The sequence below is a fragment of the Lolium perenne genome, chromosome 2 (genome assembly GCF_019359855.2).
Source record: "Lolium perenne isolate Kyuss_39 chromosome 2, Kyuss_2.0, whole genome shotgun sequence".
NCBI classification, from domain to species: domain Eukaryota; kingdom Viridiplantae; phylum Streptophyta; class Magnoliopsida; order Poales; family Poaceae; genus Lolium; species Lolium perenne.
This window is the reverse complement of record NC_067245.2, coordinates 30,728,170-30,799,967: the sequence shown is the minus strand read 5'-3', so window position 1 is coordinate 30,799,967 and position 71,798 is coordinate 30,728,170. Positions and strand designations below refer to the sequence as shown.

The 71,798-nt window shown below is 44.6% G+C and overlaps 4 protein-coding genes and 1 long non-coding RNA gene across 5 annotated transcripts; 3 read left to right on the top strand and 2 right to left on the bottom strand.

Moving 5' to 3' along the window:
- Positions 1–10,241: 10,241 nt before the first annotated feature.
- Positions 10,242–12,414, bottom strand: LOC127331693 (probable amidase At4g34880). Its single transcript, XM_051357870.2, has 5 exons — positions 11,871–12,414; positions 11,497–11,711; positions 11,185–11,421; positions 10,847–11,048; positions 10,242–10,711 (listed from the first exon to the last, which is right to left on the bottom strand). Exons 1-5 carry the CDS (start codon positions 12,381–12,383, stop codon positions 10,322–10,324), a joined length of 1,557 nt encoding a protein of 518 aa, XP_051213830.1. The 5' UTR covers positions 12,384–12,414; the 3' UTR covers positions 10,242–10,321.
- Positions 12,415–22,921: 10,507 nt separating this feature from the next.
- Positions 22,922–24,844, top strand: LOC127331685 (probable amidase At4g34880). The gene is made up of 5 exons (XM_051357867.2): positions 22,922–23,440; positions 23,508–23,722; positions 23,802–24,038; positions 24,137–24,338; positions 24,488–24,844. The coding sequence occupies exons 1-5, from the start codon at positions 22,922–22,924 to the stop codon at positions 24,842–24,844; spliced, it is 1,530 nt and encodes a 509-aa protein (XP_051213827.1).
- An 11,317-nt stretch (positions 24,845–36,161) lies between these two features.
- LOC127328345 (probable amidase At4g34880) lies at positions 36,162–36,733 on the top strand. Its single transcript, XM_051354950.1, has 2 exons — positions 36,162–36,227; positions 36,377–36,733. The coding sequence occupies exons 1-2, from the start codon at positions 36,162–36,164 to the stop codon at positions 36,731–36,733; spliced, it is 423 nt and encodes a 140-aa protein (XP_051210910.1).
- An 8,303-nt stretch (positions 36,734–45,036) lies between these two features.
- Positions 45,037–54,052, bottom strand: LOC127331691 (uncharacterized). Its single transcript, XR_007869944.2, has 4 exons — positions 53,854–54,052; positions 53,060–53,322; positions 51,664–52,915; positions 45,037–45,114 (listed from the first exon to the last, which is right to left on the bottom strand). It is a non-coding gene; the product is annotated as an uncharacterized lncRNA (long non-coding RNA).
- Positions 54,053–66,160: 12,108 nt separating this feature from the next.
- Positions 66,161–68,540, top strand: LOC127331679 (probable amidase At4g34880). Its single transcript, XM_071825104.1, has 5 exons — positions 66,161–66,769; positions 66,837–67,051; positions 67,131–67,367; positions 67,463–67,664; positions 67,818–68,540. Exons 1-5 carry the CDS (start codon positions 66,251–66,253, stop codon positions 68,172–68,174), a joined length of 1,530 nt encoding a protein of 509 aa, XP_071681205.1. The 5' UTR covers positions 66,161–66,250; the 3' UTR covers positions 68,175–68,540.
- The last annotated feature ends 3,258 nt before the right edge of the window (positions 68,541–71,798 follow it).

Genomic DNA, 71,798 nt, shown 5'->3' with positions numbered 1-71,798 from the left:
ATCATGTGCAAGGCGGTGTTGTTGAGTTGACTCTCAATGGCTTCTCTTCTAGTCAAATTGTCGGGGTTGTATGGCTTGAAGCCCACCTTGATGATTCTCCATAATTCATTGGAGGCACTACAAACATGAGAGCGGAACTCAAATTGCCAAGTATCGAAATCCTCAATAGAAAACTTAGGTGGGTCGCCCCTAATGTTCAAATGAGGCATGGGAACCGGTATATCGGGTGATTGGAAAGGTGGAGGTACTCGATTGTAGCTCTCACTTTCACTAATTCCCTTGGGAGATGCAATGGGGGATTTGATAGTGTTTAAGTTATCACCTTCCACGGGTTTGGTAGATGAGGGTAAGTCCGAAGCCTCTCCCTCATGTAACACACCCGTGTCTTTAACCTCTACACTAGGAGCCTTGGGAAGGGCCGGAGCCAAAAGCTCGGCAATCATCTTTTTCATGCTTTCCATTTGGGCTTCCACGGAGGACTTCAACGAATTGAAGTCTTCCACGGAGACCATCTTGGCGGCCCCTTCCGAGGACTCCTCGTCCGGCATACTCTTAGGCGGTTAAGCCCGAAATAAGAGCCGAGGCTCTGATACCAATTGAAAGGATCGTATGCCGCACCTAGAGGGGGGGGTGAATAGGTGCTAACCAATTTTTAGTTCTTTTTCAATTTAGGCTTGACACAAAAGGTAAATTCTCTAGATATGCAACTAAGTGAATTTACCTATATGACAAGGTTATCAACTAGGCAAGATATAGCTACGCAATATATAAGAGATAGAGTGGGATAGAGGTAACCGAGAGTGGAGCACGCGATGACACGGAGATGATTCCCGTAGTTCCCTTCCTTTGCAAGAAGGTACGTCTACGTTTGGAGGAGTGTGGTTGCTACGAAAGCCAAACCAACAGCCACGAAGGCTTCACTCAGATCTCCGGTGAGCAACGCCACGAAGGCCTAGCCCACTTCCACTAAGGGATTTCCTCGAGGCGGAAACCGGGCCTTTACAGGGTTCTTGGGGCACACATCCACAACCAAATTGGAGGCTCCCAAATCTGTTACAACACAACAAATCAACAAGCATACATCAACAACAATCACTAGGGATCCAAAGAGGAACACTAGCAAGGGGGCCCTCAAGCATAAGAGGGGAAATGAAAAACGCCGGTGAGGATGTAGATCGGGGTCTTCTCCGTCGATTCTCCAAAGCACAAGGGATTTGGATGGTTGAGGAAGGAGATCCGATGGATTTGATGTTCTTGGTGGCTCAACAATGGTGTATCTCTTTTTTAGAAGGGGAATGAGCAACCCTAGCTCAATGGAGAAGAAGTCCTTAAAAAGGGGAGCTGATTCGGCCGTTGGAGAGCTGGGGAGGGGTGGCCGGTAGTACCGGCGAGTTTGGGCCGGTACTACCGGTCTAGGGCGCGCGCGCGAGGCCAGCCGGGGGCGGCCACGTGGCCAGGAGGGCGCGGTCCGGGGGGGGAGGCCGGAGCCTCCGGCCCGGGGTACCGGCCGTGGTACCGCCGGGTGCTCCAACCTCCCTGGAAGTTTGCTGAGGCGCCCGCCCCTTCCCCGGTACCCAGGGCGGTACCAAGGCCGGAGCCTCCGGCCGCGGCCAGGCCAGCGGTACCGCCCAGGGCCCCCGCTCCTTCTCTTTTTCCTTTGCTTCTCTCTTCTTCTTCATAATTCTTTCTTTCTTCTTTCTTATCTCTTTCTCTTCTTCTTCTCATTTCTTGTATACTCTTCACACTTTAAGCATCTAGAGAATGTAATAACCTACAAATCTTATAAACCGAAATGTTCATATATTATCATTGTCATCAACACCAAAACACATATAAAATGAGATATGATCTTTCACCATTACCTTGGTTTCCCTTGCCATAAGACAAGAGCCAATGATTGGAGAGGAGGGAGAGTCATCGGAGTCATCATCTTGAGTTGTTCTTGCCATGAAAGAAGAGCCAACATCATTCTCCGTGGAGTAATCTTTGGAGTAGTCATATGTGAAGAGTGACCCGGGCTTAGAGTATGCTAAACCGGCCACTCCGGCCTCCTTCTCCTCATCTTCCTCTTCTTCATCGGACAAGTACTCGGCCCCAACAAAAGCTCTTCCCTTGTTCTTCTTGTACCGATCGTTGATTGGGTTCGGCTTCAATCTTGGCTTGACCCCTTTGATGAACTTTGGCTTGTCTACCCTTTTCTCATAAGGGCACTCATTTGCAAAGTGGTTATCTTCATCACAATTGTAGCAAGTTCTCTTCTTCTTCTTGTCATTGAGGAGCATTGGGAACTTTGCCTTGTACTTCTTGGCAAAGAAAGCAAAGTCGGTAGCAATGTCACTAGTTGAAGTCATCTCTTCATCTTCTTCAATCTCATAGTCTTCTTTGCTTTCATGGTCGGCTCTAGCTTTGAGAGCAAGGTTGTGTGACGCTTCATGGTTGTGTGAGGCTTCATCAACACGGTTCATTGCCTTGAGCCTCTTTCCGGCTTTGGCCATGCTTTCATTGGCGGCCACATAGGAGACTAGATCATCGGAGTTGAGATCGGCACTCTTGGTCATGATTTGCAAGTTGAGTCCAAGGTTGGTGTCTTCTTGTTTGACGGCAATCATAGCGATGACCTTGGATTTTATGAAGGCTTCGTTCATCTCAAATCCGTCATTGTACTTCTCAACACCAAGTCCCTTGACCCTTACTTTCAGAGCACCAAGCCTAGCATAGGCATCAAATATGGATTCTCCATCTCGAATCATGAATTGGTAGGCCTCTTGCTTTGCGGTCTCATAGAGAGCTGATTGGATCAAATCGGTTCCCTCTTGTAGTACTATGATCCGATCCCACAACTCTTTAGCGGAGACAATGTCATCGACTTGATCAAGAAGCTTGCGGTTGATGCCACTTCTAATCTTGTCACGTGCGGATGCATTGAGTTGACGGTTGTAGAACTCGGTGGAGGTCAACCGAGTGGGATCTTGTGGCTCCCGATGTCCATGAACAATGAGCTCCCATAGCTCCACACTGCATTGCGAATATGAGATTCCATAGCAGATTTCCAATGTGGAAAGTGAGTTCCACCGTAATGGGGAACGGTCCCACTATGGTTTATATGAGGCATGGGTGAAGTGTTTCTAGGATAGTTATAGTTAACATCATGGTAGGACTCCTTAGAGACCGAAGCCCCACTAGAAGTTCCACCCGATTAGGTTCTTAAGCATGGCGCTCATTTCTGCCATTTGGTTTTGTAGCTCATCCTCCTTTTTCTTCTTCTCGGCCTCATATGCCAAGAATCTAGATTTCATCTCTTTAACTGAAAGGTTAGAGTCTTCATCTAGACCCTCGAAGAGTTTATCCATCTCACTCTTAAGGCGGTGAAGCCCTTAATAAGAGTCCAGGCTCTGATACCAATTGAAAGTATAGAGATGGTAAACCTAGAGGGGGGGGTGAATAGGTTTCTACAAATTTTAATTCTTTCTTTGCAATATTAGGCTTTGCGGAATATAAAGATGAGCCTAATGCAAACTAGGTGAAGCAACCTATATGAGGATACAACTAACTCGAGCACGAAGGCTCTCACGAGCGATTAAATCACAAGTAAGGAGTTCGGTTAGAGATAACCGATAGCACGCGGAGACGAGGATGTATTCCCGTGTTCCCTTGCTTTGCAACAAGGTACGTCACGTTTGGAGGAGTGGAGGTCCCACGAAGGATTCCCCGCGCCACGAAGGCTCACCCTATTCTCCGGAGCCTATCCCACGAAGGAATAGCTCACTCACTTGTGGTAGACTTTGAGGTAGCCTCCAAACCTTCACAATCTTGCCCGGAGCAAATCCACAGCCCGGATGCTTCCGGACTCCTCTTGCCTACCTAGGGTTTCCAAGGAACCCTAGGAAGCAAGCTTCTCAATGAATACAAGGGGGAATGAGATTTGGCTTGGTAGAACGGTAGATCGGGTCCTCCTCTAATGATTCCCCGGAGGGATTTGAGTTTGAGTGGAGGAGGAGGGAGATCTGAGGCTTTTGGTGTTTCTAGCAATGGAGTATGAGAGAGAGAGCTCAAGAACAGCTTGTAGTGTAGTGCCTAACTGTCTAGAGGTAGGAGAAGGGCTATTTATAGTGTTCTTCGAAATATGGCCGTTTGCCACTTGCCACCTCAGCTTTTCCTCGACAAACCCGGTCGGCCGACCACAGACCGGACAGCCCGGCGAGAGGCCGGTCTGGCCGGGCCGATGTGACCGGACGCCTTTTGCTGGTCCTGGAGCACTTCCGGTTGGCGGCCGGTTGGCGCCCGGTTGCCGCCCGGTGGACCGGACGGAGCACCGGACACGCCGGTCGAGAGCCCGGTTGACCGGGCGCAAACCGGATCTGCTGGCTCCTCCTTTGGAGCCCGGTTGCCGCCCGGTTGACCGGCCACCACGCCGGACTGGCCGGTTGCTGGCCCGGTTGGACCGGGCAGGTGACCGGATTTCTCCTGTAACCCCTTTTTGATTGTTGTTGAAATGGGGGGTCACCTTTAGCCTTCTTGTTCCTTTGATACACCATTTACGCCTCATTGCCTAATACCTGAGATTGTACTTATAAACATATTAGGCCAAATACTTTAGCACGGTGTCATCGTTACCAAAATAATGGATAAGGGTGAAATACCCTTACAGTATGACTTTGGTCTTTGATGTACTAGCTTTTTCTGAATATAGCTTGAAGTCTGCATAACGGAACACGCCGCTCGAAGTCTTAGCTACCCCTTTTAATCACTCACGAGTGATGCACCTGTACCACGAGTGTCGCAGCCTACCAAATAGCATCCCTCCACGATTGGTGCTCATTTGTCAATTTTTTACACAGTTGATGCTTTTGTGTTGATATGTCAATCACTATTTGCTTTCTTCGGTGATGCCTACTATTTGTTCAAGTGAGTAGGTTTATTTCGGTTTTAACCAAAAACCGAACCGAATTTGTCGGTTAACCGCATCTTCGGTTTCCTAAATTTTCATGCCAATTTCGGTTACCATTTTTGAAAACCGAATTTGTTCACAAACCGCAAAAACCGAACCGAAATTTCGGTTAAAACCGAATGCCCACCCTGAGCCAATAGTACCACTGATGGTAACGGGACCACTACTGAGGGCACAAAATTGAAGAAACGACGTAGGGAGAGGCGCCCAAACAAGCTTGAAAATATAATAGTTGTCTTGGAAGTAAGCCTTGCCAATGGTGAGCCTATTCGTCCGCCTTCGGTTGCAGCTAGTTATGGCAGCCAATGCAGATGCATTCTTCGAGATACCGTTTCGATCAATGAGAAGACCATTAGGGAGAATTCAGAATTATTTGTCAGTCTTATCTCGAAGTTGCACAAACGGTACACATTCCCAGACCTTCACAAGAATGAGAATCTCACCAAAAATCTTGTAAGCACCCACGCACTCGTCAACTTCAGTAGGGACTTGAGCAGTTGGAAAACGAGAGCACGAAGAATGGTGGATAAGGGTGATGATTACTTCAAGGTACAAAAGGAATATCCCATGATCACGGAGGAGTGGGAAACATTCAAGAATAATTATGCTAGAAAGGAGGGAAAAGAAGGACGCTGATCCTTTAACTGCCGCCAAAATCAAGCCCTGGGAAGAATTCGAGAACCGGTGGCAACGTGAGTTTATTAGGGCTTGGTTCCATTAAACTGGGGAATATGAAACAAACAAGAAGACGGATCAATTGATTGTTGAATTGGTAATTGATCTACCGTAGCTTTTAATCAAGTCAGTCGATTACATTCTAATAGTTTCATTTCTAAATGGTTCATATGTTTTTTGTAGCATAAGCAAAATTAGCTGGAATGTGAAACCTCCTCCGTTGGATCAGCCCCCTGGGATCAACCTTTAACCCGGGCGATGAACTTGACCCTCGGAAATCTGGTGCAGAAGAATCCGGCACACGGCCATGTTGCTGGCGCAGGAATCGGCGTCCAATGGAACTACTATTATAATGATGACAGTCAGGAGCGAAAGAAAAGGAGAAAAGCCAGCGAGGATATTTTCGATAAAGATATTGAGAAAATTATGGAAAAAGGTTAGTTCAATCGTCCCTAGCGAAGTGAAAAGGAAGTTGAGAATCATGGTTCCTAGCATAATGATGGCATTGAATATATGGTTTCAAGGTGGTCAAATAGGCCTAATCCAATTTAAGAATTCCTAAATTCCAGTGACGAGAATTTTTCAATTGAGGATATTTTGACTATAATCATGTTTCCTACCGACGCGCAGTTAGCTCGCACATACGACATTATTGCAGTCAATCCTTCGGCGCCTATAAATGCCACAACGCCAGCTCCAGCCACAACTTCTGTCGTAACTCCTGCCACAACTCCTACCGCAGCTCCTGCCACAGCTCCAGCCACAACATTAACCAGAGTTCCACCCAAAACTCCTGCCGCAACTCTCGAACGAGCTCCAACCACAACTCCTATAACAGCTCCCACCGCAGCTCCAACCACAGTTCCAGCAGCTTCTGCCGCAGCTCCTACCACAGTTGCAGCCACAGCTCCAGCCACAACTTGAACCAGAGCTCTAGCCAAAGCTCCTACCGCAGCTCCCAAACGAGCTCCAACCACAACTACAAACTCAGCTTGTACCGTAGTTGTTGTGCCGCTAAAGTCTGAAACAAAGCCCGCTCGAAATTCCAAGAGAAGCAGGTCGAAGAAGCCACTTGGAATAAAAAGATCCTTCCAAAATGACCACATCAGAGCTATCAACTATTTTTGACAAGGGTCAAGAATTACATTCACGGTGGCGTACTTGTATAACATTTTCCCGAGGGGAAAATGTTAAGCAGCATTGTGGTGTTGTTAGGTTAGTTTTGGTGGCTTACCATGACAATAATTTTAAGAAACCTATATCGGAGCAAACATCTGGAGTTATGATTAGGTTCAAACCTGAACACTTCTACCATAACTATGCAAACTTTTTTCCAGTCAGTTGGCAAGATATGTATCTCCTGATAAACCTTCGAGAGATGTAGGGCCTGGGCATTCGGTTTTAACCGAATTTTCGGTTCGGTTTTTCGGTTTTTTCTAAAATTCAGGTAATAAGAAATGATAACCGAAATTATATCATATATAACCGAAATGATAACCTTCGAGAGATGTAGGGCCTGGGCATTCGGTTTTAACCGAAATGATGCCCTAGAGAGATGGACGCCCGCATAGTGAGATGCTATACACTGTGAGTATATAGTTAACTCGATATGTCAACATGCACAGTAGTAGGTATGTATAACTTTTCTACTAACAAATCTAATATTTTATTTATGTAGGTTCAATTATACGAGAGCCAGGATCAATAACATCAGAGTACTCATCGTAGACCCTCATATGGTTCCGCGGCAGTCAATTGATTTAGACGCGGTCGCCATGTGATGGATCTGGCTTTCAAAGATAACAAATTAATCCTATGGGTCTATAATAATAGGTAAAATATATCTAATTATGCATTTTTTTACGCATTTGCTCGGATTTATGCAACTAACTAGTTCAAATTTTAGCTTTCACTGGATTCTTTTTTGCATCTCACTATTGGATGGCCAAGTCTATTATTTCGATTCTTACCTTAGCAATCCAGTGAGAGATTTTATGGATGCAAAGGAACTTATTGATAGGTGATTGTTCTTTCATCCGCATAATATAAATTGATGTCATCCACATTATTTTAAGGATTTTATTTCATTCATATTGTTTAGATCATTTACCGCGGGGACAAAATGCAGAGAATATCAGTTACACAACACTAGAGCATAACATGTTTGTCCCGGTTAGTTTTGCTAGCACTTATACTAGTCAGTGATTTACTTATTAGATAATATATGAAGTATATAATTTCTATGTTCTATGTCTCAGTGCCACCAGCAGCCAGAAGGATCCATGTTATGTGCTTTCTATGTTTCCTATCATATGGATTTCCTAATGGGCAAAATGCAGGGAAATAAGACATTTCAATTGGTATGCAAACATATTATATTTTGTTTTTACTATATATTTTCATATTTTTTTACCTCTTTTGATCATACATTTATTACCTCGCAGCCTAAGTTAGATGTGGGGGAGCTGACAGATCTGACACTAACAAAGCTCCATGATCAGATGTACTTTTTCTGTTACAACAAGTAGTCTCTCCCACTGGACTGTTCCACAATCCTCCTTCTTGAGATGTGTTGCAAATATATGAAACAGTCTATATCATATATAGTCAGAAACTTTATTTTAGTTCTTTCAAAACATTGATTGTGTTTTTTAAAACTATAAATTGTTATGCATGTCGTGTGTATATATGAATGTATTGTGTGGATCGAGTAAAAACTAGTGTTGCTATACTCATGCACTACCACGTTAGCTGGAATAAGCTGGTGTGCGAAAAAATGAAAAACAGACAACAATAATGGCAGTGTGCAACTGTTGTTCATACCCCTATAACACAATGTCAGTGTGCAGAATAACACAGTAGCGGTAGGAGCGTGCTGGTTCGGCACGCGGAAAGTACTTTACCTAATCAGTTGTGTGCCGTGTGGGCACGCGACTAATAGCTGATACCACTAGCGTACTACCAGTTGCGGGCCAGTGTTCGCGGCTGGTAGGCCAAAACCGCACGTGAGCGGTAGGCTTTTTCCTACTAGTGTTTGACTAGTGCCTCTTAAAAAACGAGACGGGGGACTGGTTCGGGTTTTTTTCCGATTTGACTATTGATCTAGAACCACTAGGTTTTTTAGTTTCCATTCCGCAAATTCCCATGGGATTGACCTGGGAATAAATTTGCGGCTGTTAAGTACTTCAATAACCTTGTTGTGGTGCACAAAACCGAATCATCACATAACTATAGTGTGTTTTTTTGTTCCATGCAGTCTAAATTTTGTTCCTCGTGTAGACTTGACTTGTTCCTAGGACTTTACAGTTTTGTTCCACCTTTAGTTCTCGCGAATTGGTTCGGATGTACTACGAGTTTTTAGTCCCATACTTCTTATCGAAGAAAATTTTAACATGTCTATATACCCGTTCCACGCCAGCATGTACAATGTGTGAGATGAAAAATAAACAAAGTAAATGGAAAGAGCTTGCATTGTATATGGGCTTTTACTGTAGTTTTACTAGGCTTCATGTGTTGTTTGCGCCCATATGTCACTCCAGCAAACCGTGCGAAACAAGGGCTTTGTACGGTGTGTGTGCCATGGAGGAGGACCCTTTCGCACAAAGCGAGGGTGCAACTCCTATTCGGTGTTTTAGGGGGGGGGGGGGGGGTGGTGGGGGGGGGGGGTTAGTTGCCCACGCCGATGAAGGGTTTCATGATCTGCCCACTACCAGCTAGTGGTTCTATATAAATCTTGAAAAAATCTATTTAATATTTTATAAATCATATTAATTATAGGGAAAATTTTGTTTTGTGAAATCTAATTTTTCAAATATGTATATATAAATTTTCACATCTACCTAAATAAATGCATGTGTTTTATAATTTTATGTAGATACTACATGCCGTTAAAAGTTCATACATATCAAAATCAATGCTTTTGTGAACCTTTTAATAATCATTTATGCATTAAAATAATAAAATCAAGCTAATTATCCACAAACTAAAAAAGGTCTCCAAAATGCAGGAAATATGGGAAATATAAAAAATAAGTACGGAATAAGAAATAAAAAATGGGGTGGCCTTTATGCGGTCCGACCCAGAAGTAAAGCTTTCCGTCAAAAGCTTCCCATTCTTGGCAGTACACATCAACCGGGATTCACTCGGGCATGGAAACCGCAATTCCTACTTATATTTTTGGGTGAAATCCAAGCTCTCCGGCACCAACAACTAAGACACATGCGGGTGTCGTGACCTTCTTGAGGACGTCGTTGTGGCTACCCTTTGTGGTCTTGGCGACAATGGTATCTGTTGTGTCATTATCTTCTTGGGGACGTTGTCATGGAGCTTAGGTCTATTTGGTTTGGTTTCGTGGCGCCTTCGTTGGCCAACTTGATGCTTCTTAGTTTTTATTGTTTATCTTTAATCTGATTGTAAGCAGAATCTCACATCACTATATATCGGTTTGGCCATTTGACTTCATTTATAAAGCCAAAGCCCTGTTTTGAGGAGGAGAAAGCCTAGGGATTGGTTCCAATAACGGCAACTCCATGTTGGAGATCTACCGACAACACAACTAAAGAAAATAGATAAACTTGTACTAGTTTCAGTAGATTCTTATTTTTTTTCCAATAAGTAGACTCCCAAGCTTTAGATACATCTAAATTCAGATAAATCTTGATATTCTTTTACGAACAGAGGCAGTGGACTGAGGTAGGACTAATGGACGAATCTCGTTTTAGCCGCCTCGGAAGCGGGCGCACACTTTGGTTGCTTTCTTACCTTGGTAGCCTGCTCGAAAGCATAAGCCATCTCGATCAGCCTTGGCTCATACCCGTGCAGGCCACCAAAGCATATACCGAAGGGCACCCCCGCCTCGGCGTACCCCGCAGGCACAACGATGGCTGGGTGGCCGGCGATGGCGAGAAGGCTGGAAGCGGAAGTGTCGGGCGTCACGATCGCGTCGAGTTGCTTCTCCTTCATTAGCTTCTCTAGCCCATTAGCTGACATCTCCTCCAGCCGTTGTATCGCAGCTCTCTCCACGGATCCGATACCTTGTGTCTTCTCGGCCGCAATAAGGTTGGCCTGCCCGAAATCTTCTAGCCTCTCCTGCAGTAACATGAAATTTACCTCATGATTATGTAACTTTTGTTTTTCTCTGACAACCCTGATTTCAGAATTTTTCAACCTATAATAAGAAGTGAAGAGATGAAACATCGCATTCAGTTTTTTGTGTGTACTTACCTCTACTGGGTGCGCATTGTTGAAAGCTATGATGTCTGCAAGGGAACGGACAGGGGAGGTCCACAAGTCTGCCAAGTACGCGTTCAGGTATAGCTTGAACTCTGCTAGTATGACGATCCACTCGTTGGCACCAATATCAGCCAACAGAGCAGTCAAATTGGTCGCGACGTCAAGATTCTCGATCATCACGGCTCCATGTTCCCTTCAGCGAAATCAAGATTCAGTTCAAAAAATGAATCATTTCGTGTTCATATATATTGGTCTGTCACTGAAATTTGAAGTTGCAGACGCTGAGGCAGTACCCTTTTCAGAAAAAAAGGGAAATTTCAAGTTGTCACCTCATTGTGGTGAAGTGCTGGTTGTACACCCTCAACTGAGTCTCCCCACTTTTTTGAAAGAAACCATTAAGGATGCCGATTCTCTTGCCTCTCAGCCCATCTTTCTTCAAGAACTGCATGTATCCCCCAGATGGGATGTACTTGGATGCCGCTCCGGTGGCGGCGGCGTCGAACGCGTCGTAACCGACAATGGTATCCAGCACCTTGACTGCGTCTGATACAGTCCGGCACATCGGTCTACAATTCGTGTCGATAGATAGATTGGAGCCTCAACCCACAACTGAACATTACCAAAGAGAAGAAGAAGATTACCCAACGGTGTCCTGCCTTGGGCTGATGGGAACGACACCGTACCGGCTGGTGAGCCCGACAGTGGGCTTGATCCCGACCACGGAGTTGAACGATGAGGGGCAGAGTATGGAGCCGTCGGTCTCGGTGCCCAACGTCACCGCAGCCATGTTCGCCGCCGCCGCGACGCCGGAGCCCGCGCTCGAACCGCATGGGGTGGACGACAGGGCGTACGGGTTCTGCACAGTTAAACTCAGCATCGATCCGTAAACAAAGGAACTCTCAAATTGACTGATCTCGAGCGCACGTTAGTTTTGAATCTCAGTTTAAAACACAAATCGTCCAATATGCGAAATGTTTGACCTTCATTAGTAGAAATTGAGTGCCAATTTGATTACCAGCGTCTGGCCGCCACGGGCGCTCCACCCGTTGTCGACGCGGCGGATGTTGCACCACTCGGAGGGGTTGGCTTTGCCGAGCACGACGGCGCCGGCCCGCCGGAGCCGGGTGACCACACCGGCGTCCCGCCTGACCACGGAGCCGAGGAGAGCGAAGGAGCCGACCGTGGTGTTGAGTTTATCGCGGGTCGCGATGTTGTCCTTGAGAAGGACGGGGATACCGTCCAGCGCACCGAGTAGGCGGCCGCCGGAGGCCGCGCGCCGAGCGTCGGCGGCTCGCGCCTGCAGGAGCGCGTCCGGGTTGACCTCGATGACGGCACGCAGCAGCGGGTTTAGGTGGCTGATCCGGTCCAGGTAGAACTGGACGAGCGCCGCCGAGGTGAGGCTGCCGTTGGTGAAGCCGAGGTGGATGGCCTCCACGGTTGCCTCGTGGAACTCGAAGCCGTGTGACACGCCGGCGCCTGCGACCAGGGCCAAGACGGCGGCTACAGCTTGCAGCCGCAGCCACGCCATGCTAGCTTAGGTGAAGTGCTGAACGGCTCTAGTGCCTTTTGTGTGTGTGTGTGGATTGGCTGTCTAATACTTGCTTGTATAGTTAAGTATCGATTATTTCATCCCTACACGTGCGATGCGTGCTTGAATATTTTTCTCCTAGTCGTACCATTTCTCATATCTCCATCGGCGATGGGGACAACACCTATCACTCCTGTAAATTAAAGAAAACTGAAGCGACAATCGAAACCCATTTTCCATTGCAAGGATTAGTTTAACCTATTTCAATCTAGACTAACCTAACTCTCATGTTTACTTTGACTATGTGCATTTCCCATTGCAAGGATTAGTTTAACCAGCTATGTTCCATAGTGTTTCTCCTCACGGTAGAAAATACGTTTATTTCGTTCCCGTCAACTCCAAGAGCCTAACATTAGTAAAGATATTGCACCCCCTTGCGATAGTTACTCGTCGAGCTAGACATGCAAGTGTGCAACCATTCATAAATGGAGTCGATGGCGATCCAAAAGGAGGACATTAACGAAGGCAACCAACATGTTGTGCGAGTTAATCCGAACCCTTCTAAGATGAAGGGCAAGCAACGAGGAGGTGGAGAGAGGTCTCAAGGATAGTGTTATTTACTCGATACCATCGCGTAATGTGCTCACAATCATGATGTTGTTCATCGTTGTTGTCCAGAAGAAACAATATTTTCATGGCCCCCATCCTTTCCATATGACTTCGCAATTGAAGCTATCCTCCCGTGCCAACCTGGTGAATGTGTTATTCATAATTGACATGTTTTTGCAGCAATGCCAGTTTCTATCAAGAGCTAAGGGATCAGGCCAACATGTACGTCGCTAGCGGAGCTTCTTCGCTTCGTCACCTATATAGAGCTACCTATTCACCGACAACCGCCTATACATAGCCTACTTAGCTATCTAGCATGTCTTACATTTTATTGTTGCTCCGAACTTTATATCTGGCTGTAAAATTATGGCCTTCTGACATATTGTAAGCCTAAGATGATCTTTTCACAAAAAAACCTTGTCCCTCAGGCGAACTCACAGCTTTGTTAATTTAAATTGGATGTATAATTTTTTTAATCTACTACTATAGTACACAAGTTTTTGAACTTGGACGGCCACATTGATGTAGAAGCACTTTTTTTTGGGGAAAGCCACCACGGCGTACTTTATTAATTATGAATCACATATACATCGTTCGCCAACACACTTACAATAAAATTAGGAGGATCATCGTGCCAAACAACTTACACTGCGCCTTCTGAATGGCTAGCTAGAGTGTGTGCTGCCGTATTGGCTTCCCTAGGACTATGAAAAAATAGAACTTCAGTAAAACTACGACAAAGCAAAGTATAATCTTCGTAAATAGGTGCAGCCGTACCAAATGAATTCCTGCCTTAATTCATCACTTCCATCACATCCATGTAGTCGGAATTAACTTCGATCCTATTGCACCCACTTGTCCAGCCAAAATAAGACCGTCACGAAGAGATCTTGCTTCTGATGTAGATGGATCAGAGATGAAAGAAATCATACAACAACTAGCCGCAATAAATCTCCCCCTGTTGTCTCGTATGATCGCACGATACTTCCTGAACCCGTGTCAGCTCAAAAGCCCGCACCACATTAAGCTTCACAAAATCTTCTCTCGGTTTAATAATCCATGTCGAGAAATTATACCATATCACCTTGGTTCTTCATTGCTAAGCAATGGTGCACGTGAGCGAGGTGGCTAAGCACAAAGCATAGCAGCCCAAGCGATGATCTTATACTGCTTCTGCTGTCATACTTCCTTGCACTGCTTCTGCTCCTACACATTTGCGTTTTCCAAGCCACTGACCCCGAAAACACATGCCGACTTGGTGCGGCTGCTGCACCGGATGGTTGCAAGGTGGAGACCTGTGAGGGCGGGAAGGAGTGGAGGTGTGTGGGTCAGCTGAATATTTTTTGATTGCACAGGCAAGAAAAAGAAATGGTATACCACATTTTTTGGACAATTTTGAGAAGCATCTTCAGAGATGAGTGCCCATGCCTTGTGCCTGCAAAAATATAAGTTCCACATAAGGATATGTTATCTAGAAAATCCATGCCAATTATTTTCATATGATGCAATTCACAACCTAATATAGGCGCATATATGCCCAACCGACCAGAAACAAATAATATTATGGGGATGAACAAAGAACCTTCTAGAGTTTAAGCAGCAAAACCTATGTTACGCAAGTTTTTCTGCAAACGATCATTCCTCTTGTCAAGATCCTTTCCTGCAAACAGAAAAATTAAAGGCACACATTTCAGCTAATCTTCAGTGACCATCCAGCGCGCAGGAACCATGTCGCACACATTTCAGCTAATCTTCAGTTTCACGTGCAATATCTGCTTGAGGAGCTGATTCATGCAAGTTATCGATGATATGGGTGGGGAAGCACGGATAGATCAAACCAAAAGGTGGGACAAACGCATCCCGAACAACCAGCAGGACCTCAATATCAGCCGACGAACAATGAATTAACTCAGATACCGAGATTGGTGAAGGAGGCCGCCGCGAGACGCGCCGTTGAAGGCATCATTCTCGCCTTGTCGTCTGCGTCCACTGCGCCAAGTCGACTGTCAGCCGAAGCCCTAGACCGAGCGAAACAAGTTCGTCTTCCCGTGCTTCGGCCGCCGCCGCAGATTCGTCGTCCGGCCATCCCGGACCTTGCCGAGCACCTGGCCGCATCAGGATGAGCCATTGATTTGTTTCCCTTTGCCCCGTATCTCAAGTGATGCCGTCGTGCACCCCCTCCGGCGAGCCGTGCGTGGCCGCAACAACCGCCTCCGGAGATCCAATCCAAACCAAACCCCACCGATCAAAGCCTCAGAGGAAACCACGGAAAGAAAACCCCCGACCATCCACGACCGCCTACGACGCGCAGAACTGGCGCAGGGTCCACATGCAGCCTAACAAACCCACGTATTGAGCGGTAGGGCCTCAAAAATCAACACGCCAAACCGGCCGATTGCGGAACGGCCGCCACCTACACTTAGGCCTTGTTTACTTCTAGGGTATTTATGGGGATGGAAGGGGATTATTTCGTATCCCGGAAAATCTCCACTAGTCCGTTTACTTCTCCGGTTTTGAACGACATAATCCCGAGATATCCCCTCCCATCCCCTCCCATTCCTATATTTTTTGCCTAAATCAAAAACTCTCCATCATACTAGTGTATTTTTGGGGAAGGGTATTTGAGGGGATTGGGTGAACACCAAATCCCCTCCCATCCTCATACCTATTGGGAAGAAAAATACGAGAGAAGTAAACAAGGCCTTAAGCTGGCCCACCGCGACCGTCAAAACGCTGGGAAGGCAGCGATTGCAACAGCCATAAACTGTTTAGATAATGGGCATTGGGTTAAGATGTGATCAATTGTTTCATGTGCCTGATCGTAGAGTGGGCACACAAAGTGTCCTGGTAAACCTCGTGAGGCCAATATGTCACGCATCCAACATACGTTCTGTAGGAAGAACTTTTCTTTCACTACAAGGAAAACGCTCATCTGTGGCGCACGTTTTTAACTTTCTGTGGCGCATATTCCGTGCGCGGCGCATATTCCGTGCGCCACAAAAGTCACGCGACATATATTTATTTATGTGGCGCATATCTACATGCGCCACATAATTTTTTTAAACTTCTGTGACACACCAGGCAGGCATGCGCCACAATTTTCTGTGGCGCACCCAGCAGTGGTGCGGCATAGAATTTTTTTTAATTTAAAAAAATGACGGCCAGCTCTAGATTTCTTCGGATTTTTTTTGTAATTTTCCAGAGGTCGCCGAAGGTGGGTGGTTGGGTGGGTGGAGGAGGAGGAGGAGGAGGCCGGCCGGAGGTTGTTGGTGGAGGAGGAGGTGGTGGTAGGTGGAGGAGAAGAGATGGTGGTGGTGGTGGTCGTCGGAGGAGGTGGAGGAGGGGGTGGAGGAGGTGGTGGTGGTGTGTAGAGGAGGAGGTGGTGGTGGTGGGTAGAGGAGGAGGGGAGGTGGTGGTGGGTAGAGGAGGAGGGGAGGAGGTGGTGGTGGGTGGATGTGGAGGCGGAGGAGGTGGTGGTCGGTGGAGGAGGAGGAGGAGGAGGAGGAGCAGGAGGTGGCGGTGGTGGTGGTGGTGGTGGGTGGAGGAGGTGGTGGTGGTGGTCGCCCGAGGAGGAGGAGGAGGTGGTGGCCGCCGGAGGAGGAGGAGAAGGAGGAGAAGTGGAGGAGGAGGAGGGCGCCACCGAAATTCAAATTTCAGGCTAACAATTCTGAGGCGCATGTGCATTTGGTGCGCCACAGATTTTTTTTCGAATTTTTCATTTTTCCAGGAAAAAATCTTGACTTTGCAGTAAATTTTTACTCTTTTCGAATTTTACGATTTTGAAAATTGGCTAACCGGGTAAGCCCTCATGAATTCGGATGTAGAATTTTCTCCCGGTCATTTTGATATGTGCGTCTTTTTTCGAGTTCGTATGCAACCAGAAATCCAGTTTGAAGATTTCATCATGCAATTTTGCAAAAAAGTCGAAATTCATGTTTGTTAATTCTCAGTGGTACTAGATGACATAATACATGGAAACCTCGAAGGATTTTATTTTTAAAAATTTCTATCTATTTCTTTTGTATTTTACAAAGCTAAAAAAGGAGATCCACGGGGGAGCGTCGAGAGCAAAAAAAAAATCCCTAGATCTAGTGTGCACATTCTCTGACGCACATGCCAATACATACGTCACAAAATTTCCTTCGCCCATGTGTAGTACTGAACTCCGCGTGCGCCCCACAGAGTTTCAGTGGTGCATCCTTCCACATGCGCTACAGAAATTTGAATTATGTGGAGCATATGTATCTATGCTTCACAGAAATATTTTTGTGAAGCATGCACTTTTAGGTGCGCCACATAATACATTCCTACCTATAATGATTTTCCTAGTAGTGTTTCAAAAGGTCTCAGTATCCCAAAAGCAAGTCCACGAACTTTGCCTCAATGAACCCGGGAACAGTGCCTTGTATGTAGATTTTTTTTTAAGTATCACACATTTGCCCTAAGCCTCCAAGAATAGTGATAAGGTGTGCCCGTGAGAGGTAGTAAAGGCCTGAATTTGGGTCTGTAATTAAGTAAACTACAAAGTGGATGTACCAAGAGGAAGTAGATGTGGAGTTATCTAATGCACACTCAGACATTTGCCCTGAGCCTCCAAGAATAGTGATGAGGTGTACCCATGAGAGGTGGTAAAGACCTGAATTTGGGTCCATAATTCAGTAAACAACACAATGACCGGTACCAAGAGGCAGTAGATCTAGAGTTATCTGATGCCCACTCTTTCGATCCATCTGTCATGGCAGAATAGGTGAGTTTCCCATCACCTAACTCACAATGCCTCGCCGCAAGGAATAATTGATCATCATAACTTGCAGTCCATTCCACACTCTCAAGGATTCGCCTTTTTCCAGATCATGTCAATCATGTCATGGGGTTAGCTTGTTGATTATGTACCGTGTGGCTTATGTGTAACAAAATTGAGCTTTAGTTCTTCTCCTTTTTTCACCGACAACATGCACGTCTATTGTACAATTTACATATCTACTCTACTCGTGAAGGACGTAAAACTTGATCTCCTATGAAGTGCTTTATTTTTTTAATCTTCAGTGCCAGAGTTATGGGTGAGTTTGGTTACTTGGGACTTTTATCCATCCTCAATGCAACATGGCACAAGTTTTTTTTCGATATGGGAGCATCGCCCCAGCCTCTGCATCAATAAGATGCACACGGCTAACTTTATTGAACAAAAAGTACGGAAAACAAGTACACAAGGTTCAGTACTACACTCATGGAAAAGCTAGGGTCGATATATGAATCAACCACAGAAAAATGCGACACAAAGACAGGCTATCCATTTGCTAATCTATTAATGTGTCGCCATCCAGAAGCCTGGAAAAAGAAGTCCTGAGCAACCACCAGCATCCGGTTGCATCCAGTAACCATATCCTCCCGTTGTTCCATAGGGAGAAGTAAAACCCATTGGTGAATCCAATGAGCAGCGCGTCGGATAACCTGCAAAAAATTAGTTCCATTTTGCTTGTTAAAAATGATATCATTCCTCGTCCTCCATACAGACCAGCATATAGCAGATATTCCCACACGAATTTTGTGTTTATCATCCTTACATACCCCATTGAGCCATTTACCGAACATATTAGTAACATTAGCTGGTGGAGGAATATTGTAAGTTAAATAAACCATACGCCAAATAATTTTTACGAACGGGCAAGTAATAAACAAATGGTTAACAGTTTCAGTGGAATCACAAAAACAACATTTTTGACACCCATTCCACTTTCTTTTAGCAAGATTATCCTTCGTAAGGAGCACTTTGTTACTAAGGAACCACATAAAAATTTTAATTTTGAGGGGAATCTTTATTTTCCACAAATATTTCCGAAGATAAATGGTATGTCCGTTCATCATATCGAGATACATAGACTTAACTGAGAACAGCCCAGAATCTGTAAGTTTCCAACAAAACACATCAGGTTCACTATTTAAAGAAATTGCCATTAGCTGTTGGCATAAATTCAGCCATTGTAACCAGTTGTTATCACTTAAACCTCTCCTAAAGGTGATATTCAAAGGTGTATGCGCCATAACCGTTGAAACAAGAACATTTTTATGTTGAACAATGTTGTATAAAGCTGGGTACTGTTGACACAGTGGGGCATCCGCTAGCCAAACATCCTCCCAGAACCTAACTGTCATACCATTACCCACCTTAAAAAAACCCCGATTAAAAAAATGCTCCTTTACCCGCATAAGTCCTTTCCAAAATTGTGAATCAGTAGGTTTTGCTACAGCTTGTGAAAGAGTTTTATTCTTGAGATATTTATTATACAACAGTTGCTGCCACATACCCTCTTCCGAAAGCAATTTAAACAGCCATTTACTGAGTAAGCATTTATTTTTTAACTCAAGTACTTCGATCCCTAAACCCCCCTGATCTTTAGGTCTACACAAAATATTCCACCTAGAAAGTCGATATTTCTTTTTAGTCTCATCTGATTGCCAGAAAAATCTTGATCTATAGTAATCTAACCTTTTCCTCACCCCAACTGGGATTTCGAGGAAGGATAACATAAACATTGGGAGACTTGTTAGGACCGAATTGATTAAGACTAGTCTATCACCGTAAGAAAGCATTTTCCCACGCCAACAGCTTAGCTTAGATGCGAAACGAGTCTCAACAGGGTTCCACTCCACATTTCGGAGTGCCCTATAGTGAATAGGAATGCCCAAATATCTGAAAGGTAAAGATCCAGTTTCGCACCCAAAAATATTTCTATATTGATGCTCCATATCCTGAGCCTCACCAAAGCAAAAAATTTCACTTTTATGAAAATTTATTTTAAGGCCTGATAATTGTTCAAAAATAGAGAGAATAAGCTTCATATTAATCGCTTTAGCTATATCATGTTCCATAAATAAAATCGTATCATCCGCATATTGCAATATAGAAATCCCTCCGTCAATCAGATGTGGTAACAAACTTCCAACTTTCCCTTCTTCCTTAGCCCGAGAAATAAGGATAGCCAACATATCGGCAACAATGTTAAATAGTATCGGAGACAACGGATCCCCTTGGCGCAAACCTTTCCTAGTTTGAAAAAAATGTCCAATATCATCATTAACTCGAATACCTACACTCCCCCCTTGCACATATTGTCTAATCCTCTCACACCAAATAGGATCAAAGCCTTTCATACGAAGGACTTGTTGCAAAAAAGGCCATTTTACCTTATCATAAGCCTTCTCGAAATCAATTTTGAAAAGAACCCCATTAAGCTTTTTCCGATGTAATTCATGTATCGTCTCGTGTAATACCACCACTCCTTCTAAGATATGTCTTCCTGGTATAAACGCAGTCTGTGTCGGTTTGATAACTTTCTGAGCTACTTCTGAAATTCGATTCGTCGCAACTTTAGTAAAAATTTTGAAACTAACATTCAGCAGGCAGATGGGTCTATATTGTTGAATTTGGGTAGCATTTTCTTTTTTTGGGAGCAATGTGATGACTCCAAAGTTGAGTTTATACAAATCCAAATTTCCTTTCTGAAAGCACTCAAAAAGTGCCATCAAATCTAATTTAATGACTTCCCAAAAGTGCTGATAAAATTCAGCCGGAAATCCATCGGGTCCAGGCGATTTATTATGCTCCATCTGCAAGATAGCTTTATGAATTTCCTCCATTGAGTAATTCATAATTAATAGACTATTTTCATTTGTCGACAAGTGGTGTACTTTTGGGTAAATAAACAAATTTCTCAATATATTATGCATGCAGTTTGGTTGCCCGATTGCCTTGCCAAGAGCAAAACCGTGACCATGGTGTTTGGTTGCATGTGTATTGATGTTTGGGGTATTTGGTTACATGCATTGATGTTTGGGGTGTTTGGTTACGTGTGTATTGATGTTTGCGTTCATCTCTTCTCATGGGTGAATCTAACAAATTAGCGATGGGTCAGAAACTATAAAGTTGTGCACGTCAAACTAATATAATGACATCTTATACCATGTCATCTCTCGTACCATAATATAGCGGTAAAATACAATACATATGACAAAACTATGCACTGAATGAATATATTAAATTAAAAAAGGCAAGGCATACCATTTAGACGGTGTGCTAATTCCAGTTCTTTGATCTTTACAAATATTAATATGAAATTAAAGTCGCAACTCGCAAAAGTATAGTCCAAATTCAAAGCCTCATTTGCAGCAACCTAGAGTACGGAAACAATGAGCAAAACATGTTATACTCACAAAATTAAATGTAAGTAACAAAGGCGCACCAAGTATGACAATATAAACATGTGACTAGACTCACTCACCTCTTGCAGTTTTCCTTCTTGATTTTTCACTTTACCAAAGCCAGAAACCACGTCCTCCTTAGTAATAGTGGAAAACATATCTTTCTCCACAAAGCAGACAAGCCAATCATTCACAAATTGCTCGCCCATTTTATTCCGCAACACATTCTTGAAAATATTCATTGCTAAGAAGCATCTCTCCGAATGGAAGACGGGAAAATGAGCACTCCCTTCAGCATTTGATAGACCAAAGGAAAATATACATGATGATTATTGGTGTCCACGAATGATTTACCAAGATCACCAATGTCACTCAAATCATTAAATCTTTCGTCTACCCTCACATTGTCAATGTATATGCTAAGTTGGTGACGAAGACCAATCAGATGAGTTGGATCAAAATCATCCGGATAAACTCAGCTAACATCATTAAGCTCTCCCAAGTTAAAAGCAACAAACAATTACTTTAGGTCGGAAGAGGCTATGTCAATAACCAATGCTGAATTTATCTCATTGAAACAGTCGCCAAACTCTTGAAGTTGCCAGCCAATAACAAAGTTGATACAATATGTCTGATAATGCCGAAGGTTTGTGATATTTGTTTTTTGACGTGGTCTCTGTCGATTGACATATTCATATTCATCTGACATATTAAGGCTAGAAATATCATGTTCTTCACAAAACAAATGTATCTTTTCAAGAAGTGATTTCACCTATCATATCTTTATTGTTGCAATTCATTCCTTGTTGACTTGACATTCGATATGGCATTGAGGATGTCCAAGTCCTTCTCTTGCAAGCAACGTGCTTGACTTTTCACATGCTTGACTTTTCTTTCCATCTTTTTTGCCTTATTTCTCAACATATATAAGAAAACCAACAAGAGTTAGAAACAAATTAACTATGCTTGAGAGTTTTTTTAAAAATGATATCTTAACGAGTGTCTCCGGTTCTCTGAAGAGATTGATCTTGATCTAACCCGGTTTTATGTTCTGATTTTTCCACTACCTATGTCAGCTCGTATAATCTCTATGTCTCTCTCCAATCATGTCTTTTCGTTTACATGATCCTCCAAACCACATTCGGTCAATGTTGATATCATGTAAAATAAATCAGAAATACCATCATTATTCTTTGCCACTGCCACAATGACTAGCTTATATAACCTGGTAAGATAAAATCACATTTTTGGAAGAGTAGGACTCGGTTTAGTATGGTCCACATGACGCTTAGACTTGTTAATGATTCACCCACCCCAGAGCTTGTTGTGTAGTGCAGCTTGTCAATGCCTTCGGTAAAGAATATATTAGATGTCTAGAAAATTTCAAAAGAAAATGTCAAAGGGACTTTCACTCTCTTGCTTCCTAGCACAAATTTCCCCCTCGTGTAGCATATTCTGTAGATACCTATGGAGATCTCAAAATTGGTATTCCCACCGATCCATAATAAGTGTTCGAGTTTTAGTTTAAATTAGTGGTTTAATTTAAACTAAAACCTCAACAATTCCTCTGGACGAATCAGAGGGAGTAATAGCAGGAAATTACTCAAACACGCAGGTGCCAGAGATGAAACCGGTCACACGAAGCAAGAAACACTAGACAGCAGACAAGCCAAGCCAAGCCAAGCCATCAAACCCACTGGGTTGCACAGAAACCATTCAGTTAAGCTAGCATGGCTTGTCTGCGGCTCCAACTCCAAGCTCTTGCGGCCGTCTTGGCCCTGGTCGCAGCAAATAGCGTATCACACGGCTTCGAGTTCCACGAGGCCACCGTGGAGGCCATCCACCTGGGCTTCAGCAACGGCAGCCTCACCTCGACGGCGCTCGTCCAGTTCTACCTGAACCAGATCAGCCGCCTCAACCCGCTACTTCGCGCCGTTATCGAGGTCAACCCGGACGCGCTCCGGCAGGCGGCACGCGCCGATGCTCGGCGCGCGTCCTCCGGCGGCCTCCTGACCGGTGGGCTACATGGTATCCCCGTCCTTCTCAAGGACAACATCGCGACCCTGGACGCGCTCAACACGACGGCCGGCTCCTTCGCTCTCCTCGGCTCCGTTGTCAAGCGGGACGCCGGCGTGGTGGTCCGGCTCCGGCAGGCCGGCGCCGTGGTGCTCGGCAAGGCCAACCCCTCCGAGTGGTCCAACTTCCGCACCGTCGACTCCGGGTGGAGCGCCCGCGGCGGCCAGACGCTGGTAATCAGATTGGTACTTCCTTCCAAATGAAATTTGAGAAGTTGGCGAGCTTAAGATAATTGTGCAGAACCCGTACGTTCTGTCGTCCACCCCATGCGGGTCAAGCGCCGGGCCGGGCGTCGCGGTGGCGGCAAACATGGCGGCGGTGACGCTGGGCACGGAGACCGACGGCTCCATACTCTGCCCGTCATCGTGGAACTCCGTTGTCGGGATCAAGCCTACTGTCGGGCTCACCAGCAGGTCCGGGGTCATTCCCATCACCCCTAGGCAGGACACCGTCGGGTAACTCTTCTTACTCTTTCTCTGGAAATGTTCAAATATGGGCTGATGCTCTGATCCAACCATCGACCATGAAATGCAGACCGATGTGTCGGACGGTGTCGGACGCGGTGCAGGTGCTTGACACCATTGTCGGCTACGACGCGTTCGACGCCGCAGCCACCGGAGCAGCATCCAAGTACATCCCGGCTGGAGGGTACATGCAGTTCTTGAAGCAAGATGGGCTGAGAGGCAAGAGAATCGGCATCCCAAATGGCTTCTTCCAAGGATACGGGGAGGCGGAACTGAGGGTGTACCAGCAGCACCTCGACACAATGAGGTGATCGACAAGTCAAGTCGAAATTATTTCACCGACTTCAAATTATATACTATATAGTACATTCCGTGAACAACTGATTCCTGAATTTTTTGCCAAAGTCATCACGGGGCCGTGGTGATCGAGAACCTTGACGTGGCAACCAATTTGACCGCTCTGGCGGTTGATATTGCTTCCAACGAGTTCATGGCAGTGCGGGCAGAGTTCAAGCTGAGTCTGAACGCGTACCTGGCAGATCTGAGCTCCTCCCCGGTCCGCTCGCTTGCAGACGTCATAGCTTTCAACAATGCAAATCCTGTCCAGGTAACTTTACAAACGCAACTGAATCCAACCTTTTTCATCTCTTCACTTCTAAATGTAGGTTCAAACATTACAAAATCGGTATACTGTACTATTTATTCTCTACTTGCACTCTTCAAATTTCGTTTAAACTTCTCAACATGTTGCTGCAGGAGAGGCTGAAAGATTTCGGACAGCGCAATCTTATCGCAGCGGAAAACACACATGGCATTGGATCTGTGGAGAGAGCTGCGATTCGACGGCTGGAGGAGCTGTCCGCTAATGGGCTGGAGAGGCTGATGAAGGAGCAGCAGCTGGACGCGATCGTGACGCCCAACAGCAGCGCCTCCAGCCTTCGCGCCATCGGCGGCCACCCCGGCATAGTTGTGCCCGCGGGGTATGGCGAGCAGGGAGTCCCATTCGGCATATGCTTCAGCGGGCTGCAGGGGTACGAACCCAGGCTGATCGAGATTGCTTACGCCTTCGAGCAAGCTACCAACGTGAGAAGGCCACCGATGTTCAAGCCCTAGCTAGAACGCACAATCATCAAAGACCGAGATTGTTAAACGTCACTACTTTCTTCAGAGTAGTGAACCCCCAGCTACCCATGAAAGCGCTACTTCTTGGGCAAGTAATTACGGTTGAACAGAGCATGAATTCCACCATCATATATATACACCAATACACCATAGTGTAAACTCGTGAAATAGTAACGTAGATGAGTACATAATATCGTCGCCAGCCCCATAACGACCAAACAAACTTGTTCTTCCTCCGGGCGCTAGGTCCAAAATCTGAAATGATGACAATGCAAAATATCGTGTGGAAGCCAAATAACCCCACATCAATGATCATGTAACCAATCTTTTCTCCCTGCGATGTGGATCCCTCCACAGGTGGCGACATCGATGCTACCAGACAACCAGTGACAATTAGCAGGAAGCAGGCCCCTCCAAGAGCCGCGGTGCAGGAGGATATATTTAACTCCTGAATGGTCTCCCGAAGTATTTTCCAAAGGGCACTCTGAGGAGCACAGCACAAGGAGAGACCGTGGGCATGAACATGAGAATAGTTCGAAAATGGAATGACGCAGTCATATATGCAGATGAGCCGATGAATTGACATGGAACACTACACTACTCGCCAGAACAACTTGAGCTATGTCTGTAAACGAACGATGCACATGTAAAATTTAACTATGTCTAGTAGAGCTCAGCACATATCTGCTTCGGTAAAGATCCAAGGGAGTTATTTCGATCGTACCTTCCTGAAGCCAAGAACCAAATCAATGAAATCACAGGCAATGTCGGCCAGGAAGAGCAGGATGTGTCCGCACAGCAGCAAGCCTATATGAGCGAAGAAGAGACAGAAGCAGGCCTTCAGAGCCGCGCCCGTGAGCGCTTCGAGAAACACGAAGGGGGCAGAGCCCTCGCCCCAGACGCGGCGTGCCACGACCCCGGCGGCTGAACCAGCGGAGAGAAGCAACCCAATCGCGGAGCACAGGTAGGGCCGCGCATCGGCCGCGGCGCACGCGAGAGCCAGCGTTGGGGCGAGAACGATCCTCGACAGGAGCTGGGCTGGGAGCGGCGGCGGGGGCATCAGCGCGTCGGCGACGGCCATCATGACGGGAAACCCTACCTACTCTTTTTTTAGAGAAACACTAAGAAGTCGTTTGGAAGTCTGGCTTTCATTTCATTTGTAGCATTTTGAAATGAATACATATATTTATTTTATTTATATTGTAATTCTAGAAATGGACACTTGTTTGGTTGTCACATGAATTGCAAATGACAGCATAATTCAATATTAAATTTGTAAATGCTTTCCACCGAGAAAAGTGAATGACAGGTCTCAGCTCGGAATCGTGTTTACCCATGGTATCATTTTGCTGGATTTCCTAAATAAAATGACGGCCCAATTCTGTGACAACCAAACAGCCCACCTATAAAATTTTAAAATGAATTCCAGAATTTCAGGCCGAAATGATGGATACCAAACGACCTCTAATGTATTTCATTAAAACAGAGAGTAAAATATATGAGAGGTCATTGAACTTGATTCCCTTATTCACTACGGTCACTGTACAATGGAATACCTAAATTACGGTCACCGAATACGCTTGGTGGTTTATTGGAGGTCACTGGAGCCTGTACAGCTCCGTATTTGCTGATGTGGCACTGAGTTGGACCCCGTCTGTCAACCCCACCATCTGCACGGTTATCTAATAAAAAGAAAAAGGGCTAAAGTGCAAAGTTTAGGAAATAAATAAGGATCTAAAATGAAAAGAAGAAAAAAAGGTACACGGCTGAGCACCACTGGTTCTGCCGGCCTCCCGTCGCTGCTACCGGGTGATGCCGCTCTCCGACCTTGCTAGTGGGGACGACCACTACCAGCACGAGGCAGGGGCGAGGTGCCGCCAGTTGGGAAGATGGAGGGAGGGGAGGGTTGCACCGTACGCATGGGAGAGGGTCTTCTCTGTATGTGACATGGCCGGCGGCGGCACTCATGTGGACTGCAGTGGCAATGTGAGGCCCGGACCATGCCAGGTTCAGGTTGAGCATGCATTCCCCCATCCTCACCTCGCTCTCCTACGCTTGTGCCCATAGCGACCCACACACAACCTGGATGACGCGGCGATGCGCAACCCTTCTGTCCACTTGACCAGCCCATACCGGCACTACATGGTCGCACAGACGCCAGAACGGTGCCAGACCCTGCGAGGAGGTGGAGCGGATCTAGCGTAGGGAGGCAAGGTCGCGCCCGCTGAAGTCCATGTCAACGCTCCAGGGGATCCAGAGCCGCGTCAGCGTCGTCGCTACGAACGTCCTGAAGGTATCATGCCTACCGCACTGTCCAGGGCATCCTCACAGCGTGCACGCCAAACAAGCCCCTGTGGTCGTCGTTTCTGGTCGCGGCAACTGGCGGCACGGGCCTCAGCTGAGGCGACATTCACTATCTGCCAACGAGCACGTCCGCCTCAGCTGACATGATGTTCGACGGGAGTGGGCTGGGAGGAGGAGCACGGTGCATCGGTATGAGCAGGGGTAGCGGTGCGCGGTCGCTCGCGAGGAGGAGGGCGACGTGCCGGGAGGAGCAGGGGAAGCCGCCCGCAAGAAGGAGGGCATGCTGGGAGGAGCAGGGGAAGCCGCCCGCAAGAAGGAGGGCATGCTGGGAGGAGCAGGGGGCCACCTGCCGGGAGGAGCAGGGAGCTCTCCCACGAGGAGGAGGGCAGCGTGCCGGGAGGAGTAGGGGAAGCCGCCCGCGAGGAGGATGCTGTGCCGGGAGGAGTAGGGGTCGCCCTCTGGGAGGAGCAGGGAAGCTCTCCCACCAGGAGGAGGGCGTCGCGTCGGAGGAAGTGGGTGATGCGTGCAGTTAACACACGTCCGTTGGGAACCTCAAGAGGAAGGTGTGATGCGTACAGTAGCAAGTTTTTCCTCAGAAAGAAATCAAGGTTTATCGAACTAGTAGGAGCCAAGAAGCACGTTGAAGGTTGATGGCGGCGAAGTGTAGTGCGTCGCAACACCAGGGATTCCGGCGCCAACGTGGAACCTGCACAACACAATCACAGTACTTTGCCCCAACGTAACAGTGAGGTTGTCAATCTCACCGGCTTGCTGTAAACAAAGGATTAGATGTATAGTGTGAAAGATGATGTTTGTTTGCGAAGAACAGTAAAGAACAATTGCAGTAGATTGTATTTCAGATGTAAAGAATAGGACCGGGGTCCACAGTTCACTAGTGGTGTCTCTCCCATAAGATAAACAGATGTTGGGTGAACAAATTACAGTTGGGCAATTGACAAATAAAGAAGGCATAACAATGAACATACATATATCATGATGAGTACTATGAGATTTAATCAGGGCATTACGACAAAGTACATAGACCGCTATCCAGCATGCATCTATGCCTAAAAAGTCCACCTTCAGGTTATCATCCGAACCCCTTCCAGTATTAAGTTGCAAACAACAGACAATTGCATTAAGTATGGTGCGTAATGTAATCAACACAAATATCCTTAGACAAAGCATCGATGTTTTATCCCTAGTGGCAACAGCACATCCACAACCTTAGAACTTTCTGTCACTGTCCCAGATTTAATGGAGGCATGAACCCACTATCGAGCATAAATACCCCCTCTTGGAGTCACAAGTATCAACTTGGCCAGAGCCTCTACTAGCAACGGAGAGTATGCAAGAACATAAATAACATATATGATAGATTGATAATCAACTTGACATAGTATTCATTATTCATCGGATCCCAACAAACACAACATGTAGCATTACAAATAGATGATCTTGATCATGATAGGCAGCTCATAAGATCTAACATGATAGCATAATGAGGAGAAGACAACCATCTAGCTACTGCCATGGACCCATAGTCCAGGGGTGGACTACTCACACATCGATCCGGAGGCGATCATGGCGATGAAGAGACCTCCGGGAGATGATTCCCCTCTCTGGCAGGGTGCCGGAGGCGATCTCCTGAATCCCCCGAGATGGGATTGGCGGCGGCGGCGTCTCTGAAAGGTTTTCCGTATCGTGGCTCTCTGTACTGGGGTATTCGCGACGAAGGCTTTAATTAGGCGGAAGGGCAGGTCAGGAGGCGTCACGGGGGCCCCACATGCTAGGGCCGCGCGGGCCCCCCTGTAGGCCGCGCCGCCCTAGTGTGGCGGCGCCCCGTGGCCCCACTTCGTATCTCCTCCGATCTTCTGGAAGCTTCGTGGAAAATAGGCCCCTGGGCGTTGATTTCGTCCAATTCCGAGAATATTTCCTTACTAGGATTTCTGAAACCAAAAACAGCAGAAAACAACAACTGGCTCTTCGGCATCTCGTCAATAGGTTAGTGCCGGAAAATGCATAATAATGACATATAATGTGTATAAAACATGTGAGTATCATCATAAAAGTAGCATGGAACGTAAGAAATTATAGATATGTTTGAGACGTATCAAGCATCTCCAAGCTTAGTTCCTACTCGCCCTCGAGTAGGTAAACGACAATAAAGATAATTTCTGAAGTGACATGCTATCATAATCTTGATCATACTATTGTAAAGCATATGAGATGAATGCAGCGATTCGAAGCAATGATGAAGATAATGAGTAAACAAATGAATCATATAGCAAAGACTTTTCATGAATAATACTTTCAAGACAAGCATCAATAAGACTTGCATAAGAGTTACTCATAAAGCAATAAATTCTTAGTAAAGGCATTGAAGCAACACAAAGGAAGATATAAGTTTCAGCGGTTGCTTTCAACTTCAACATGTATATCTCATGGATAATTGTCAACACAAAGTAATATAACAAGTGCAATAGGTAAACATGTAAGAATCAATGCACACAGTTGATACAAGTGTTTGCTTCTGGGATAGAAAGAAGTAGGTAAACTGACTCAACAATAAAGTAAAAGATTGGCCCTTCGCAGAGGGAAGCATGGATTACTATATTTGTGCTAGAGCTTTTCATTTTGAAAACATAGAAACAATTTTGTCAACGGTAGTAATAAAGCATATGTGTTATGTATAAGATATCTTATAAGTTGCAAGCCTCATGCATAGTATACCAATAGTGCTCGCACCTTGTCCTAATTAGCTTGGATTAACATGGATTATCATTGCATAGCATATGTTTCAACCAAGTGTCACAAAGGGGTACCTCTATGCCGCCTGTACAAAGGTCTAAGGAGAAAGCTCGCATTGGATTTCTCGCTTTTGATTGTTCTCAACTTAGACATCCATACCGGGACAACATAGACAACAGATAATGGACTCCTCTTTAATGCATAAGCATTCAACAGCAGTTAAAATTCTCATAAGAGATTGATGATTAATTGTCCAAACTGAAACTTCCACCATGAATCATGGCTTTAGTTAGCGGCCCAATGTTCTTCTCTAACATTATGCATACTCAAACCATTTGATCATGAAAATCTCCCTTACTTCAGACAAGACGAACATGCATAGCAACTCACATGATATTCAACAAAGGTAAAAGAGTTAATGTCGTCCCCAGAAACATGGTTACCGCTCAACAAGCAACTTATTAAGAGATTCTTCACCACAATAGTTTTTAAGGCTATTTTCCCATGAGCTATATATTGCAAAGGCAAAGAATAGAATTTTAAAGGTAGCACTCAACTAATATACTTTGGAATGGCAGAGAAATACCATGTGGTAGGTAGGTATGGTGGACAGAAATGGCATAGTATTTGGCTCAAGGATTTGGATGCACGAGAAGAATTCCTCTTAATACAAGGCTAGGCTAGCAAGGTTGTTTGAAGCAAACTCAAGTGTAAAAGGTGCAGCAAAGCTCACATATGAACATATTGTAGGTATTATAAGACTTTATATTGTCTTCTTGTTGTTCAAACACCTTAACCAGAAAATATCTAGACTCTAGAGACCAATCATGCAAACCAAATTTTAACAAGCTCTATGTAGTTCTTCGTTAATAGGTGCAAAGTACATGATGCAAGAGCTTAAACATGATCTATATGAGCACAACAATTGCCAAGTATCAAATTATTCAAAACATTATACCATTTACCACATGAAGCATTTTCTGTTTCCAACCAAATAATAATGAACGAAGCAGTTTCAACCTTCGCCATGAACATTAAAAGTATAGCTAAGAACACATGTGTTCATATGCAACAGCGGAGCGTGTCTCTCTCCCACACAAAGAATGCTAGGATCCAATTTTATTCAAACAAAAAAAACGGACGCTCCAAGTAAAGCACATAAGATGTGACGGAATAAAAATATAGTTTCAGTAGAGGTGACCTGATAAGTTGTCGATGAAGAAGGGATGCCTTGGGCATCCCCAAGCTTAGATGCTTGAGTCTTCTTAAAATATGCAGGGATGAACCACGGGGGCATCCCCAAGCTTTGACTTTTCACTCTTCTTGATCATATTGTATCATCCTCCTCTCTTGACCCTTGAAAACTTCCTCCACACCAAACTTAAAACAAACTCATTAGAGGGCCAGTGCATAATTCATATATTCAGAGGTGACATAATCATTCTTAACACTTCTGGACATTGCACAAAGCTACTGAAAGTTAATGGAACAAAAAAATCCATCAAACATAGCAAAACAGGCAATGCGAAATAAAAGGCAGAATCTGTCAAAACAGAACAGTCCGTAAAGACGAATTTTTTAGAGGCACCAGACTTGCTCAGATGAAAATGCCCAAATTCAATGAAAGTTGCGCACATATCTGAGGATCACGCACGTAAATTGGCAGATTTTTCTGAGTTACCTACAGAGAACCATGCCCAAATTCGTGACAGCAAGAAATCTGTTTCTGCGCAGTAATCCAAATCTAGTATTGACTTTACTATCAAAGACTTTACTTGGCACAACAATGCAATAAAATAAAGATAAGGAGAGGTTGCTACAGTAATAACAACTTCCAAGACTCAAATATAAAACAAAGTGCAGAAGTAAAATAATGGGTTGTCTCCCATAAGCGCTTTTCTTTAACGCCTTTCAGCTAGGCGCAGAAAGTGTGAATCAAGTATTATCAAGAGATGAAACATCAACATCATAATTTGTTCTAATAATAGAATCATAAGGTAACTTCCACTACTAGGAAAATGCCTATAGCTGCAAGTGTTACCGCTGGCGCACCAAACTAGACATGCGCCGGTGCTATTTACCGCCGGCGTACCACTTTTCTGGTGCGCCGGTGATGTTGGAATACTACCGGCGTACCTCATGTTTTTATGCGCCGGTGATACAAAATTTCAGATCCAAACTAGACCGAGCAAATACTGAGCAAATACAGCCGGCGCGCTAACCAAATGGTGCGCCAGCAGGGAAGTAACACTTCCGGCGCACCAAATTGGCATGACCAGCTATCTGAGGGCAGCTTTAGAAAAATAATAAAGAAACGCTCTGTACAACTATATGTCCTGCGCGTTCCTCTCTTATCTCTCTCACGCAAGACAACGCACAGACACCACACGTTTCTATCTTATCTCTCCCTCACGCTAGACACAGTTTTTCCTATCTTCTCTCAGCCTCACACCATGATCTGCAAGCAGATCCCCCTCCAGGCCAGCGAGGATGCTGCTCCCGTTCGAGCTCGACCGCATCGGGCTCCAACTCCCCGCATCGGAGCTGAGGTCGAAGGGGGAGCCGCGGTCGCGGGCGGAGCCCGGGTCGGAGGAGTGAGTTGAAGTCGCAGGCAGAGACGAGGTCGCCTTGCAGACCTCCTGCGCACCGCCGCGCTGCGCCTGGTCGCCGGGATGGCCACTTCCCTCAAGATGGAAGCGCACGCGGCGCGCGGCGTGATACGTCCAAAACGTATCTACTTTCCCGAACACTTTTGCTATTGTTTTGCCTCTAATTTGTGTATTTTGGATACAACTAACACGGACTAACGCTGTTTTCAGCAGAACTGTTCTGGTGTCTCGTTTTTGTGTAGAAATCCAACTTTCGGGAAAATCCTCGGAATTTATGCAGAAGGCCCTATTTTCCCAGAATACTGACGGAGCCAGAAGGACAAGTAAGGTGGAGGCCCGAGGGCCCCACACCATAAGGCGGCGCGGCCTAGGGGGGGGGCCGCGCGGCCCTATGGTGTGGCCCCCTCGGCCGGCCTCCGACGCCCTCCTTCGGACTACTTATCGGCCTCGACCTAAAAACGCAGGGGGAGAAGTCGAAGTCGCCAGAAACCCTCCAGAACGCCGCCACATCGCGAAACTCCGTCTCGGGAGCCAGAAGTCTCCGTTCTGGCACTCCGCCGGGATGGGGAATTGGAGGAGATCATCGCCATCATCATCGCCAACGCCTCTCCATCAACCAGCCATGTTTCCCCCATCCATGAGTGAGTAATTCCCCCGCTGTAGGCCGAAGGGGATGGTAGGGATTGGATGAGATTGGTCATGTAATAGCATAAGATTGTTAGGGCATAGTGCCTAGTGTCCGTAATTGGTACTTTGATGATATTGTTGCAACTTGCTATACTTAATGCTTGTCACTAGGGCCCGAGTGCCATGATCTCAGATCTGAACATGTTATTGCTTCATCATGATATTCATTGTTTATTGATCTTACCTGCAAGTTGTATACACATGTCGCTGTCCGGAACCAATGGCCCCGAAGTGACAAGAATCGGGACAACCGGAGGGGATGGTAGTGATGTGAGGATCACATGTGTTCACGGAGTGTTAATGCTTTGCTCCGGTACTCTATTAAAAGGAGTACCTTAATATCCAGTAGATTCCCTAGAGGCCTGGCTGCCACCGGCTGGTAGGACAAAAGATGTTGTGCAAGTTTCTCATTGCGAGCACGTACGACTATAATTGGAACACATGCCTATTGATTGATTAGTACTTGGATACCGTTTTATTATTATCTGCAAATGCCCTGCTATGATTGTTACATGAGTTTCTCTCATCCATGCAACGCCCGTTCATCCGTCCCCGTGCCTACAGTATTTTAATCCTGGTGTTTACTAAAATCACTATTGCTGTCTTTGTTACTCTGCTGCTGTTATTTCACTACTGCTACTGCTATAAAACTGTTACTACTGATAAACTCTTGCGAGCTAGTCTGTTTCCAGGTGCAGCTGAATTGACAACTCCGCTGTTAAGGCTTTCAAGTATTCTTTGTCTCCCCTTGTGTCGAATCAATAAATTGGGTTTAACTTCCCTCGAAGACTGTTGCGATCCCCTATACTTGTGGGTCATCAAGACTATTTTCTGGCGCCGTTGCCAGGGAGCATAGCTTTATTTGGAAGTTCACTTGGATTGATATTGTTCGCTGCAAATTCTCCATCATGGGTAAACCTCGCGATACTAAGGTCGCCATATTACCATCCACTACAAGAAAAGGTACAACTCTGAGTACCTCTGCTGCTCTTGATTCACCATCTGTGATTGATAAACTTGTTTCACCGCCTCATGCTTCACATGCGGGTACTTCTGCTGAATCTGAAAACTCTCATAATATTGATAATATTTCTGCTGTGCTTGATGATAGTGGTTCATTGGGATCCTTTCTAGATGGTACGATTGCTAGGTCTAGACAAATTGAAAATACTGAAACTCCTAATGCTACTACACCTGTTAATTCACCTGAACTTGATTATTCTAGTGATGATCCTGATGAAGATTATGTGGAGCTTAATGATGATTTTATTGAAAAATGCAATGCTACTACTGATGCAAGAAAAATTAAAAAGTTACTTGCAGAACATGCTGTTAGATATAAACTGTCTCCTGATCCTAAGTTTGCCACATCTCCTATAAACATTAAGGATAAAGATTATGATTTTTCTCTTGATTTATCTCATATAGCTATTGTTGAGAAAACACCCTTTTGTGGTACTGAAAAAGAAAGTGCTGTTGAACACATGATTGAGCTATCTACTCCGAGTAGCTTGTTTTTACGATGATGTTAAGAAGCGTACTTACTTTGTTGCTAAAATCTTTCCATTCTCATTAAAGGATGACGCTAAAACTTGGTATAATAGTTTGCCACCTAATTCTATTAAAAGTCCAAAAGAATTGCTTGATGTTTTCTTCCGTAAATACTTTCCTGCTAGTGCTCAACATATTGCTTTGCAGAAAATCTATAATTTTGACCAGGGAGATGGAGAGAAATTGCCTGAGGCTTGGGCGAGATTTTGCTCTCTTATTAGAGCTCGGCCTGATCATGATTTGGAAAAGCATGATTACTTGATATATTTTATAGTGGACTAACCATTGAGTCTAGGGCATACCTGGATAGTTGTGCTGGTTGTGTTTTCAGGAAAAGAACTCCAGGGCAGCTGAAGAATTATTGCCTAAAATAGGCCGGAATCATGATGATTGGTCTACACCTGAACCAACCCCGACACCGATACTGAAGAAGAGGGGTATGATTAAATTAAATGATGAAGATATGAGGGAAGCCAAGAAGTCTCTCAAGGAGAAAGGTATTAAATCTGAAGATGTGAAGAATCTTCCTCCCATAGAAGATATATGTGAGATAATTCCCCCTTCATCCATGATTGAGGTAAACTCCCTTCAACGCTTTACTAGGGAAGATATTCCGTATTCGAAACCTCCTGCACAATGCTTAGATGAGTTTGATAATTATATTGTTAAGCAAGAAAATTTTAATATGAGAGTAGAGAATCATTTAATGGAAAATTCTCGAGCTATTAGTGAATTGCATGATATTGTAGAGAGAACCTCCAATGATGTTAAGATGCTTGTTAAACATTTTCATATGGTTCAAACTCAAATTGATCAACTCACTAAAGTGCAAAATGACTTGTTGGGGAATAATTCTAAAGAAAAACATGCTTATGAAGTAACAACTAGAGGCGGTGTTTCTACTCAGGATCCTTTATATCCTGAGGGACATCCCAAAAGAGTTGAACAAGATTCTCAACGAACTAAAACTAGTGCTCCATCTAAGAAAAAGAAAAAGAAACATAAGAATGTTGTAGAATCAACGGAACATGTTAATGATCCTAATAGTATTTCTATTTCTGATGCTGAAACTGAAAGTGGTAATGAACATGATAAAGATAATGATAAGAATGATACTCCTGATAAAGAAGAGGTTGAAGAAGAACCTGAAAAGCATGCTAAAAATAAAAAGTATACTAAAGAAGATTTTATTGCTGAGAAACATGGTAATGAAAGAGAACCTTGGGTGCAAAAGCAAATGCCTTTTCCTGCTAAGAAACTAAAATCAAAGGAAGAAGAACACTATAATAAATTTTGTGATTGGATGAAACCTTTATTCTTGCAAATCCCTTTGACTGATGCTATTAAATTGCCACCTTATTCAAAGTATATGAAAGATATTGTTACTAACAAAAGGAAAATCCCCAATGAGGAAATTGCCACTATGCTCGCTTGCAGACGTCATAGCTTTCAACAATGCAAATCCTGTCCAGGTAAGTTTACAAACGCAACTGAATCCAACCTTTTCATCTCTTCACTTCTAAATGTAGCTTCAAACATTAGAAAATCGGTATTACCGTACTATTTATTCTCTACTTGCACTCTTAAAATTTCGTTTAAACTTCTCAACATGTTGCTGCAGGAGAGGCTGAAAGATTTCGGACAGCGCAATCTTATTGCAGCGGAAAACACGCATGGCATTGGATATGTGGAGAGAGCTGCGATTCGATGGCTGGAGGAGCTGTCCGCTAATGGGCTTGAGAGGCTGATGAAGGAGCAGCAGCTGGACGCGATCGTGACGCCCAACAGCAGCGCCTCCAGCCTTCGCGCCATCGGCGGCCACCCCGGCATCGTTGTGCCCGCGGGGTATGACGAGCAGGGAGTCCCATTCGGCATGTGCTTCAGCGGGCTGCAGGGGTACGAACCCAGGCTGATCGAGATTGCTTATGCCTTCGAGCAAGCTACCAACGTGAGAAGGCCACCGATGTTCAAGCCCTAGCTAGAACGCACAATCATCAAAGACCGAGATAGTTAAACGTCACTACTTTCTTCAGAGTAGTGAACCCCCTGCTACCCATGAAAGCGCTACTTCTTGGGCCAGTAATGAACAGAGCATGAATTCCACCATCATATATATACACCAATACACCATATAGTGTAAACTCGTGAAATAGTAACGTAGATGAGTACTGAATATCGTTTCCAGACCCATAACAACCAAACAAACTTGATACCTATGGACGATTAGGATCTACTAGTAAAGCAGAAAGATGCACGCCCATAAAGGCTTACATTGCTATTGACGATTAGTCTCTACCAATAGTAAAAGAAGCAATTCTGCTTAAACTTCCTCTATCCTCTGAAAACTTGTTTCAGTTGGGATGACTCACAACCATCAGCAAAATTGGCACTGTAGTTGCTCCATGTCTTCTTAGCTTTGTCTGCAAATAACCCAACCCAAACTTTGATCAGGTTACCACATAAAGGAATATTGTCGTGTCAACATTACCATCCAATGCTATTGTCTCAAGTACTGTGGAGCTACTGTCTGTGATGTTCGTTTTCAAGCAATGGAAGTAACTTGCATCTTGTGAGGAATTATAGAATTCACGTTTTCCTTCCTTTCAAAAAGTCCACTTATTTTTAGTACATTATGATGTAAGCAACTAATACAACAGGGCAGAACTGCAAGAGTTGAAAAGGTAAACTAGGCCATTGCAAGAACTTGAAAACTTTCACTGGTTTAAATGTTGAAATTCTTAACCAACAGAGTTTTACTTTTTAAAAGAGGTTGATTACAGCAGTTGGTATGCGGCAAACATGTTCTGTACATCTCACAAGTTGCACAGATACAACGATGACAAGGGACAATGGAATTTACAAAATTAATACTGTATTAGTTTATCTCATATAAGTGCATGATGTTTATCATATCACTAAAATAAAGGCATGCGGTAGAACATGCGTCCATTGGGAGATAGCCACACAATTAATGATCAATGTTAATCCCAATGTTTGCCATGAAAGGACAGGAAATAGAAAAATCGTCACTGGTTTAGCATATAACAGTATACTCCATGTTAACAAATACCGCTAGGACTATTAGTTCCCCTTCCCATGTCGGCACGTACTATCAACATCAGTCGGCAAACTAACAACACCCCAAGGACTACTTTCATGTTATTGGTACGCTAATGTACTCACAGTAAAGAGTAAACACATTAACTGAAAAAAAACATATTGCTGACAGGCACATGGGAAGGGGAGCTAATAGTATATACTGATATACCTCAACAATCTGCGACGCCTATCCGACTGGTTCTTCCTCCGGGCGCTAGGTCCAAAATCTGAAATGATGACAATGCAAAATATCGCGTGGAAGCCAAATAACCCCACATCGATGATCATGGAACCAATCTTTTCGGAAATAAATCCTATACGACCCGGGTCGTATGCTCCTGAGGCTGGACCAACTCGTTCGACTGCCACGTTGCAATAGGAGCTGCGGGGTTGGCCGTAGCAATCGCTAATCCCGTTCCCTTCTCCGTTGTGGTGTTGTTGCATGTGTGCTGCCTCTCCTCGCCGCCGGAATTCACCTTCTGAACATGTGGCGCGGAAATTATGTCTTCCTGGTTAAATACAAGATCGAGGAAAACTGGTCCTGATTGTACTGTCCTGACTGTGCACCAAACGAACTAAGCAGTCCAGTCCCAATGTGCTGAGATGCAGCGAGGAAGATCCAGCACCATCGAGTAGCATCATGGCCACAGGCAGCTTGAGCAAGCAGATGATACGGTCCACTGAAGGTGCCGTGAGCGATGGATTGAGGAGGATAGCGCCGGTGGCTCGCGCGCGACGCAGTGAGCCAGGGAGTTGCACCGCCGGGGCAATGAAAATCGTGGCTGTCAGGCCGTGGACGCCGCCGACGAGCATGGCCATGGACACCGGGGAAGCGCGGTGAGCGCCCGTGTATCAGCCGATGAGCACGTCCGCGCAAGCTCGGGGAGAGAGCAGCGACCGCCGGTGGTTCTGGGACATAGCGAGCAAACGAATTCCGGCGGCGTCGAGAAGGTTCAGCGTGAGAACGATAATGGAGAAGGGAGTGGGATTAGTTTATTCATGCTAAGTGGGCTGCTGCTTTAAGATTCGTTTGCTACGTGTTAGTCGATCGAATTGGTCCAGCATCCAGAGCATACGACCCAGGTCGTAGAGGATTATTTTCCAATCTTTTCTCCCTGCGATGTGGATCCCTCCACAGGTGGCGACATCGATGCTACCAGACAACCAGTGACAAATAGCAGCAAGCAGGCCCCTCCAAGAGCTGCGGTGCGGGAGGATATATTTAACTCCTGAATGGTCTCCCGAAGTATTTTCCAAAGGGCACTCTGAGGAGCACAGCACAAGGAGACACCGATGGACATGAACATGAGAATGGTTCGGAAATGGAATGACGCAGTCATAATATGCAGATGAGCCGATGAATTGACATGGAACACTACACTACTCGCCAGAACAACTTGAGCTATGTCTGGAAACGAATTGACATGTAAAATTTAACTATGCAATAGTAGTCTAGTAGAGCTCAGCACTGGTATATCTACTGATGTAAATATCACAGGGACTTATTTCGATCGTACCTTCCTGAAGTCGAGAACCAAATCAATGAAATCACAGACAATGTCGGCCAGGAAGAGCAGGATGTGTCCGCACAGCAGCAAGCCTATATGAGCGAAGAAGAAAAAAAATCATGCAGAAGCAGGCCTTCAGAGCCGCGCCCGTGAGCGCTTCGAGAAACACGAAGGGGGCGGAGCCCTCGCCCCAGACGCGGCGTGCCACGACCGCGGCGGCTGAACCAGCGGAGAGAAGCAACCCAATCGCGGAGCACAGGTAGGGCCGCGCATCGGCCGCGGCGCGCGCGAGAGCCAGCGTTGGGGCGAGAACGATCCTCGACAGGAGCGGGGCCGGGAGCGGCGGCGAGGGCATCAGCGCGTCGGCGGCGGCCATCGGCACTGGAAACCCTACCTCCTCGATTGGGCAATGAATACCTTACCGGGGCTGCTGGGTTTTGCTCGCCAAGATAGTCCACTTTTCATCCTTAACTTTAGAAAAAAGTCCATGTTTCGTCCTAGATATTTTTTTGTTCAAAGTAGACCCTAAACTTCCTAAATCGATCACTCTGGCGGTTTCAATGATTTAATCCACATGTTACACGATCTAAGCGGACCAAACCAAACCAAATCAGTGTTAGAGAGTTGAACTGAACGCGCAAACGGAAAATAAGGAAACTTCCCTTAATCACTCTTGTTGAGATACATATCTTGTATATCCGGATGTGTATCCTCTGTAGTTATTGTATAGCGATACATATCCTTGTATTTACTTTTGGGCCCGCCTCCTTCCTTGTATAGTCGAGGACGTGGCCTATATATGTATCGCCATATGCATCCGATCAATACATCGAGCATTGCATCTCCTTCTACATGGTATCAGACACCTCCTAGATCCTAAACCCTACCCGCGCGCCGCCTCTCTTCCCCGTGCGCCGCCCCCCCCCCACCCCTAAACCCTAGCCGCGCCGCCTCTCCTCTCCAGCCGCGCGCCGCCTCCTCTTCCCCACCATGTCCACCCCTAGCTCCAACCCCTTCGCCGACTCCTCCATCCCCGACCCCGGCCAACTCCGCGCCGTCGCCATCACCGATCATGTCCCCGTCAAGCTGTCCACCACCGCCGCTAACTACCTCGCCTGGAAGACGTACTTCTACCTCCTCTTCCGCGAGTACAACCTGCGCGATCACATCGACGGCACCGCCGACCTCCTCACCCGCGACTCCGACTGGCTGGCCATCGACGCCACCATCATCCGCTGGCTCTTCCTCACCGTCTCGCCGGACATCTTCAAGACCGTCGTTCGGGAAGGCGATGATGCTCGCACGGTGTGGGGAAAGATCAACGGCCTCTTCACCAATAACAAGCTCCAACGTGTTGTCTTTTTGCAGCAGGAATTCTTCGGCACACCCCAGGGCGATCAAATCTTGGACGCCTACTGCCTGCGCCTCAAGGCCATCTCCGACGAGCTCCAGGACCTTGGGTTCCGGATTGGCGACGAGCTCCTCCTCTCCACCCTCACCGCCGGCCTCAACGAGGACCTCGGCAACGCCGCCTCCAACCTCACCCTCATGACCAACCCTACGTTCGAGCGGGCGGTCGACTACCTCCGGCTGGAAGAACGTCGGCTGAAGGGTGTGCGCACCCGGGCGGTTCACACCGCCCTATGGGCCAGCGGCAACAGCGTCCTTCCTCATGGCGGAGGAGCTCCACCGGCGCCCACCCCCGCCCCTCCACACCCTGCGCCTCAGCCGCAACAACACCAAGGAGGAGGGGGTGGTGGCCGTGGCCGTCGCCGTGGCCGTGGTGGTGGCCGCGGCGGTGGAAACAACGGTGGCCCCGGCATCGTCGGTCCGCGCCCCGGGTCCTCACACCCCACTCCGCCGTGGGCGGGCGGACACAACCCCTAGACGGGGGTCGTGCACGCCTACACCATGCCCGTTCCGCGCCCACCCGTCACCGGCACCGTCGGCCCCCGTCCGCAGACGCACCAGGCCTTCATCGCCGCGCCACCGCAGGCTCCCGCCGGCCTGCCCTACGCTCCCGCCAGCCTGCCCTACACTCCCGCCTACGGCGGCATGATGCCACAGGCCCCGACGGCCCACTGGGACCCCGCGCTGTACACCGCCCTTCAGCATGCCCCCTCGCCGGGCGCTTACTCTGGCGGTGGCGATTGGTTCATGGACACCGGAGCCTCCGCACACATGGCTGCTCACCCGGGTAACCTTTCCACTTCATCTCCGACATCCACTTCCTCTCGCATCATCGTCGGTAACGGTGCTGGTCTTCCCATCTCTCATATTGGCTCCACTCCTTTTCCTTCTAATTCCACACCATTGTCTCTTAATAATGTCTTAGTTTCACCACATCTTGTTCAGAACTTAGTTTCCGTCAAAACTCTTTCTCGTGATAACTCTGTAACTGTGGAATTTGACGAGTTTGGTTTTTCTGTAAAGGACGCCCGTACCCGAATGGTTTTGCACCGCTGTGAGAGTCCCGGTGACCTGTACCCCGTTCAGCCGTCTCCCTCCACTCACGCTGCACCTCGGGCGCTCTCTGCCGGCGTCGACCTTTGGCACGCTCGTCTTGGCCATCCCAGCTCCACCTCGCTCCGCCAAATAATGAGAGGCTTTTCTTTTTCATGTAATAAACTGGCGGCTCACTCATGTGATGCATGCCGACTAGGCAAACATGTTCGGCTTCCTTTTAGTACTTCATCCACAGTTGCATCTTTTCCTTTTCAATTACTTCATAGTGATGTATGGACGTCCCCTATACCGAGTCATTCTGGTTTTCTTTATTATCTAGTTATTCTCGATGATTTTTCTCACTTTGTCTGGACTTTTCCTCTTCGTAAGAAATCTGACGTCGCCTCGACACTCACCGCCTTTTATTCTTATGTGTCTACGCAGTTTGGTCGCCCCATCCTCGCCCTCCAAACTGACAACGGCAAGGAGTTCGACAACACCACCATCCGCACCCTCCTCTCCGCCCGCGAGAAGGAGGGAATGTTGGAGATATGCCCAAGAGGCAATGGGAAGGGTAGCTAATAGTATATAATGATATACCTCAACAATATGTGACGCCTATCCGACTGGTTCTTCCTCTGGGCGCTAGGTCCAAAATCTGAAATGATGACAATGCAAAATATCGCGTGGAAGCCAAATAACCCCACATCGATGTAACCAATCTTTTCTCCCTGGGATGTCGATCGCTCCACAGGTGGCGACATCGATACTAGCAGACAGCCAGTGACAATTAGCAGGAAGCATGCCCCTCCAAGAGCCGCGGTGCGGGAGGATACATTTAACTCCTGAATGGTCTCCCGAAGTATTTTCCAAAGGGCACTCTGAGGAGCACAGCCACAACCACGCCATCCTAGTTTATTTAGGAGGCTCTTGCTCATCCTAAGTGGAATCAGATTGCTGGTAATCAGATTGGTACTTCCTTCCAAATGAAATTTGAGAAGTCGTCCATCCCATTGTTAACAGTACTCTCCAATCTATAGTTTGTATCTGATGAATTCGAATCTAGATTTAATTACAGAGGAATTTCGAAAAGACGTCCCGATCTATGACTAAAATCAGCAAAAGCGTCTGTGAATCACAAAAATAATTCGCATGTTGTGTGGTCAAACGTGCACCAAAATATAATCCGCGAAACGAACTGATTGACTCATGCATGCTGCTACCGCGAATAAATAGAAGAAAACTGAAGGAAGAATCGTGAATGAGAAACCAACAAATCTATTCCTCAACTCATGGAACCAAAGAGGGAAAAAGGGATCGATCAATTACCTCGCAGCTGGCCAGCTATCACTACCCATCACGAGGAGGATGGGGACGGCCAACCTCTCCTCGCCGAGCACCTCTGCGTGTTGCCGGATTCGTCCATGGCGATCACCATCTTGTAGTGCCATCCATGGCGCTCAACCAGCGGCATGACTCCTCTCCTCTCCTCGACAAGTAAAAGTCAAAGTCTAAGTCATCGCACGCGCTTCCCGCACACGGACTGGGACAATAGCCTTGTACTTATAGAGGCGAGGCAGGTTAGAGAGGCTTGTTTGAAATTCGAGGGAAGAGAGGTAGGGTGGGAAGGAAGCTAATTTCGGATCTCCTTGTTGATCGTAGAGATAATAGAAATATGGATGGACAGTGTAGATGCAGCGAGGCCGCGGATCGCTGACATGGACAAATCAGAGATCGCGTGAGACATGTCTAATAACTATAGTATATAATGATTCCAATCGGTGTGCCGTCTCGATGGATGCATGACGTGGGTGACAGTAGTTAATTAGGATGCTGCATGTATGCTGGGATTTGCTGTAAATTATTTATCACACACTCGATTACCAACCAATCAACTACCAAAACCGGTTGATATCCCGATTTTGTAGCACAGGAATTGAATCACTCCGTGATTGTCTCATCATTTTTTCCTTTGTATACGAGCTCAACTGCATGCTTTCCTTGCATGCTGGATCACATATGGTATGAATGAGATTTGGGCTAGCTTCAGCTACCAAGCTCATGCTATAATTGTAACTTGCAGGCATGTCAGCCAGCCGATGAAGAAGACAGACATGTCACTACGGGAGAACTCGTCGTTGCCGTGCGACAGATCGCACGGCAAAGAGCCTATTTTGCCCGGCAAAGGCTTTGCCGTGTGGCTCTTATGCTCTTTGCCGTGCTTTCTTCTTTGCCGTGCGCTTTCGAGGGACTTTGCCGTGCGATGATATTTTGCCGTGCGGCGCTGCTGACTTTGCCGTGCACCGACTCTTTGCCGTGCGCCACTCTAAAACTTTGCCGTGCTTTTCTTCTTTGCCGTGCGTACAACTCGCGGCGCACGGCAAAGATTTCTTTGCCGTGCAGCGCCTCACGGCAATGATGTGCTGCACGGCAACGCCTGTTTTTCCCGTAGTGTGTGGGTTCTGGCCATTTATATATGGGCGCTGGTTTTAGTTCTCACGGTGTTTCCCCCGCAAAAAAAAAGTTCTCACGGTGTTTTGCAAGTCATCTAGTTATAAACTAGCTGCCAAGCTTGGAACACCAACGTGATTTGAACTACTAGTAGATCCATAAGGTAGAAAGGCTAACTCAGCTCCTTGCCTAAACGGCAACATTGACATACATACCATTTGAATATTAATTTTTTTTATTATTGTGCTCTTAAATTGTGCAATCGCAAAACTTGTGCACATTCCACAGATATTTGAACAACTCAAATATATCTCTTAACCATCAGGAGTGCAACAAGGCAAACCACAAATTCTCAAGCCAACATTCCTCATTTCACACACTATCCAACAGCAAGGTGTACAAAAATTAAAGAAATCCTAATCTTTGTGGAGCAAGAAGAAACCCAAGAATGTAGCCAAAGATTTCAAACTTTACTCACCTCTTTAAGTGCAAAACATACATACATGGTTGAGTGACCACAAGTACATGAAAGTTAAACCTGGTCGATAGCACTGCAAATCCCCGCGAAAATGGGTAATCAAAACATACACTTTTGCTAGCAAGTTCATTCTGTGCAGATTGATAGCTAGTATAGCTAGAGAGGTCCAAGGTGAAGACCTAATATAATGCTAGCTTCCAGGTCAGGCACTTCAACTAGAACCCATGAGCTAGACTTCCTTCATCCTTTTGACCATAAGCTCACTAGTACGAAACCCCACGATAATATCAGTCAGAGAAACATGAGAGAATAACGCATGTCCGGCCAGCCGGGTCCAATGGCAATGGCTCCCTTCCTCCTGCCCGCCTCCATCTCAATCTGGAGAAGGATGTTAACAGGAAAATGAAGTGAGTAGCCAAACAAGGTATACAAAAGCAAAGTTTGGGATAAAGAAAGAAAACACGTGATCTAATGCGAGAGTGTGACCATCCAATACTCACAAGTATAACACAAATATTCGGTTGTGTCATGCTAGCCATGGCAACTCAGTTCATTTTTCTTTCATGTATTGACAGAAAAAAAAATCCTGCATCAGGATTTGTACAGCTTCAAATAGTTATGCTGACAATTAATATCATTGCCATCTACTGTCATGTTGAAACAATAGTTAACACGCAGGTTGCTACTATATATTCTTCTTTAATCAACCAGCATCAGCAACGAAAAGGAAATGATGTGTCATATCTGACTACTAACGGACAAATGATTCTAACTACTAGGAGGCCTAGGCGCGGCGACACGCCGCGCCCGTGACACTATATTTGTAGAGAAGACCCTTGAGCTGAATGATTACATAAAACAAAATATGCGCCAGTGTTATGATAGGCAATCGTATTTGCATGCCGTTGATCTGTATTTCAATCAGGCTTTGCATGTAGTAATCGGCTTTCATATGTATATTGTATCACCTTTGCAAGCAGCTTTTAACAGCTTGTTGAGTGCAGAGTTTGAATTATAATTTTATAGTCATATGAACAAATAGTAGCAGAAAATGGGCTATCATCAGTGACATAAATAGATGATGCTGCAGAATATAAATAGTAAGAGATTTTTATACAGTGGAATTTTTACACTCCATAACATCAATACATATATACATATTATAGGATTGCTAGCCATTGAGACATGCCTGATGCCATCTAACTCTTAACTGTAATAGCAAGGCTAGCCTGTTAATGCTAGCTGAGTACTTTGTTTTGTGATGACTGTACATTTCACATTTTTCAGATAGATTATGCAGTTGAAGTAGGTACTGTGCAGGGGTAAACCTGAAAATTGAGAGTGATGATGCCTGTGATTGCCAAAATTAGTCATACTCTACAGTTGATTTGGCAGAAATTAGCAAGTTTGTCTCAAATAGATTATATCACTGTGTCAGCTGCCAAGCTCTGAAACTGAGAAAGGGTTTCAGTCGCATATGTGCAGTAAAGACACGCCCAAGGCTGCAGATTTTGCGGAGCATACGTCATGCTTGTCCTGAGTATAAATAGTAGATCCACTGTGAGAATTTAGATTGTGCACCATGTAAAAGTAGTTGAATGTAAGAACTGAATAGAAGGAAGACCAGATCAATTCCGACACTTATATGGTCCTAGGGAAAGAACATCAAATTAGTAAAGAAGCAATTGATCTTGGCAAGAACATCAAATTAGTAAAGAAGCAATTGATCATGGCATACCATGGTAGGAATCTTTCGGTAGCAACCAAAACACTTGTCAAATAACATAATATTATATCAGGAAGAAACCAAGCGAAATAAGCATGCAAAGAGAGCTAGAGGATTCTTACCTGTACCTGGGTAAAACCGACAATCGTGTTTTGTATGGAGAATACCAACTGTCAACTGTATGGATGTAGAAATCTTTGGTGTTTCTATAGAAGAAGTGAAGAACACAACATGCTAGATGACACATCGTTGGAGCAATTAAAATGTGTCGTCTGCTTCGATCATTAGATTGATCTAAGATGAAAAGTTGGAAACTGTAAATTAGTAGTCGTATTAGAATTTGTAATGTTTGAAACCATTTTACTTATTAAAATTTGAGGTTATTAGATTGGATAATACAGTGTGGCATGTCACATCTTGAAAAACAAACATCTCACATACTGCAAGCGAAAAGTAAGCTCTAAAGATATATACTTGACAAATAAACCTTGCAGATTTTGGTTTCATATTTAGCATCTTGTAAATAATCATGAACCATGCTGCTCGATTGTCTAGTATGAAGATAACAGGCATGTTAAATTCAGAAATAGAAACTACTCGAGCAGATATTTGATAGAATATATGCACAAAATTGAAATAGCTCAACGTGGAAGTTATTTATATACCATCATCATGGTTGGTGAAATTGGAAAGCTTTATTTCTAGGGTACCCTTATTTCTAAGCTCGGTGGGGTAAGAAAGATGGTGCTATGTAGTGAAGGTGCATTGATTAAAGAATTGTACAAACCACACAACTGAAACCCATTTGCAGCTTGGTGCATTCTAGTGTCTAGACTGTGCTATGTTGAATAAGTTAAAGCTTTCTTGTCCCTATAAAAGATACTCAAATGCCAGGTACAGGTCGAATTTTTATATCCTGAAGTTATGCACAAAGGGAAGGGGCAAAGCAAAAGAAACATGTTCTGATCAATATAACCAGTCCAATAGTATGACAAATGTAAATTTCTCGAATAAACATACTGTTTAGTTTATGAAGCTATAATAATAAAATGAGCAGCGTTCACATGTTCTCTATGGTATATCCACGCCACTTTTGAACTATAATAAGTTATAACTGATCTCCTTGTAGTCCTAGTGCCGTAAACTGAAGTATCAAGGAAGAATTAAATCTAGAGTTCTGCATTGCGATATCGCAATAAAGAAATGAAGAAGTCCCCCTTTACCCATGTTATTTTGCTTATAGAAGGATAACTGGAGTATAGGAAATATAAATCATCCTCTAATCTAGTTGTAAACACTAATTCCTATATGGCAGTGACAGAGTTAAGTACCTTTTGGGGTGTGTGCGTGTTGTGCTACCTTTTTATCTTTCTTCTCTTTGATCACGAAGTAGGCCCAGCATATCTTTAGATGAAGACACCGTCACCGCCTAATCTCCAACTGAAATAAAAGGCGTGGATAAACATTCATGACTGGAAGGAAAAGTAACATATCCAGTAATTATATGTTATAAATCATATGCTTATTCAAGACCACAGGTACCACCCATACTAAGAACAACAGAGCCTAGCAGCCTACATAGGGTGGGGGGATAGGGCATAGGAAATTAAACCAAATTACCCAAGCCAAGAAGCAAAAAAAAAAAAAGCAAACCATAAAAGATGGTGGCATGAAGAAACTACCTGTCACAATGGAAACGCCAGCGGTGCAAAATAAATCCCGAACGGCGTTATGGTCAAGCTAGCTAAAACAAAATATAGCAAGTTACCTGAATACGAACAACTGAACAGCTTACTATGAGCCGATGAGCATAACTTTAGGTATAATTCAGCAAGCCACTACTAACCATGAATATTTTTATGAACTTCAGAAGATGTGAAATACAAATAAACCACATGGAACTTCTGGTGTGCGGATATAGTACACACTACCTTTTTGCTACCTATTTGTTTTGCATAGATCAAACTCAATGTTGAGACAAAGAATTACCAACAAATCCTAGAAAGAAAGATATCTGAAATATAAGGATGCACGCCAGGAGTTGGCATAGCAGTCCCAGCACTGCAAACTGCAAGGCATACTGACGTCGCCCCGGAAGTATGGATCATCAGAAGCACAAGCTGGCCTGGGACCCCTGAAACGCAAAAGCACCACACTTCGGCTCACTGGTTGAACCTGGTAACAGGGAAAGTAGTTTCACCCACGGTGATACTTATACACTACCCAAAAATTACCCTCATGGCATTCTTTTAGATCTGAATAATGGGTTTCTAAACTTTTAGCCAAAAAATCAAGTGGGTGGCGTGAATGTATTTGGTGCATATACTGACAAAGATTGAATTTGCTACTCCCATATATATGTTGACAAAGATTGAATTCATGAAACTGTTAACTATTTTGCAGGTGGCATCGTAAAATTCAGAGATCTATCGTAAACAAAACAAAACTAAGACCACATGATGGCAAAATATGGGGCGTTCTTGCAATGAGCAATGGATGAACATACCGGCTTTGAAAATGTTGGATAAGGGGTAAGGGACCAGTATTTGCCGTGGCAGCATCCTCTCATATCATTTATTCATTGTCAATATCTTGGAGACCTCTTGCAGCAAATTTCTATAGAAAGCTGAAACTGAAATTAGCCCATAGATGAAGTTCTCCAGTACGCGGATTTACGGGAACAAAGCTGAAGTTCTGATTCTGATAATAACAATTAACAAATCAAAATAGAATTAGCCAGATCCAAACACACCTCGCAGCGGCGGGTGCAGCTGAGATCTCGTGCGATTCAGTGGAGTTTGATGACAGATAAAGTCTCCATCAGACTCGGACTAATTTCATACATCCCCTCAATTGTCTTCACGTCAAGAAAAACATTGTAGTCCAGTCCTCCAACTTTAGTTACAGTCCACGTCAAGAAAAACATTGTAGTCCAGTCTTCCAACTTCAGTTACAGTCAGTCTTCACGTCAAGAAAAACATTGTAGTCCAGTCTTCCAACTTCAGTTACAGTCAGTACTATTTCCTTAACCATCTCCCTTACATGTTGACGATGTACATTCTCTCATGTATCACTATGTGATGCAAGCTTTGTTACAGAGACAATGCCTTCAGCTCAATGAACAGCTTAGCTTAATCTGTCCGCGAAGAACACCACGCGGCCACCTTCCATACAACTTCTTCAATCAATTTATGAAACGTAAGGTGTGCATAAATAAATAACAGAACCATAACTGGAGTCCATATATACTGAACATCTCCTAGTAAGTCCGCCATACTTTTATCTGCACAGCATGTAATCTGATGGTATAAAAAAGAAACTTTTGCCTAGCTATATGGTAGAAGAAAATAGATGGAGTTAATTGGTAGGCCATCTTACCGGAGGTCCAATGTCCAACCTGATGCAAGACATAAGCTGCTAGCTACCAGACCAAAATCTATGTGTTGGCTTTCCTGATGCAAAATTGGGTATCAGCGGAAACAAATCTCACGTGGATATCTTGCGTGCTAACTCATGGAGCTAATGAAATTTATGCCAGGAAAGATTAGAACGGATGTACAAATTGGGGATCTTTTCTGACCTATATCTCTCTCTACAAAATAGGGCTAACCGAGTAGCCAGAGTGACTTGAGAAGACCTCGAGTTTGATAGTGCCGTTTTGCTGGTAAGCTGGAGCCTCACCAGTCAAGTGCCTGCTGCAACTGGTGCCGTACCTCCGTCAGCTATTCCGGCAGCTGGGTACTGAGGTCAAGCTTCTCATGTGCACCCACTTCTGGGTTGTCGTTGCCGCCGTTTGAGATGGTCGTGGCCATGGTGGAGGTTTTGCCGCTCTTCATCCCGCTCTGTGAAAGCACCGCATACTCCCATCTTAGTGTTGGTCGCTGCTGAAAATAAGGGAAACAAAGGGTCAAACAGATCTTGAAGATTCGACTACTTACCTTTGTCACAGACGCCGATGGCCGCCGCCGGAATGCCGGACCCATGGTTGATGCGAGTATAAGTCCTTGTCTCTCCCTCCTGGCCATCCCGCCTCCATGCCAACCACGTCAACCACGTCGCCTCCACCCCAAGCCCCCTCCCGAGGTCGCGCGGCCAAATCAACCCGAGCGCTTCAACGACGGCCGGGATGTCGGAGGAAGACCCGATCCATGCCACGGCCGCTGCCGGCGTCCTCCGCTCGATCTCCGATTCCTCAGTTATCGCGGCCCTAGAGCCCATGCCGCATCCGCCCCATATCCTCTCCAACCTTAGCCCATCTCCTCTCCAACCTCACCCTCCAATTCCTGACCCAGCCGCAACCAAATACGTGAGGAAGAAAGAGAAGAAGCGGCAGCGAAAATCTAGAAGACCTAGGAAGACAAAGCGGCACCACAGTTTTTCAGAGAGATTGAGACAGAAGAACGTTAGTCAAAGCGGTGGGAGTATCTTGTCTAGAATCTTCTTTATTTTAGTGGGCTGCTCCGGATGACCGGCAACCGGGAGGATACCGGAGGGAAAAAAAGGCAAAAAAAAGCATGAACTTGCAGTTATGTGGAGAGGTAATGAAAAATCCTGCAAGGGTCTACGTGTCACTCAACGACTGAAAGAAAGTGAGTGAAATTAGCCCATCTACAGTGGCCAAATCTCTATAGAATACGGTAAATTGATTGTCTTTTATATAGGGTATAATGACAGTGCAATGATACTGATCAGGCTACATGTTATTTTCTCTGCTATGGATGCTGATCAGGTTTCATCTAGTAAAGGAAATAATGTGCAAGAACTAATCCTAGTTTCCGTCCAGGACCTCAATTTATGGCGAACTCATGCCAGTCCGGAAATAAGCATCGCACAAGACAACCTAACCAGTACTAATTGCCTATGTCAGGGTTCGTTATTGATCGGATCTCAATGAACTATGTGCATGATCCAAATACATACTTTCACTGGCTATTGTTCATGTAGATAAAATTCATATATAATGATTTGTCTAATTAAATAAAGCTTTGTTTAATTACTCTTCAATTATTATGGGTAAAAAAGCTGAAACAAGACCTTACTAATTTATTCAGAGTGCAATACAATATTTGGGATTGCTGAAGTCAAGAAAAACCCAACCAATTCCATATGATCAAAAATGAAGTTAACCAAACTAGTACGTGATCAAGAACAGAGCAAAGTGTTGAAGGATGCAAGCCAGACCAGCAGTAGTCAGCACTCACCTGTGATAGAGAGGGCTGGCCCAATTACCATCTTCGAGATACAACACAATCCTTCTGGAGCCTGTACTACCTCCGCTATTTTAATCAATATTCTATATAAAATTAGACAAATTAGTAGTGCATTTGTCAGTGCTACTTTTGGGTAAATAACCAATCCAAACTAGATGCAAAGTAATGACATCCAGCATACAAGGGACCAAAGTAACTTTGTAAGCAGTACTAATGGTTTCATTACAGGAAGCTTGAAAATCTCGTTTAACTTGAAAAAAGCGTCCAGGTTAACTGAAAATCTCGTTTAACTTGAAAATCCAGGTTTAGGAAAGCGGAAAAAAGTATCGCTTATGCGCGCTGAAGCACAATGCGGAGGCCTTCCGCATCGATTGCATAAGCGCTTAAGTGGAAAAAAGCGAAAAAAAAGCGCCGCTTATGTGCGCTAAAGCGCTAAGTGGAAGGCCACCGCACCAATTACGCTTGATGCTTTCTTGAACCTTACGTTTAACATGGCCAAATAGGAAACCTTTCTTTTACTATTCATTCATTTTCAAGGAAAGAAAACAGGCAAGTGTAATCTGAACTCATCTACGTAGTAAAAAAGATGTCAGGGGCCATGTGGTGTTATCAAAAAGAAGGCAGGACTTCAGTGCTTAATTGGACCAGGAAAAGAGATGGAGTCTTGGACCATTACTTTTCTACATGTGAAAAAAAACTTATTAAGTGGCAGTGATGGTTTTTGAAGTTGTAAGACATCTAGTATGGTTTTGTCACACATAATGGTACATTTGTGTCATTTGGACAATACATTTATAACTATAAGCATACTTGCTAGTTACAATGTTTATATTGCAGACCTGTAAGATATGTACTTATGCCAAGAAAGGTATACAAAATTTTGATGTCAACAAAGAACGAACAAATTTTTTGACATACACAAGTCATCGTAGAGTGTGATCTCTGAGTACAAATTCAAGGAATTAATTTAGTGAACTGCCTTGATAAAAACATCACTTACATTTCAGCAAAAGGAGATAAGACATCAGAAGCAAGCACAACAAATGATTTAAGTTTACAAGTCATTTGGTGTATGTGTTTCCCCAGAGATTTTTTTTTTAACATCACCATCAAATTTATAACGAGGTAGGATTATTATAGAGTTTTAAATGCCTGGCGAGAAAAATCCAAACTTTCCTAGGCCAGTTTGGCTTCTTTTTCTCTTTCATGCTCTCTTCTTAACAAAAGATTCCTCGCCATCACCCTGATGGAAATCGAATGCAAAGATCACAACAGTGGATTACAAAGAAGAACAATGTGGTAGGAAACATGGAGTTACACATTTAATGTCAAGAATATCAATGAATGGCATGACAGTTCACTGAATTCCAGGGATAACACCACTTACTTTTCTGTACATAGGACTCCTTTTTTTAATCCGTGAGGGAGTTCCACTCATCCAATAGACACTTTATCTCATCTTCGAAAACCCACCAGGCCACCTCAGGATACACTTCTCTCTTCCTCCCGCTGCTGCACCAGGGTGCGCTGCGTCCACCTCTCCCTTTGTTTAGGTGAACTGGCAGTCCTTGTTTGCTTATGAAGGGTTACTGTTCATGTATAAAATATTCCAGAGGACCTTCCTCTAGCTTCAGCAGGATAATCATAAATCTGTAAGTTCAGTTAACCACATCATACAAGAAACTGAAAGTGATATTTATTCTGAACAATAACACAATTCAAATTATCGTTCACTGTTGTATCCTATGTGGGCTAAGCAGCTATTATAAACAGTAATTCTCAAGAGAGTGCTGCTAGAGTGAATATGGATGTGATAACACAACTAATTGAAGGAAGAAAGTTGACCTTTCTTTACAATCATACGACCATTACAAATTAGATGCCCAGAATAATAATAAAAAGTGAACATTGTATGGTAACCATAATACAGGTTTGATTCAATGTATCTTGTTAAAATTTTCTGAAAATAAATGCAATAAACATACGTATGAAAGCATAAGCAATATTGTTTCAGTAGTAACACTTGACATCTTTGCCAAATCAAGCCCCTCAAATTCTCGAAATAATTTCTACATAGGATATATGATCATAATTTCGTAAAGTAACTAGAGAGGCAAGAAGTAAATAAGAAGCATTTGAAATTTATGCGTGCATATAGGAACTATCACACAAGGAGACTACCTCTCAACATCATCCCTTAGGAGCCCTCAAGGTACTAGATGCAGAGAAGTTACCATCAGCAGAAGTGCAAATCCTGACAATAATGGTATGGATTATACTTTTCAATATTTACTAAACAATTACAATAGTAGATAAATCACCTTGCAAAGTTTATGCATGCCTGTTTTTTGCTTCATCAGCAGCTGAGCAGCCCCAATGCAATCTGCATGACCTCCTTTCAAGAAAAAAAAATGTCATGAGAAGAGAACAGTCATACTTGTAACAAGCCAAAGCTTCTTATGAAAATTACATGCTTCCATTATACTCTAATCACTCACTAACTCATCTAATCGATTAAATTGGCTACTGGAGTGAAAAAAATACTACAATAGTAGTGTTAAATCCCATTTGACCACACAGTAATCCAATCAATAATCCAATATGATTTTACTAAGCCGCATTCATACCAAGTAACACTACAACATGTAAAACACAATGGTAAACTGCATCTAGATATAGAAGATGCTACCACTAAAAGAATGGTGTAAATACGAGAAATACCGACACCTCTGGGAACCTAATTCTGCATGCTTATTTCTACACCCACGGGTACAAGCTACATGAGAGACATGTGATAGAGATAAAACTCTGCATCCATCGGAGTACAGACGAAAGACGCCATTAACATCAACATTTTAGTGGCAAGCCAGTGACAAGTCTCAAAGTATCGGACACCCCATTAAAAGTTTAAAACACATTGTTTCAGATTAAAAACTCGGTTTCGCAGCAAAGTTTGGGCACTTATGTAACATATATCAATGGTCAAAGTAACTAGAAGAGTTAATACTAATAGAGGTTTCTTAGTAGGCATAAAAGGTAAGTGGATCGTACACAACACAATTGTACTGATTGTGCTAGGTACATGTAAAAAAAACATAAGCCTTCTACAGCTATATGGACATCTCAAGTGTCACGTTTCAATGTGGAGCAAAAGATCATTATAGACACACTGCAGAGACCTATCTATAATTCCTACATCAGTACATCAGTAAGGACTTGTGAGAAAAAAACATCTCAACGCAACCACATGACAAACATCTCAATACCAAGCTCACTATGAGCTCCTCAACACAGCTTGTGGTTTTTCTGTGTACATCAGGTTCTACTTAAATCTATCGATAATCGGCATAATTGTGTATCGATCCCCGCACTGGCGATGAACTAACCTGGAACTTCTGATCTTCATGTACTTACTCTGCTAAATCTGCTTATAATGCGTTGTTTGAAGGAACAACAGTCTCTCCTCACAACAGCTACATCTGGGACTGTTGGGCCACCTTGAAGTGCAAGATGTTTGCTTGGTTAGCGACTTAGGATCGTTACTGGACTAATGAAAGAAGGATGCGTCATGGACTGAACAATGATGACACTTCTTTCCTCTTTGACCAAGAATCTAAATCCATCTCGCACCTATTAATACACTGCTCTTTCTCCCAACAGATCTAGCATGATGTGTTTGCCTAGCTCAACATCCTCATTTGTATGCCAACGACTGATGAAGCCTTCAACACTTGGTTCAGTGCCACATCTTCCAACGTAGAACCCTCCCTTCAGAAAGGCATCAAATCTATCATTCTGCTGACTATTTGGAGGACCTGGAGATCGCGCAATGATATCATCTTCCGAAACATCATCGATCCTAGCCGGCAAGAGCTTGTAAAAGACATCCTCATTGAATCCAGGCTTTGGATGCTTGCTGGTGCCACAACACGTTGGTGGTTTCCTCTCCACGCTCGGCCTCCTACTGAGCCTGGAAGGTTAACAAATGATAGCCCTGTATAGTTGCATTTATGGTTTTTTTGGTAGCTTCGCTAAGCGTTGCATTTCACCCACTTTCTTTGCGGTCTTCTTCTAATACACAAAGAGAGTTCGAGATTTTTTTTTGTATCCGTCAATTTAAACATTAAACAATGATTCAGGTTGTGATTTTTCACACAGGATAAGAACAGAACCAAATTAAAAACTTTTATTAATGCTTTAGCAACAACTCGCCGTTCTCACCACAAATACCTAGTTACACAACAATAAAAGGAAGATAGTTAATATGTAAAAGAAAACAAAAGTCACAAGGCCGAGAAGGGAGGAGATCGTGAGAAAATCGTGACAAATTCTATACGCATATATATAAACGAATGCAAAATAGAGTACACTGAGCTGTTGCATACATCAAACAGACTCCCTATAGTTTAATTTATAGTAGTAGAAGAGACATGTATACACAGCAGTACAACATCAAGATATTTATATAGGCTGCATAATTAAGCGTATATTCTCTTAGCAGTAGCTACCATTATGCAACCAAAGTGCCAAATCAGTCTCTATGCATTAAGGGTAAAAACTATAGGAAAGAACTTTACAAAATAATAAGTGCTATCTTATTTGAGTACAAAGGTGAAACAATTTTTTTTACTACGGAACACATGTTGTTTAAAGTGTCAATTCAAATCTTCAATCAAAGTTGTGTCTATAGATGAACATAACCAGAATCCTAAATAAAATTAGGTCCACAGAAGAGGAAGCGGGACAACAACATGGAGAACTAAATAAACGGAAAACATAGTGTGAAACCTTACAGCTAGATCCATTCGAAACAATACCAAATCTCCTATTTGTTGATCTACTAGTGTTTTCGCACGTAGTAACACAGTGAAGCGAAGCCCCAGCTGGATCAAGAAATGATCATTTATTCCAAACCAACTAATGCCTTCATAGGTAATTCCAACTCATATATCATAACTTACATCAAAATAGTATCTCCGCAAGTAATTGACTTATATTTATAAGCATGTGAGGAATAACACCAAGAGATTACATCGGAAATAAGCAAGAAGCGCTTGCCTTCTAGGAGAACAACTTGCTTAGTAACAGCACATGGGTGCTCCAAGTTGCACTAGATTATGTTAAAAAAAAAAAGTTGCACTAGATTAGAATATATAGAGAATCTGAAATTTAGAAACTGTATGTAAGCTAGCTTCGAATCCAACTAGCAAATCAGGTGCAGCGGTCATACCTAGAAAAAATCTAGAATAGTTTGTGAATCTATGACCGTGATCACTTGGGAACGAATCTCATAACCATAAAGATGGGATTTTTTATACTCATACACGCAGACATCGTTCCTTATGTAAGTTGATTCCGAAGCTAAAATTAGAATCTGAACCTGCAGTGCAGAATATCATCTATCCTTACAAAGTTCCCTATAACAACACGTAAATATTTAGAGAAAAGCATGCTACGAACAAAAATAGCAACCAACAAAACAACCAGGTAGCCTATAACAAATTTAAATTGTATGTATAGAGAAGCTGAGAAGGTAACTAAAATTTTCCATCCCGTTTGGTTGTTTCAGAAAAAATATAGAAATATTTATCACAGAACTCTTTACTCTTTCATAGCTATTCCTTGCATTTGGCAAGAACACACAGCGGGTCACCATCTCCAGCAACCATACATAGCAAACCGGTAGGGTTGGAGAGGGATTACCTTGTCACCATGGGATGTGGTTCTGACTAAGACCTCCAAGAGCATCCATCCTTCTGTATACTTCTAAATCCTCCCGGAACCAGACAATATATGCCATGATTTGAAAGGTCTTCTTATCTGGTAAGTTTCATATGCGTTGAAGTCATACCAAGATTAGCATTAAATGCATCTTGAAAGATCATAGTAACTTATAACTTGCATGTGGTAGCTGACTATTTTCTTATCACAAATGGGTGGTAAACATTTGTTTTGTAGATCAGAATAATCTTTATAAAAAAAGTAAAGCATTTAAAAGGTAAAATGGTAGCCAAATACAGTAATATATGTAAGATAACTGTCTCTCAAATGTGTACTAGCATTAATCTGTATACCGGTCATGTGTAATAGGGTAAGCCTGGGGTATCATATTTTGATCAATCAATAAACACAACAATGTAAATAGGAAAAAAACATAATTTGTGATCAATGAGCACCGTTGTCATTACCATCAACATATTGTTAGTTTATAGTAATGTTAAATTTACTAACCAGTTAAATTAAAAAAACTAAAGATATATTTATTCTGAATGTTGTTACCTTAAAGGTAGCATATAAAACGGAATTGAAATGGAATCATTTTTTAGATATATTAAAGTATGGTATAAAAACATCAGGTCTAGAGGTAGACTAGATTATATCTGCATGCTATTACATAAAAAGAGTAGATAAAACATCTCTCAAATACAATCAGTCGGTACATCTACATGTAGTAAAATGTGATACAAAGCACAATATTTTAGAGGCAGAGAAGCTGATAAGGTAATTGAATTTTGCCACCCTGTTTGGCTGTTTCCTTGGGTTAACTACTTACAAATTACAATGACACAACTCTGACAGAAAACTACAGCAACGAGGCATTGTAAACTTGAAGCTACACTTCCTTCCTCACAAGTGTTAAGGATCTTAGTGGCACGTAATGGTAAAATATCAGTTTTTTATACACATACACGCGGGCTGTGTCCTGCGACACAAGACGTAGGATGAGAGGTCTCACTAGCCTGCACATCAGAGGAGGACGGAGCCCAAGCGGTGCTGCTCGTGGTGGGGCTGGAACTTCATGCCGGTGAAGGCCATCCCCATGTTTGCCTCTCCGACACTCTGTGTAGTGCGTTTTGTTTTCAGTCAGTATCTCGCTTACTGAGGAGATGCACAAGATCCTGCATAAAAATCGAGGCTAATCAACATCAGTCTTAGTCAGTATCTCGGCATAGAAATGTGTAGTCGTTGTATGTATGGAGATTGCCGTCGATAGCAAATAAAATAATAAACATAGTAATAGCGTAGAGAAAAACTAGCCAGGTCTTGCTCATCACATGCTTCTGAAAGAGTTCAGAATATCTTGTGATAGCAAATACATTATGTTTCTTTTCATATGCCCACACGAGAATGCCTTTTCTTTTCAGTGCTAGTTAATAGCAGCTTGTGCAAATTGGCAGGCAAAAGAAAATCAAACGTACTATAAAAAACGACCAAACCTGAATCTATTAACGTATTTTATTTACTATAAATGTTGTTGGTGCAAATCAAAGAGTGGTTTGCATAAAAACATCAGTCCAGAGGTACAGTAGATTATCTTTGAATGCTATTACCTAAAAATAGCAGATAAAACACCTCTCAAATAGGATCTTGCGGTACATCTACATGTAGTAAATTAGTGTGATACGAAATAAAATATTACAGAGGTAGAGAAGCAGAGAAGGTAACTGAATTTTCCCATCCCATTTGGTTGTTTCGTTGGATCAACTGCTTACAAATTACAACAAAAAACAGCTCTTGTAGAAAACTACAGCAACAAAGCATTGCAAACATGAAGCTACACTTCCTTCCTCATAGGCTTAAGGATCTTAGTGGTGCATAACGGTAAAAGATCGGATTTTTTTACACATACACGTGGGCAGTGTCCTCAACACAAGAGGTAGGATTAGAGATATCACTGGGGTTCCCATCGAAGTGGACAGAGGCGAGGCGGTCGGACGTCCGAGGAGAGCAAGTCGGTCTCCCTCCCGGTCGCGGTGTTGGTGCATCTCCATCTGGAGGTCGTACTCCCGGCCGGGTGAGGGCCAGTGCCGTCCTGGAGCACCGACTAGCGGGGCCATCCGAGCCGCGTAGGAGGGCGACGAGGACTAGGAGAAGCCGTTTGTGGCGGGGCTGGTTCGTCCTCGACGGAGGGCCCTTAGGTTTTTGCGGCGGCAAGAATGGAGGCGGTGGAGGGCGGCTTCTGCAGTGGAATTGATCGGGAAGAGGTGCGCCTGGAGCGGCGCCGGCGAGTGGCGGGACTGGGGTGGCCGGTGAGCGGCGGCGTCGGGTGTGGTCGTGTGGAGAAGGAAGAAAGGGGGCCGGACGAGGAGAGGATGCGTCGCGCTATCTCGTCTGGAGCGAGAGTGAATAAGGAGGAGATGCCTCTTGCTCGTGTGTTTTGTTTTCTCGGAGGTTTTGGTTCGGCCGAGCTGATTAATTCGCTGCAAATTAACTACACCATCCGGATTTGATGCACATGTCTCCTCGTTTTTCGCAATAACCATAAGTGCTCCCACCCGTGACGTTACGACTTTTTACATACTCCGATTGCAAAACACAAATTAAGGGTTGTTTTTGGTAGATACACGCGAATCCTTAATTTGTGTTGATGCATTGGAAAAAAATATACACCATGTTCACTCCAACAGAATGACCGTGCTCATAGTACTCCACACATGTACTACCTCTAGTCTGAATTAATCAACGTTGCCACGTTAATTAAATATGTGATCGGAAGAAGTAGTAGCTAGCTATACACACGAATGTCTAGACTCCACACGTATATCTGTTTTTTTTTCCGCAAAGGGATCCGGCACTTGTAGTAAGAAACTTTGTTTCACACATAAAAATCAAGCATGGGGCCTTAGAGCAAGTACAATAAGTCCTAGTCAGCTGGCTATAAGGATTAAATTAGTATATTGTTGCTTAGTTGGAGGAGAGAGAGGAGGAGAGAGAAGGAGAGTGGGCTCTTATGCAAGAGCCAACTCTAGCACGTGCTCCTATGCACCTTGTGAGAGTGAAAGGTGGGCCATACTTTGATAAAGTACTACACTTTTATACTCCCTCCATCTCATGGAATAGGGCGTAAATTTTTTGGCGCGATTATTAAGGAAGACATGCATCGATTGATTGTTTCCTTCTTTGCCCTTGCATGCACAGCCATGATCTCCTTAACTCTCTCCCTGGCAACCGGAAGTCTCCTTCTTTCTCTCCCCCCAATATCACAATAACTCCCTAGTCTCTCCGCATGCACATGCATGGCCAGTAAAAATGCCTCAATAACTGCTCATCAGCTGATTTTTCGGCCTAGCAGCCCGCATGCGGCGTGGAAGCCAATATTAGCCACACAAATTACTTCTCCACTTCCGATATTTAAGGGGTAGTTTTGGAAGAAACCGTGTAAACCTCACCCTGCGCCTTATGCTATGGAGAAATTTTGAAAAATTATTTACGCCCTATTCCTTGAGAAGGAGGGAGTAGCTCACTATTGTATATGTTGGCTCTAAATTGACTACAAATGACATGGCACTTAGCTTATAGCCAGCAGCTGGCTACACTATTGGAATTGCTCTTATTTCCACAAGACTCAGCACCGCACATTTGCCCATGTGTTGCATCTTCCTGTGTAATCTTTGCTCATTAGATCGCTAAAAACCTATGGCCTAGCGACAATCAACCTAGTATGTGTATACTTTGGCATGGGACAAGCATGGCCGTGCATATATATACTGTCGGTTGAACTGCATGTCGCTAGACTTACGTTTATTAGCGAGTCAGTGTATTTCCATGCTAGGTAGAGCAAAAATTGTTTACTTACGTCTATCACAAAAACATATATCCATTACATCCTCCTCGGACTAACCGTTCCTACCTTCGCATCCTGATTCTCCATCACCGGTAAAATATGTCACACCAACCAACTCAACGAGCTAGTATATATGAGACTAGGTCTACTAAGATGGATGCTTCCATATATAGTTGTGTGAATCTCTGGCTAACAATAATAAGCTAGTGCCATATGTGTCGTGATCTATTCCTTGCCACCGCAGTTGACGGGTAATTGACGAAGTTGTTTCATGTGATGATTGTCCCTCCCTCTTTAATCTTATGTCTATGTGGGTAATTGTTCCCGACTATGTTTTCATGTCTTTCCCGCCATGCCTTTCCCTAAGTTTTTTCCGCCACTCTTTTCATGTCTTCTCTATCCATATTTGTTTTACCACCCTTTCTCCCTCCCTCTATCCCGCCCTTTTTCTCCCTTATTCTCGCACCCTTCCCCCCCTCTCTGTCCATCTAGGGTGCACATCAATGGTCTATGTTTAGATCTAGGGTATGCATCAATGATTTTGGTCTATTACTTAGGGTCCAATGACTAGGGTGTTAGGTCTTTGTTTATATCTAAGTTTTAGATAGTGATCAATAAACCCTAGATCCCTAGATGCACTAATACCTAAACATATACCATAGACACTAGACAATGACCCTAGACCCTAAATCCTAGACCTAACTCACATGTCTCGAATTATAGTTGAAAACTCTAACTTTAGACAATCAAAGAAACTTTTGTAACAATTTGGCCTCTTTTTGAGTTTGTAGTTTTCTTATGATATAACGTATCACTAATGGAGAAATCACCCCTTTCGATGAGAAGCTAGCATGCTTCCACTATGTAGACCGTGGAACAAGGAAAAACGCATGGAATCACGCAAGGAATGGTCATAAACCCTTTATTTATTTCATTGGTCAATTGTTTCCAATGCGGGTCGTAATTTATGCATACGAGGTCTGGGTCGAGACGCCAATGGTAGTGGAAAGCTATTAGCATCTTAGGTGTGATTTGGTAGTACTACCATACGTGGGTGCATGCCCGACCCTCTATTTTTTGTGGCCATGCACTCGCCCATTGTTTTCTCGTAGTTATTCTCACGATACTATCTAATTAGGGTCTAGGGTGTACACTTGTTGTCTATGCATAGGGTGTAGGGTGTAGGTTGAAATCAAGTGTTTAGATGCATGGTTTAGTTCTTATAAGTCATTTCCATTATTTATCTTCATATAAGTGTGATGTTTTTTTTTATAAATGACCATATATCTTAATTTTGGAATGATGTATGTTCCATGCATGGTACGTCCGAATAGCAGAGAAGGTGATGCCAAATTGTTCGAGTTGATTTGAACTATGCAGTGTGTTTGGTTTGGATGTGCCTTTGAAATAAGAAGTTGTGCATGGGATGTGGGTGTTGAAATATATGGGCTAAATCATTTGGCCCATGTAGTATTTTAGTTTTTTTCCATAAATCTCAAAACCACATAGTGGCAGTCCATGTGAATTTGAGCTCAAGTTGGTGGCGGCTCACTAGGGAGTGTCAAGAGGTGGAAAGTTTAGTCTCACATGTAAAGCTGGGAGGGAGTTAGACCACCTTATAAGGTGGGTTGTTCACCATTAGTAAGTGAGTGAGAAGAGGAGTGCTACACGCGCTCCTCCTCCTCCTCGCTCGCTCGCCTCGACACGACACGACACGACGCACGCTGCGCTCGTGGTGAGTGGATTTAGTCTCGAGCCGAGACTTTCATTTCTTCTTGCAATTCAGGAGTGGGCTATCTACAACCCCCACTATAGAAATATTATCATATGTACTATCATATGCATGATACTACTACATGATACTACCCACTATGACTAGCCTAAATAAGTCTGAGAAGCTAAGATTAAAAGCCCAACTAACAGCCTTGTCATGATGATTTGGTAAAATCCCTGATTTTGGAGCTCAAGGATATTGGACGCTCATACATTTGTAATTCTCACATATATATTTTGCATCACTCATTTGGTTGAGTTTGAGTATGCACACAGTGGAAAAGAGAACTAGTATTCCCTCCGTTCCTAAAAAAAATTCAACTTTATCTAAATACGAAGGTATATATACATGCTTTAGCTATAGATTCATCCATATCAAAAAAAAAATTACGAAGCATTTTTAGAGGTGTTCTCATCGATAATAATCGACTACCGGGCTGATGCACTCGTAGAGCTAGTAGTAGTACATTACTAGGTTCGTTTTAATTAATACTACTCCCGCGTGTGGTGCAGCCTGGAGTCGTGAGAAACAAAACGTATTGGAGGTGATTGCTTCAAACCAATAGATGTATTCCTCTGATGAATCATTGACTTAGGTGGTGATTGGTGACGTATGCATACACAAGCTACTTCCTCGGCCCTTAATTTTAATTTTATTTTCGTAACGTGATGTACATAATCGATGACGCAGTGTTAACGTACGAGTACTAGGAAGCGAGGAAAGCTTCGTTCTGAGCTCGGTGGAGAAGGACATGAAGATGGAGTTGATTGCTTTTTTGTTTTCAGCTCTAGGGTCCTTTTTACTTTATTTGAGGACTCCTATGTTAGCGAGCGTGGCAGTCGGGAGGCGCTGAGTGTTATGTTGATTGAAAAATCATTTTTTGTAAGTAATAATGTTTTGAAGAAAACAAGAAGTTGCATGCATGTCCGTTAGATTCTCGAGGTCAATTTACGCCGCTAGATTAAAGAGTGAATGGTCCCATAGATCACGCAAGCACGCCGTTAGATTCTCTAGTAGTTATGATGTTGTGCTTGGCCGTAATTATGCGACATGCAAATCACGCATTAATAAATCTCCCGATCCATGTGTTAACTAGTACTAGTACGTATGTGGCTTGGTTTTATATTTTTGCACGAGCTAATAAAACAATGGAGGTACACCAACTTGTCCCGCGGGAGCAAATTGGTACACAAACTTGCAATTCGTGCTAAACTGGTACAAATACTTGTGTGGCAGGTGCAAATTCATCCAGATTTGTTTCGAGCCTGACACGTGTTATTGTTGTTGTTGCATTTTACGGGAACGCTTTGTACTTGTTTCTTTTGCACCGGTGTCCTTCTCCTTCGTTCCCAAGTTGACTTCAGCTTGCTCTGGGTTCCGCTGCCGGTCTGCAATGAGTCTCCCACAGTGCGATGCGCGTCGAGGACTCGTAACATGTCATGGGCGCGGCATCGTGTTGCGCTCCTTGGCGAGGGATAACGTGGGCTGGAAGATGGCCTTTGCCGTAGTGGGGTTTGCCGCCATCAGTCTGGCTGCAAGCAGCAAGCTCGGACTCCGCGGAGCGGCACGATGAGTCGCTGAGTAGTCGTGGCCATTCTCCACTTGGCCTCCCTCGCGCAAGCGAGCATCGCCGCTCACTTGGTGTCTGCCTACCCCAACAGCGGCAACAGCTGCATGAACTGCAGTGCCGACATGAAGGTTACCACATACATACAAGATCATGCGGTGGCGTTAGAGTGGTTCGGCGGGCGAAAACCTATGTGCCTCCTACCGGTGCCACACTTGTAGCTCACGCCGCTCCATGTGGTCCAGAACAGGCGGCAGAGACCCTCCCTCTGAGACTGAGACCAGACGAGAACCTTGCCTGCACTCCTCCGCCGGGAAAGGTTGTAAAGCTGGATGGCGGCCACCGGCATAGGGCGCTGCACCCGGGGATGAGGTACAAGGTCATCGGCGCCAGGACTTGGACGCCGTGCTCCTCGCTGGCCCCGTCGAAGAACGTGGCGACAGAATCCGGGACGACCGAGATTAAAAACGCAACGGCGGAAGTTCACGAGTGCAAACGAAAAATATGAAGGGTTTTTTTTTGGAAGATAAATAACGGCACGTGTATGCCCTCACTAGGGCAATTTAGAGCAGTTTTGCACATCCATCCATCACAAGTTAGTGCACCAGTTTATCACCGCTTTTACAAGTATGCACGTAATATAATAGACTAGTTTATGCATGCACAGTGATATTACTCTAACTCTTTTTGCACAGCGCAGAGGAAAGACGCAGACTTGGGGTTGTATCGGTAGTAAGAAAAAAAGATGGAGGAGAGTAGCAAGAGGAGTTGATCGATGGATGGAGGCGTAGAGCGAGCTAGCGATCCAACGCGCGGTCCATGGCGCGCGCTCTCACCTTCGTTTGGTTTTTTCAGTTGCTCGACAAACAAAACGTTTTAGAGGGCTCCGTTCCTCCAAACCGACAGGATATGGATTATTTAATTTTGTTGCGAGATACTCTACACACTAATTGGTATATACGGAGTACACAGTGGGCCGAGAAATTTTTTTGGTACGCAATCAATCAAAATCAATCTGATTGGGTTTATATTTAATTTTTGCATGCATGGTTCGTTTGATTCCTTTGCAATTTGCAACGACGGCGGCTATGCTTGGTAGGTAGGTGTCGCGCGAGCTCGCGGGTGACAAAATTAAGCAGACAGACATTCAAGGCGAGCGAGCGCGCGCGGAGACGCAGATGTGGAGCGAGAGACTCGCGATGGAGTTGAAGCACCGCCGGAATCAGTCCGCGGGTTTTGAGGATGCGGTCAGGCTGATCCATCCATCGCTTGGGCGACAAAAGCGGACCCACCAGCGCCGCCGGGCGCGCGTGATGATGCCGCCAGCGCTCATTCGGTGCGCGCGCGGTGGAAGGTTGAAAATCTCTGCTGCTGTCCGCCGCGCGCCGGAAGGCTGGATGCGCTGCTGTCGGACGTCACCATCACGTCCAGCTGGCGCTCCAAGGGAACGGAGCCGTCGGTCTCGGTGCCCAGCCATGTTCGCTGCCGCCGCGACGCCCGACCCGCACGGGGTGGACAACATGGCGTACGGGTTATGCACAATTACTCAAACACGCAGGTGCCAGGGATGAAACCGGTCACACGAAGCAAGAAACACTAGACAGCAAGCAGACAAGCCAAGCCAAGCCATCAAACCCACTGGGTTGCACAGAAACCATTTAGTTAAGCTAGCATGGCTTGTCTGCGGCTCCAACTCCAAGCTCTTGCGGCCGTCTTGGCCCTGGTCGCAGCAAATGGCGTATCACACGGCTTCGAGTTCCACGAGGCCACCGTGGAGGCCATCCACCTGGGCTTCAGCAACGGCAGCCTCACCTCGACGGCGCTCGTCCAGTTCTACCTGAACCAGATCAGCCGCCTCAACCCGCTACTTCGCGCTATTATCGAGGTCAACCCGGACGCGCTCCGGCAGGCGGCGCGCGCCGATGCTCGGCGCGCGTCCTCCGGCGGCCGCCTGACCGGTGGGCTACATGGTATCCCCGTCCTTCTCAAGGACAACATCGCGACCCTGGACGCGCTCAACACGACGGCCGGCTCCTTCGCTCTCCTCGGCTCCATTGTCAAGCGGGACGCCGGCGTGGTGGTCCGGCTCCGGCAGGCCGGCGCCGTGGTGCTCGGCAAGGCCAACCCCTCCGAGTGGTCCAACTTCCGCACCGTCGACTCCGGGTGGAGCGCCCGCGGCGGCCAGTCGCTGGTAATCAGATTGGTACTTCCTTCCAAATGAAATTTGAGAAGTTGGTGAGCTTAAGAAAATTGTGCAGAACCCGTACGTTCTGTCGTCCACCCCATGCGGGTCAAGCGCCGGGCCGGGCGTCGCGGCGGCGGCAAACATGGCGGCGGTGACGCTGGGCACGGAGACCGATGGCTCCATACTCTGCCCGTCATCGTGGAACTCCGTTGTCGGGATCAAGCCTACTGTCGGGCTCACCAGCCGGTCCGGGGTCATTCCCATCACCCCTAGGCAGGACACCGTCGGGTAACTCTTCTTACCCTTTCTTTGGAAATGTTCAAATATGGGCTGATGCTCTGATCCAACCATCGACCATGAAATGCAGACCGATGTGTCGGACGGTGTCGGACGCGGTGCAGGTGCTTGACACCATTGTCGGCTACGACGCGTTCGACGCCGCAGCCACCGGAGCAGCATCCAAGTACATCCCGGCTGGAGGGTACGTGCAGTTCTTGAAGCAAGATGGGCTGAGAGGCAAGAGAATCGGCGTCCCAAATGGCTTCTTCCAAGGATACGGGGAGGCGGAACTGAGGGTGTACCAGCAGCACCTCGACGCAATGAGGTGATCGATCGACAAGTCGAAATTATTTCACTGACTTCAAATTATATACTATATAGTACATTCCGTGAACAACTGATTCTTGAATTTTGCCAAAGGAATCACGGGGCCGTGGTGATCGAGAACCTTGACGTGGCAGCCAATTTGACCGCTCTGGCGGTTGATATTGCTTCCAACGAGTTCATGGCAGTGCGGGCAGAGTTCAAGCTGAGTCTGAACGCGTACCTGGCAGATCTGAGGTACTCCCCGGTCCGCTCGCTTGCAGACGTCATAGCTTTCAACAATGCAAATCCTGTCCAGGTAACTTTACAAACGCAACTGAATCCAACCTTTTTCATCTCTTCACTTCTAAATGTAGGTTCAAACATTACAAAATCGGTATACTGTACCATTTATTCTCTACAAATGTACACTCTTCAAATTTCGTTTGAACTTCTAAACATGTTGCTGTAGGAGAGGCTGAAAGATTTCGGACAGCGCAATCTTATCGCAGCGGAAAACACGCATGGCATTGGATCTGTGGAGAGAGCTGCGATTCGACGGCTGGAGGAGCTGTCCGCTAATGGGCTTGAGAGGCTGATAAAGGAGCAGCAGCTGGACGCGATCGTGACGCCCAACAGCAGCGCCTCCAGCCTTCGCGCCATTGGCGGCCACCCCGGCATCGTTGTGCCTGCGGGGTATGACGAGCAGGGAGTCCCATTCGGCATATGCTTCAGCGGGCTGCAGGGGTACGAACCCAGGCTGATCGAGATTGCTTATGCCTTCGAGCAAGCTACCAACGTGAGAAGGCCACCGATGTTCAAGCCCTAGCTAGAAGGCACAATCAAAAACAAAGAGTGTTAAAGGCCACTTCTTTCTTCATAGTGAACGCCCTGCTACCCAAAGAAGCCACACGTACGATTTCGTTATATCTTTCTGTAAAAGTATAGACATGGAAGTTGGGAGCGCTACTTCTTGGATCCATAATGACCAAATAAACTTGATGCCTACAGACAATTAGGATCTACTAGTAAAGTAGAAAGATGCACATCCATAAAATTTTACATTGCTATTGACGATTAGGTCTACTGCTATATCAATAGTAAAAAGAAGGCCTGCTGAAACTTCCTCTATCCTCTGAAAACTTGTTTCTCTTGGGAGAACTCACAACCATCAGCAAACTTGGTATACTGTAGTTGCCCTTGTCTTCTTAGCTTTGTCTGCAAATAACTCAACCCAAACTTTGATCAGATTATAGCACATAAAAGAAAATTTTCGTGTCAACAGTAGCATCCAATGTTATTATCTCAAGTACTGTAAAACTACTGTCAAACTAAAGGTTGTGATGTTCGTTTTACATCAATGGAAGCAACTTGCATCTTGTGAGGCATTATAGAATTCACTTCTTCCTTGCCCTTTCAAAGAGTCCACTTCTTTTTAGTACATTATAAAAGCAACTGATAGAACAGGGCACAATGGCAAGACACTGCTAAAAATTAAACTCAGTGGCCATGGCAACAACTTGAAAACTTCAGGTCTTTTCAACTGGTTTAAATGGGGAAATTCTCGATCAACAGAGTTCTAATTTTTAAATAAAGTTAATTACAACAGTTCGTAAGAAGCAAATATGTTTGGTACATCTCACTAGCTGCACAGATTCAACGATAACAAGGGACGCTGGAATGTGCACAACTAATAATCCCTTCGATCCAAATTACTTATCGTATATTCGACTAGACAATCTGCGACAAGTAATTTGGAACGGAGGGAGTATGTGACATCAAATTATTAAAACTACATGTCAAGATGAATCTTGTGATAGTACTAATTTAGAGTCATAAAATGTTGCTACTTTTTTCTAGGGAGTGGATCAAATTTAATAAAGCTTTGCTTAAAACAAACCTAAGAGTACACTTATATGTGGGCGGAGGGAGTACTTGATATTGATCATTTTTATCATCCCTTGAAAATAAAGGCATACGGTAGAATAAGCGTTCATTGGGCATCCACACAATTAACAATAAATGTTAATCCCATTGTTTGCCTTGAAAGGAGAGGAAATGGCAAAAAAAAAATCTTCACTGGTTTAGCATATAACAATATACTCCATGTTAACAAATACTATCAAATTCAGTCGGCAAACTAACAACACCGCAAGGACTACTTTCATGTTATTGGTACGCTAGTGTACTCACAGTAAACACATTAACTAAAAAAACATATTGCTGACAGGCACATGGGAAGGGGAGCTAATAGTATATACTGATACACCTCAACAATTTGCGACGCCTATCCGACTGGTTCTTCGTCCGGGCGCTAGGTCCAAAATTTGAAATGATGACAATGCAAAATATCGCATGGAAGCCAAATAACCCCACATCGATGATCATGTAACCAATCTTTTCTCCCTGCGATGTGGATCCCTCCACAGGTGGCAACATCGATGCTACCAGACAACCAGTGACAATTAGCAGGAAGCAGGCCCCTCCAAGAGCCGCGGTGCGGGAGGATACATTTAAGTCCTGAATGGTCTCCCGAAGTATTTTCCAAATGGCACTCTGAGGAGCACAACACAAGTACACCGATCAGCATGAACATGAGAATTGTTCGAAAATGGAATGACGCAGTCATATATGCAGATGAGCCGATGAATTGACATGGAACACTACACTACTCGCCAGAACAACTTGAGCTATGTCTGGAAACGAAGGATGCACATGTAAAATTTAACTATGCAATAGTAGTCTAGTAGAGCTCAGAACTAGCATATCTACTTCTGTAAAGATCCAAGGGAGTTATTTCGATCGTACCTTCCTGAAGCCAAGAACCAAATCAATGAAATCACAGGCAATGTCGGCCAGGAAGAGCAGGATGTGTCCGCCCAGCAGCAAGCCTATATGAGCGCAGAAGAGACAGATCATGCAGAGGCAGGCCTTCAGAGCCGCGCCTGTGAGCGCTTCGAGAAACATGAAGGGGGCGGAGCCCGCGCCCCAGACGCGGCGTGCCACGACCGCGGCGGCTGAACCAGCGGAGAGAAGCAACCCAATCGCGGAGCACAGGTAGGGCCGCGCATCGGCCGCGGCGTGCGCGAGAGCCAGCGTTGGGGCGAGAACGATCCTCGACAGGAGCGGGGCTGGGAGCGGCGGCGAGGGCATCAGCGCGTCGGCGGCGGCCATCGACACTGGAAACCCTACCTTCTCGATTGGGCAATGAATACCTTACCGGGGCTGCTGGGTTTTGCTCGCCAAGATAGTCCACTTTTCATCCTTAACTTTAGAAAAAAGTCCACGTTTCGTCCTGATTTTTTTTGTTTCAAAGTAGACCCTAAATTTCCTAAATCGATCACTCTGGCGGTTTCAATGATGGGCTGTGCTACCCGGCGGCGCCGTACAAAAGTTGATCCGTGCGGCGGTTGGCATGCATGCAATTAATTAGTATTTTAAACATGTAATTATCTACTCACTCAAATACACATATGCAAGTAATTAATTAGTTGTCCATGTGATTAATTAAAGGACACATCCTCGCTCAAGACTTCAATTTTTGTGCATGCATGTGAAGCTCACGTCATGTAGATTCTTTTGATTTCCGATTTTTTAAAAAGTTTTATCTCTCAAACAGTTGATCCGATTAGGGGTGGGCATTCGGTCATGACCGAAAATTCGGTTTTTGTATTTCGGTCTATTTCAAATTCGGTCAGAAAAAAATGAAGATCGAAATATACTTGTTACTTTTACTACCCGACAAATTCGGGTACCCAATAATTCGGGTTCGGGTTCGGTCATGACCGAACAATGTGGCCGACATTGTCAACGCAAAACTTAGATATTATTTAGTAAATGGTTGGCAACATTTTAGATGTATTTTGGATGTTTTTTCATTGCATATATTATTATCAATTGGCACGAATAAATGTTCAAAAATCTAAACAAAAATGTAACAAGGCTGGAGAATGTTCACATCTCAGGCATATCACAAAATTTAAAGATTGGGATAGTCTTACGTAAAATTCGGTCAGTTCGGTCTATTCGGTTACTCAGAACAAAATGACCGAATTGATCAAACTTAATTCGGTCTATAAAATTTTCTACCCAATATTTTATCGGTCATTTCGGTCTCGGTCTTTTCGGGTTCGGTCTCGATCTTTTCGGTTTCGGTCTTCGGTCATCGGTTTTTTTTGCCCACCGTGAGATCCGATTGACAATTCATTTTCACCGTTAGCTTACTCGCGGCGAAATCTTCGAAAGTAAATCCCATATCGGTATATTCTGACAACTTATTTTTCTCGTCCGCAACTACCATATTATTATTACGTACTTGCCAGATTATCATTACTTAGTTGTCAGATTAGAAAATAAACTTCTTTGTCGCTATATTCTAGATAGTAGTCACATATTTTCCGTGCGCGATATAGTTGCCACCAATTCCTAGATTATTTTAACATACTTGTAAGGT

Bases quoted from the DNA above. Each gene is read 5' to 3' on its own strand.
- LOC127331685 (XM_051357867.2), top strand. From the start codon at position 22,922: ATGGCTTGTCTGCGGCTCCAACTCCAAGCTCTTGCGGCCGTCTTGGCC. The intron at 23,441-23,507 runs GTAATCAGATTG...ATAATTGTGCAG, and splicing joins CCCGCGGCGGCCAGACGCTG to AACCCGTACGTTCTGTCGTC. The intron at 24,339-24,487 runs GTAACTTTACAA...ATGTTGCTGCAG, and splicing joins ACAATGCAAATCCTGTCCAG to GAGAGGCTGAAAGATTTCGG.
- LOC127331693 (XM_051357870.2), bottom strand. From the start codon at position 12,383: ATGGCGTGGCTGCGGCTGCAAGCTGTAGCCGCCGTCTTGGCCCTGGTC. The intron at 11,712-11,870 runs GTAATCAAATTG...TTAACTGTGCAG, and splicing joins CCCGTGGCGGCCAGACGCTG to AACCCGTACGCCCTGTCGTC. The intron at 11,049-11,184 runs GTGACAACTTGA...ATTTCGCTGAAG, and splicing joins CAGCACTTCACCACAATGAG to GGAACATGGAGCCGTGATGA.
- LOC127328345 (XM_051354950.1), top strand. From the start codon at position 36,162: ATGAGGAAATTGCCACTATGCTCGCTTGCAGACGTCATAGCTTTCAAC. The intron at 36,228-36,376 runs GTAAGTTTACAA...ATGTTGCTGCAG, and splicing joins ACAATGCAAATCCTGTCCAG to GAGAGGCTGAAAGATTTCGG.
- LOC127331679 (XM_071825104.1), top strand. From the start codon at position 66,251: ATGGCTTGTCTGCGGCTCCAACTCCAAGCTCTTGCGGCCGTCTTGGCC. The intron at 66,770-66,836 runs GTAATCAGATTG...AAAATTGTGCAG, and splicing joins CCCGCGGCGGCCAGTCGCTG to AACCCGTACGTTCTGTCGTC. The intron at 67,368-67,462 runs GTGATCGATCGA...ATTTTGCCAAAG, and splicing joins CAGCACCTCGACGCAATGAG to GAATCACGGGGCCGTGGTGA.